At 35.1% G+C, this 63049-nt stretch overlaps 2 protein-coding genes, 1 non-coding gene and 2 pseudogenes across 3 annotated transcripts; 4 read left to right on the forward strand and 1 right to left on the reverse strand.

The window, feature by feature from the left end:
* Positions 1-18160: 18160 nt before the first annotated feature.
* LOC146906496 (histone-lysine N-methyltransferase, H3 lysine-9 specific SUVH6-like) lies at positions 18161-19247 on the forward strand. Its single transcript, XM_085728855.1, has 4 exons — positions 18161-18245; positions 18363-18494; positions 18545-18552; positions 18639-19247. The coding sequence occupies exons 1-4, from the start codon at positions 18161-18163 to the stop codon at positions 19245-19247; spliced, it is 834 nt and encodes a 277-aa protein (XP_085584981.1).
* A 10747-nt stretch (positions 19248-29994) lies between these two features.
* Positions 29995-30856, forward strand: LOC146906497 (uncharacterized). Its single transcript, XM_085728856.1, has 2 exons — positions 29995-30408; positions 30764-30856. The coding sequence occupies exons 1-2, from the start codon at positions 29995-29997 to the stop codon at positions 30854-30856; spliced, it is 507 nt and encodes a 168-aa protein (XP_085584982.1).
* Positions 30857-37927: 7071 nt separating this feature from the next.
* Positions 37928-39553, forward strand: LOC146906498 (histone-lysine N-methyltransferase, H3 lysine-9 specific SUVH5 pseudogene; annotated as a pseudogene).
* A 14338-nt stretch (positions 39554-53891) lies between these two features.
* On the forward strand, positions 53892-55519 carry LOC146906499 (histone-lysine N-methyltransferase, H3 lysine-9 specific SUVH5 pseudogene; annotated as a pseudogene).
* Positions 55520-56494: 975 nt separating this feature from the next.
* LOC146906500 (small nucleolar RNA R71) lies at positions 56495-56601 on the reverse strand. Its single transcript, XR_015020838.1, has one exon. It is a non-coding gene; the product is annotated as a small nucleolar RNA R71 (small nucleolar RNA).
* Positions 56602-63049: the final 6448 nt, after the last annotated feature.

Raw genomic sequence — 63049 nt, forward strand, 5'->3', positions numbered from 1 at the left:
ACGATGATGATTCTGCTGTGGATTATTTTTTGTTTGAAATTTCTACTTAAGTTGTTGGATTATTTCTACCTATATTGTATTCAGATGCCTCTTTTCTAGATTGGAATATTGACGTGGAAAATTGAGGATTGATTATGTAATATCCAATTAGATAATATAACTTTTTTTTTTGCATTAAAATTATCCATAATTTGTTTTCATTTTATTACTATAAAAAAAAGCAGGGGTCAAGCTTATTTGATAAGCCATTTAAAAAAAGAAATAGAAAAAAAAAATTATTTCACTACAGTGAATTTGAAAAAACTGATGTGAAATATACGTATTTAACTTCAGTGTCGAACGTATAACTGATGTGAAAACTGTTGGGTTAATTTTCAAAGTGCGTCTATTGCAACAATGCAAGCGGACCTGATGTAGAAATTCAAGATTTCACATCAGTTACAACCTGATGTGAAACGATGTTGACTTACCACATCATATCACTTTACATCGGTTACAAACTGATGTAAAAAGTCATTTCCAACTGATGTAAAAAATAATTTCTGTAGTAGTGACTCCAATAATATCTTTTAACGAATGAAAGGTGAAGTAAATCCAATGCAAAAAAAAAATAAAAAAATATAACAAATAAATAGGCATAGATATAAAAATCAACTCCTTGAAAAATACCAATTAGGTGTGAATCTTCATTCTTAGCTTAAAGAATTTTATCATATGATGTGAAGTTGAATACATAAAAAGAAACAAATGAGTCATCAACCAGCTCCACGGTGGTCATATCTTTAAGAAATAGTCTATAGTCATGACAAATTGAGATATTTTGTTATCTCATAACACATTCCCTCAACCGACATAGAATGATATTTTGCAACTTTGTCACTCCACACCACATAGTGCATTGAATTTTGCTCCCCTTAAAATATTAGAAATTAGAAACAACAAAAGTCAACAAAAATTGTGAATAACTATACAAACGTTCTAAAAACAAATATAAAACATAACAAATAAAAACCGTACAGATTAACCATCATATAAAAATAACTTTAAATAATGTAAAGCCATGTTGGTTTGTAAAAGTTAATAAGGAAAAAGAACCGATGCATACTTTTTCATCCATAAAAACCATATCGATTAAATCAATTTGGTCTCCATCTTTAAATTTAGGCATTCTCCACATTCCAATTATCCTAATTTCGAATCTTCATATCTGTATTTATTATTGATGGTTATGCTATCAATGAGGTCAAATTTTGTAGCCATAATTTCTAGAAAAGAAAATTAAAACCAAAATAATGAAATTTATTAATTGGATAGTTAGGAATCAAATTTGAACGAAGGTATTGTAAGTGTGTGTAAACGTCATTAGAAGTTTTTAAGATGTTGTTTGAGAAATTGTCTTCAAAAATCAAAAAATAAAAATAACAAAAAGATGAAAACATGTTATATTAAAAAGTAGGATTAGAAAGTAGTTATATATAATTACAACCAATTGTGATTGGTTGGTTATTTAGAAAAGGTGTGTGTGTTCTTATAGACTACTGGATTCACGGTGTCCCCTATAGTGGCACACACCAACATCAAGTATGAATGAATTCACAAACCCTAACGAATGTATCGGTCAATGTGAAGGAAAATCGAATAGAAGAAAGGAGTAGAAGCAGCGGAATAATTTCGATTTTCTTTCCTTGGATCATTACGAAATTCAAGCATGAATCAGTGATTCGATTGTTACCTTGAAGTTTGGAATCTGAACGTTGGAAACTGGAAACTGGAATCTCGATCACAGCCAAGCAAGCAGCAAGCAGCAAAGCCTCTAGCAAGTCCACACGAACAGTGCTCCTCCAAAACTCGGTGCTAGCCAAGGAATCAGAAGTGCAGAGAAGAAAGGGTTGCTCCAAAACGTGTAACAAAAAACTTCAGCACTAGAGTTCTATTTATAGAACTTCTAGTGTGCTCTGCAAGTCAGAAGTCACTATTGGGCTTCAGTAAGCCTAACAACGAGTTTAGTACTTTTGCTAACTAATTAGCATTATTTACTAAACGCACCCCTTATATAAGCCATACTTATATATTTCTCTTTTGACTTTTCTTTGTGTGTGACCCTATAGGTTCTAGTCACGTTGGCAATAATATTAAATCTAATATTTAATATTATAAACAATGAGCGGTATCTAGCAACACATCATTGCTACCCAAGTGACAAGAATGTCAAGTGATCTGACGAAACCTTTCCATGATAATACTCATGTGTACAATTACTCCTTTGTCTCGATATCTTTATTGATCCCAAGGCATAGATATTGTCACCCTTGTATAGATCAATGTTTATATTTCTTGATTCCGAAATATACTGAATAACGAATAAGTCCAATATCTTATATTGACTTAGTTCGGCATGGCCATGCAGTTTTACAGTCATATTTCATCAAGAGGCCTAAAGATATATCTCCCGTTTATGAGGAGGGACAAATCCGATCTAGGACACTCATGTCCCTCAGCATGCTTCATCAAGTACCCATCAACCAACGTTATGGTTATCCTTTTACAGACAACGTTAGAATGACAACAAAGCACTTGAGTCCACATCTAGGGATCATAGTGGTTTCAGGTCTAAGAGCGATATACACTATTATCATTGTGAGAATATCTTGTGACAATTGCATAACTTACTATGTAGTATTCTCACAGTGGGTCTATCCAGTATAAATATTACTCCTAATATTTATACCTATGTATAGACTTAATATCTCATATCTATGACCCATGAGATACGGTCATCAGTCTACATACATAATAGTCTCGATACTTTAATATTATCCTTTATTCATATTAATGCTTTGACTACGGATACATTTAAGAATAGCGTTCTTTATGATAATGCGATCTCATGATTAAGTCACACTTAATATATTATTACACGAACTATCTATTCTAAGGACTTTATTAACATTACACAAATATAATAAAGAGTGCCATATATATTATTTCAATAATAAAAGAAGTCATGATACATAAGATAATGTTTAACATAGACTATTGGCCTCTACGGCTTACACCAACACAATGTAGTGGCATAAATAAATAAAACAAAACAGCAAAAAAACATCAACATCTTGTTAAAAAAAAAAAAAAGATCAACATAAGTAAATACCGATTGCTCCCTCAAAACAAAAACAAAAATAGTAAATATCGATTGCTAAACTACTGTACTGGTGAAATAATAATAATAATAATAATAATAATAATAATAATAATAATAATAAGAGTAAATAACACTCCCCTCCCCTCTTATGTTAAAATATACACTCCCCTCCCCTCTTATTCAAAACAAATTAGAAATTTTTTCACTCCCCTCCCCTGAGAGAAGCTTGAATTATGTTCCTGTCCCCTCTTATGTTAAAATCTACACTTTACTCCCTCAATATTTTTTTTATTTCTAATAATCTAGCAAAAAAAGAATAATCTAACACAATTCGAAAAAAAATAGTATTGCGATTCTATTTTAATATAATAAAAAAATTGAATACATATTTTTCGCTATTTTTTATTCACAATTTCATTAACATGTAGTTTTAAACTCTGTTATAAAATATGAAACAACCCAAAATAAAATTAAAATATGTGAAAAATTACTAAAGACAATAAAACATGGTTATTTAAAAGATAATTTTATACCCTAATTTATAAAATCAATAGCAAAATATTTAAATTTAATTATCATTGACATTTAAATTATAAAGAAGTGAATTAATTTTTCTTAAATTGTGGTTCAAAATTAATGTATATCATAAAAATATTTATTTATGTTAAAATAGATTAAAGTGTAATGCACATTTAATTATTAAGGGAGGGGGTTGTAATTAATGCATCTTATAAGGGAGGGGAGTATAAATTTTACTTTTCAAGGGAGGGAAGTGTATATTTTAACATAAGAGGGGAGGAGAGTGCAATTCAAGCATCTTTGAGGGAAGGGGAGTGTAACATACTCTAATAATAATAATAATAATAATAATAATAATAATAATAATAATAATAATGAATATAAAAAAATAGGAATGAATTTCACAAACTCAATTATGAAGAAAAAAAATGGAGAGAAGAGCGGTACTGTTTTCCTGTGGAGTCGAAAAAAACAATCCACAACCTCACTCGTAGGTGTTACTGTGTTAGTACAAATTTATGTTCAAGAATAACCTATTTTCTCTTATATTATATAAAAATCTAGCTATAAGTAAAAGAAATAATAGAATAAGTGTTTGTCAAACCTGAAGAAAGAAAAAGCTTAGATTAAAAGAAGGTTTGAGATTCGATTTCTGCTCAAAATATGTTATTATGGGATTAATAAAATCTCATTTATTTATAGTTAACATTTGCATTAGAATATGTTGCTAAAAGATAATATAAAAAAAACTAACCGAAGCCTTTTTTTTTCTCAATGAAAAACTAATTGAATAATATGGTGCTAAAAGATTAGATAGTAACGAATTGAAGCTTCTTTTCCTCCAAACAAAAAACAAACAAAAAAAGTGAAAATTTAATGGATAGCATTGAAAGTATTATATGCAGTTTGTTGAGATATTTCGGCTACATAAAATATTAGGATTTCAATATAAGATTAAATAACATATTTAGTGGATAAAATTAAAAGTTTGTTGAGATATTTATGTCAAATAAAATATTTATTTTAAAATAAAATATATAAAAAATAATAAAAATATTGAGAATAAATGTGGAAGCGACACGTGGCATAAAAAACCTTACTATATATATACTTTTAACTTTTGATTGATATTGATGGGTTTCTTTTTTTGATTGAGTAATCCCATTGTGCTCACTTGTCTCTTGAGAAGCTTTGTTTGACAAATGGGACACGTATCAAATTATTTTAGTGTATATAAATATAAATATTACTTTGTTTTATCAAATTTTAATTAGTTTTTCTTCCCCTTAAGAAAATATACTAGTTTTTTCTTTTAACTTTATCTCATTAACTTTCAGTTTCGGTTTGTCCTCCGTAAAAAAATATTTGTTCGGTTTATATAAATAAATATTTTCTACTCTATATAAAAGTAAAGAAATCTTTGTTCTGTTCATCATAAATAGAACCCTTATGTAACACCCATACTAGACGTATCTAGAAAGTCTAGCAAGTGCGTTAATTTAGTAGTGGATACATTAGAAATTTACAACAAAAATCTTCGAATGAATATTATACATCAATACACGTTCGTATAAAATGATACAACACCTTTTGTCTAAAATAATGACAAATGCAACCTTGTAATCCATATCCATTCCTCAGCGAGTACGAACGAGCACTTGATGAGATATCCATCTGGCAGCTAACTTGACGTCCGACCTGCTTATCTGAAACAAAATAGGATTGGGATGAGACATAATGTCTCAGTGAGTTCCAACTAATCCTAGGCTATAGGTAACCTCAAGGGAATCCTACGGTCACCACGTGTCTACTTTACAACCTGACGGTTGATTATACGTGTGTGGGGACTTGCATGCTTAGACGGTGGTGCATACTAGGACCGTCATAACTCCATCTTACTTGTTATAGGTTTACTATCTTACGTGTCATGGCGGTCAAGGGATCCTAACACCGCAACTCAAGATACATTAAACGCATCAAGATTTATCATAACATATTCATGACACAATCCTAAACCGAACGATTAGGGAACCTAAGATCGTCACGGACATAGCTTTCTCTACTTGATCTATACATATTTTGCTCTTGCCTAACAGCATCTCGTGCTCTAGTCTTGTTCTTAAATATAATCATACATGGGCTTTTCATGAGCATAAACATAATCGTGCATAGAAACCTACTCATAACATACATGTCGTACATAAGTTCATTTATTATGTTAGCGTTGAACAAACATTATTATCTTGATTCATTTTACGGATAGTCCCGGGTGGAGTAACCCCGAGATCAATCCCATACATGACCGATGTACGTACATCGGACTCCCTCGGTGTCGTGCGGGTCCCTTGTGGCTTAAACCGTTCCCATTAGGTCGAGAACCTCCCGTATCCCCCTGGCGTGGATAACAAGAGACACGAGCACCTACGTCTTGTTACTCAGTGACATGCGGGTCCCTTACGGCTTGAATCGTTCTCATCATGAGAACCCCTTGAATCCATACCTTCATGGATTGCAAGAGACATGCCACCTACTTAAATCATTTTAAACTTATCTTACTCTTATACATATCAAAAAAGATAAACCTATTCATGCTTACTTACTTGATCATGCACATTCTTAATCTTAGAGGAGAGATATAATTATCAACCACAGCTTATCATATTTGCATGATCTTCTTAAACATATGCGAAGAGTTTACACTTCGCGTCGTTCCTTACTTAGGGTTCTTGCTTAACTTTCTTTGTTAAGAGATATCTAATCTCTCCCAACCTAGCATAATTAATTTCATGCTAACTATCTAATTCTCGATATCTATATCGAGGCTCTATGATCTTCCCCTTTTCTTAAGGATTAGCTCACTACCCGATTCAAACATAAAACTCTCATTTACCATGCTTCACCATACTTGCCAAATACTTGTTTCATCTATAAAGAAATCTCATTTCCAAGTTTAACAATTAGGATCTTGGTTTGAGGGGTTTTAATTTTCTTAAAAAGACTGCACAAGAGAACCGCTCGCGAAACGCCGAAATGACCTGAGGCGAACAACACAATGGGTTTCCCCACTGTGTAGCTCGCCTAGGCGAGTAATCTTGTGTGGGAGGCGAGCAGCTGCTCGCCTAGGCGAGTAGGAGGCGAGTGGACACCCCCATTCGACCTTCCAGCTCGCTGTGGCGAGTAATAGCTCGCCGTGGCGAGTAATGACAGTCCAGCCACCTCAAAACTGATATTTTTGACTTAAAAACCTCAAACCAATCATCTCCAAGTGTTATATGACCCTTAGGATCATTAGAAACATGTAAAATAGTCATGGAACAAGTACATACAAGTATAGCAAGCATGGTAAGAAAAATGGGCAACTAACTCATATTTCAACCCTAAAATTCATATAGTTTCCTTACTTGAATGAAACCCATAAACCAAAGGTGGTAAACTATTTAAGGAACTCACCTTGCAAGTTATAAAAGCAATTCCAAGCCTCAAGCTCAAGCAAGCATCATCCTCCCTTCACAACCAACCCTAGTTTGCTTCCTTGTTTCCAAAGCTTTAAGTTAGCCAAGAACACAATCCACACTCTAGCTTATGCTCAATCTTCTACCAATTGCTTCCAATTTGCCATACATACCATAAACATCCTCAACCCCTAGCTCTTGGTTCATCAATCCAATCTTCCAATCAACTTTCTCTTTAGCTCTTAACCATGAGATCACCAAGATAATCACTTAACCCCAAGCTTCCAAGCATCATTCTCTACCAACATCAACAACCCTAACTTCATAATCTATTCTTGAGGGAGAGAAGAAGAGAAAGACATCTCAATACAAGCTTCTAATGATTTGGTATCTTGAAAGATCACAAGGTGAAGCCTTGCCATAGATGGAAGAAGTTGGAAAAGATAGAGAAAGAGAAAGAGAGAAGAAGGCGTGGGAGAAGAGAGAAGAGAGAGCAATTTTTCCATCTCAAACCCTAGAGAGAGAAAGGGAAAAGATTATGAAGATATTTGGCCCCAAAATCAATTAAATACTCCCTTGATGCGCAATTACCAAAATGCCCTTTGTCTTAAGCGGGTTAAAGACGACTCTGAGACTTAGCTCGTATTTGAATGTCATCACTTAATAATATTCTCCATAACTTACTTTCCTTTATATTAATCTTATAGCCCGATCGACGGTAATATTCTGACACTGACAGGCGGGATATTACATTCTACCCCCCCTAAAAAAAAATTTCGTCCTCGAAATTTAGAGGTCACATAACATGTAACGAGTTTAAACATAACATCTTGAAATAATTCTTGCATCGTCGGAATCATTCTTCTCATAGTCTTAACTTAACCTAAGACATCATGCTAAAACTTATACTTATGGCATATTGATCCAGATATCTCGGATCCACATCTTACCTGCTTATGGTAAATCATTCATATATGTAACTTATCATTATCTGGAACACTCAGGATTTGCCTTTCAACTGAAGTCTCATTAGAATGCAGGTGTGCCCTGCAGTGCTCAATTGCACCATAAACATCTCATTGTGTAGACACTTAGCCCATACATAATCCATCTTATGCAACTTGAGACACCTGTCTCTTACTTACATTACTTACTAGAGGATGCCACGAATCTCCTTTCAGAGTCTTAGGAAAATCTTCCAATCTCAATATGATCTCATTGCACCCGAATCCAACAGTAATTCATATAACTTGGTATGGATAAGCGACTCTAAATTATGCCATAATACTTTACATTCAATAGCCGGTTTCACAGTTTACATACTCTTAAACTTTCCGACTATAACCATTCACACTTGAATATCCTTAACATATACTTGTACGTCTCAGATGTCCTTTTAGAAAACATTGTTATCCATTTCGTCAAACTTTATTTTCCATTGTGCTTTACATACTTCCAAATGCCACATACGGTTAGATAATAACGATACTTGTTCTATTATTTTGCTTTAAGAATTCTTATAAACATTGGTATACGGATCCTTGGAATGAATACATGTATTTTCTTTTTAAAGAAAACATTTTGAATCCAAACCGATAACAGTACTGCAGAACCACAGGACGAGTTTCTATGTTCTGAAAAAAAGATTGAATCTCACCCAAGCTCGCCTCTGACGAGTTAGTCTGAAAGTCCTCACGTCTTAAGTGAACTTACTCACTTATGACGTGTGTCATCGGGTTCAGAAAAGGAAAAATACCATGTGGTTTAGAATAATTCATTTCCAAGTCTCTTAATGCCCGTCTTAACTTTTAAAAGTTATAAAATCTTAGTTTAACATTGTTCTAGCAAGTATCGTTATCACTTAACCCTTAGGGCATCGGAGAGTATGAGTCTCATCTTGCTTAGTTCATAAATCATTTCTCTTTTCTTGATAAAGCTCTTAAATTTTGGAAGTGGACTCTGTATATATATATATATTCCTTCTTAACTTATGTGTATGCCTCAGACACGCAATTCTGCATAACTTAGACCATGTAGGATCCTCGATTCACGTAGCAACATTTAGCTCTCTTATTTCTAGAATACTGAACTTTTATCTTATCCATCACTGACTGTATAAGTCTTATTACTTAACATTTCGAGAACTTTTCGCTTATCTCATAATACTTCTCATAAAGTTTCTTTTCTGTAAACAACTTAACCGATTTACTTCCGTTGCGCTACTCTGATTCCTACCGGTTGCGTTTGGCCAATACTCAAAATCATAGAGACGAGTGAAACTTCACGTCCTTTTTCTTACGCTTCATCATCTTCTTGGACTCTTCTAAAGACCCTTCATGTGGCATCCAATGACGCAACTTGCTTTCCATAAGGCCCTGTTAAATATAATCTCATAATAGACTCGCCGTATTCTCATAACATTTCCTTATGGTTGAACCTTACTTAATTTTTATTCCTGAGCAGATCTCAAACTCCCATAGCATGCTCATAATGCACCTCGTGCTTATCTTTCTTGAACATCCTACTTGTATCTTCGTCTCTCGCATGTTATGCTTTGCTTAATCTTACTAATGCTAGTTCGTTTATTTCCTCTTGAATAAAAATTCATAAAAGTTGCACACGGATCATTGGTGTTGATGTTTCTTTATTATATTTATAACATATTGAATTTTGGGTCTCGGTCGTTACCATAAAATTCGTGGAACGAGTTGATAACACAACAGTGTCATCAAATCTTGATCCAAATGTTCAAATTATTTTTCATGTATTGTAACCGACCGGTACCTACGAAATTCCATTTAAAATCATGGACACCAATTCCAATCACCGGTATGCGTATATCATTTCTAAAATTTTATAAATTTGTCATGGTAACGAGCCTTAGTAAATTAGTTAAGCAAATCATAGATTCGAGGGGTAATTCACACTCCACAAAACCTGAGAATCTTGTGATCTAACATAAGTCTTAACCACTCTACTCCTTACTTCCTGTCTTCACGTCCATAACGTCTGTTCCATATTCCGGGTCCACTAAGCTCTTGGTCTAAACTCCTTTAAACTCTTGACACATTAATCTCAAAAGTTACCTTAAACTGAATCGATTCCATTAATGGTTGTTCATGCTCTTTTTCCTTTGAAAACTTTAGGATGTAATGTGCATTCATTACTTGATGTTATAAAAAGTGTTATTGCAAACAAAATTATGAAGACAACTCTCCAATAGTCACTGCTGACCCTAGAGACGAACTAACAGTTTTCGAAAAACTGAAATTTTCGCCCCATATTCGCTATCAGCGAAATCATCTAAAGTAATTTCGCTACTAGCGAAAATTTTGCTATTGGCGAGTTTCTTCGTCTCAGTTCTCCAAAAATATATATATATTTTTGTTCAAAATCTTATTTCTCAAGCAATCCAATGCACATTATCCATTCTTAACATCATTAAAACATTCATATCATATGCACGGCAAACATCAACATCATTCGATTCAATTCTCGGCACATCAGAAATTATTGCCTTAATCCTGATATCATAAAATATCCACATAAAATCTTAACTTAATCTGCTGCGAACGGTTTGACTTGTTTCTTTGTCGACTCGCTCAACGTTCCAACATTAGAGCCTTATCCGATCTGGCATTCAAATCTTTAGCTTCACTCGCCAACCTTTAACCCTGAGAACTTCCAAATTTCATCAACACATGTCAACTTCTTTTTATCTTGCAACCTCGTACTTACATTCCAGAATATTTATTTCCTTTCCATAACACAGTCTTGCTCCAACAACGACTCTTACAGAATCTCCCGGTCACTTTTAGACATTTCCAAACGTTGTCGGATCAACCCACCTTGACATGACCTTGCATTCCAGGAGAAATCAAACTTAACCAGATTAGTTCACCGGCCACCATCTAGCGCGGTTAGACTCTTACCATTCTCACTCTGAGTTCTACCTTCTCAAGTCATCCTCATCACATACTTCGTTCCTCCTGGGTCCTATTCAGCTCTCAGGCATCCATCCTAATTGTCGAATGCTAAATTGAGTTGATCAGGCTCAACTAACAACGACAATTAAAACATTTACCCGGAACCCAATGGTCCCACTACCTTAGTTGCAACTTAATGACCCAAGGCACGATCTGAATCGACCTGCTCTGATACCAAATGTAACACCCATACTAGACGTATCTAGAAAGTCTAGCAAGTGCGTTAATTTAGTAGTGGATACATAAGAAATTTACAACAAAAATCTTCGAATGAATATTATACATCAATACACGTTCGTATAAAATGATACAACACCTTTTGTCTAAAATAATGACAAATGCAACCTTGTAATCCATATCCATTCCTCAGCGAGTACGAACGAGCACTTGATGAGATATCCATCCGGCAGCTAACTTGACGTCCGACCTGCTTATCTGAAACAAAATAGGATTGGGATGAGACATAATGTCTCAGCGAGTTCCAACTAATCCTAGGCTATAGGTAACCTCAAGGGAATCCTACGGTCACCACGTGTCTACTTTACAACCTGACGGTTGATTATACGTGTGTGGGGACTTGCATGCTTAGACGGTGGTGCATACTAGGACCGTCATAACTCCATCTTACTTGTTATAGGTTTACTATCTTACGTGTCATGGCGGTCAAGGGATCCTAGGACCACAACTCAAGATACGTTAAACGCATCAAGATTTATCATAACATATTCATGACAAAATCCTAAACCGAACGATTAGGGAACCTAAGATCGTCACGGACATAGCTTTCTCTACTTGATCTATACATATTTTGCTCTTGCCTAACAGCATCTCGTGCTCTAGTCTTGTTCTTAAATATAATCATACATGGGCTTTTCATGAGCATAAACATAATCGTGCATAGAAACCTACTCATAACATACATGTCGTACATAAGTTCATTTATTATGTTAGCGTTGAACAAACATTATTATCTTGATTCATTTTACGGATAGTCCCGGGTGGAGTAACCCCGAGATCAATCCCATACATGACCGATGTACGTACATCAGACTCCCTCGGTGTCGTGCGGGTCCCTTGCGGCTTAAACCGTTCCCCTTAGGTCGAGAACCTCCCGTATCCCCCTGGCGTGGATAACAAGAGACACGAGCACCTACGTCTTGTTACTCAGTGACATGCGGGTCCCTTACGGCTTGAATCGTTCTCATCATGAGAACCCCTTGAATCCATACCTTCATGGATTGCAAGAGACATGCCACCTACTTAAATCATTTTAAACTTATCTTACTCTTATACATATCAAAAAAGATAAACCTATTCATGCTTACTTACTTGATCATGCACATTCTTAATCTTAGAGGAGAGATATAATCATCAACCACAGCTTATCATATTTGCATGATCTTCTTAAACATATGCGAAGAGTTTACACTTCGCGTCGTTCCTTACTTAGGGTTCTTGCTTAACTTTCTTTGTTAAGAGATATCTAATCTCTCCCAACCTAGCATAATTAATTTCATGCTAACTATCTAATTCTCGATATCTATATCGAGGCTCTATGATCTTCCCCTTTCTTAAGGATTAGCTCACTACCGATTCAAACATAAAACTCTCATTTACCATGCTTCACCATACTTGCCAAATACTTGTTTCATCTATAAAGAAATCTCATTTCCAAGTTTAACAATTAGGATCTTGGTTTGAGGGGTTTTAATTTTCTTAAAAAGACTGCACAAGAGAACCGCTCGCGAAACGCCGAAATGACCTGAGGCGAACAACACAATGGGTTTCCCCACTGTGTAGCTCGCCTAGGCGAGTAATCTTGTGTGGGAGGCGAGCAGCTGCTCGCCTAGGCGAGTAGGAGGCGAGTGGACACCCCCATTCGACCTTCCAGCTCGCTGTGGCGAGTAATAGCTCGCCGTGGCGAGTAATGACAGTCCAGCCACCTCAAAACTGATATTTTTGACTTAAAAACCTCAAACCAATCATCTCCAAGTGTTATATGACCCTTAGGATCATTAGAAACATGTAAAATAGTCATGGAACAAGTACATACAAGTATAGCAAGCATGGTAAGAAAAATGGGCAACTAACTCATATTTCAACCCTAAAATTCATATAGTTTCCTTACTTGAATGAAACCCATAAACCAAAGGTGGTAAACTATTTAAGGAACTCACCTTGCAAGTTATAAAAGCAATTCCAAGCCTCAAGCTCAAGCAAGCATCATCCTCCCTTCACAACCAACCCTAGTTTGCTTCCTTGTTTCCAAAGCTTTAAGTTAGCCAAGAACACAATCCACACTCTAGCTTATGCTCAATCTTCTACCAATTGCTTCCAATTTGCCATACATACCATAAACATCCTCAACCCCTAGCTCTTGGTTCATCAATCCAATCTTCCAATCAACTTTCTCTTTAGCTCTTAACCATGAGATCACCAAGATAATCACTTAACCCCCAAGCTTCCAAGCATCATTCTCTACCAACATCAACAACCCTAACTTCATAATCTATTCTTGAGGGAGAGAAGAAGAGAAAGACATCTCAATACAAGCTTCTAATGATTTGGTATCTTGAAAGATCACAAGGTGAAGCCTTGCCATAGATGGAAGAAGTTGGAAAAGATAGAGAAAGAGAAAGAGAGAAGAAGGCGTGGGAGAAGAGAGAAGAGAGAGCAATTTTTCCATCTCAAACCCTAGAGAGAGAAAGGGAAAAGATTATGAAGATATTTGGCCCCAAAATCAATTAAATACTCCCTTGATGCGCAATTACCAAAATGCCCTTTGTCTTAAGCGGGTTAAAGACGACTCTGAGACTTAGCTCGTATTTGAATGTCATCACTTAATAATATTCTCCATAACTTACTTTCCTTTATATTAATCTTATAGCCCGATCGACGGTAATATTCTGACACTGACAGGCGGGATATTACACCTTACTTCTCTTAACACCCAAATATAAAACGCTTGCATCTCTTTGTGAATTCTTCTCATCGATCAACAATGTCATGGATTCTAAAACATAGAGGAAGTTCATTCACGAAGCAATTTTCTTTTGCGTTGTGAATGAACTTGCCTCTATGTTTAAGAATTCGTGACAATTCCATAGGAGGTGCGTCGCCCGTAAATTTTTTACAGTGGAGGGTTCGACATAGAGCAAGGAAGTTACCTAATGTTCTTATTTCTTTCTCTTGTCTTGAGTCATCCGAAATCAAAGACTGTGTGTTTTCATCATTGATGCTTTCTTTCCTCTCATTCTCTTTGATATTTTTGTTACTTAAAGTTACATCTTCATAACGATGTTTTAAATGCAGTTGCTTGATTGACGTTTGATTTTTGTATAACAATGTCAATCCAAGTGACCTGCTCTCATTTTATTTTCTTCTTCTTATTTAGTTTTTTTTTTTTTTAATAAATGTTTTTATCTTTGTTATTTAATCAAAACTTTGGTAACATTCATGTGTTTGAATTTGATTTTAGACTGGAATCTTTGGTAACATTCTTATTTAGGTCCCTTTCCAATAAAAGGTGTTGGTAGTATTAGTATATTTTACCACGTCAATTCAAATTTATAATTCTCTCGTTTAGTTTAATATTTTCGGTTCCTATTGATTGAACAGTCAATATGTATATATGCATTTATTCTCTTTTGTGTATCGTCCTTTGAAGTATTAAAAAAGTGAATAATCTCACGTTGTATGTGTATAACATTGGTTGTCCCCTTCACAAGTAATAATGTTATATAGATTGTGAGCCATGTCGGGAATAATCTTTTATTAGATGTGTTACTGGTATGTTGTTACCCCGATTTATAATTCCTTAGTTACTGGTATGTTTATTTCTTAATATAGATTTATTCTCTTTTGTGTATCATTCTCTTAAGCAATCATTAGTTGAATAGGCATGTTATTTTTCTGCAATTCTCCACTAACTATGCTTGTCGCTCTTATTATTTCCAGAACAAGCAAAGCAAAAAAGCAGAATGTATCAATTGAAAGAGGATAACAATTGTTGAAATCACTGATCATAAAGAATACTCAAAGTAATGAAAATGTTACAGAAAGGAAACTATTTCAAGATTCCAAGAAGAAAGCTTCAATTTCTGCTGAAAATCAAGATGGAAAGGAAAACAAATGCAAACCAGTTACAAATTCTAAGAAATGTTCCTGTTCACCAACAACTCATTAAAACAAATGCAACAGCGTATTTGTGCAACAAAGAAATCAGCAGCAGAGAAATCAAGCAATGTTGAGATACACTTAGATAGTTGGATCTACAGAGTTGCTTCTGCTAAATTTGGATCACTATCTCAGCTGGAATCTTCTTAAGAAATTTTCAATTTGGGATTTTCAAGTTGTGGAGACTTTATATTTGGATCTACAACAAATATGTAAAAAGTTAATGGTGGTAGCTTTTTAGAGTCTGCTTATAATTTTTCCTTTTTAATGTTTCTGTGTATAAACTAGAGGAACTGAACATGTCTAAATCAAGCCTACACCTCTTAGAATTTGTTTTGGCTTCTTCAAAAGTGCATCAAACATATACTTAGATAGTGATGTGGGATGTATTTTTGGGAGAGAATGACACAGATGGGGAGGTTTCGTTTAAATAGTGTACCCCTTGGTATATATTTAGTGAATGAAATCATGAAATTTGACCATAATAGCTCTGTGAGATAAATTCCACCAGAACCACTAACCACAAATTAAGGGAGGTTTATTTAACGTTCTGTCAACTATGTTAGCTTTCGAGGGAGGTGTGTATCATTAGTTAAAACAATTAAGGGAGGTGAATGTTCATTTTAAAACTAGAGGAGGTCAATGTAGTTTAGTTTCCCCTAAATAACAACGTCCAATTAGTAAGACTAGTCACACTTCGGTGTTGAAATTATAATTACGACAAACTTCATATAAAAGCTCAGATTTTATTACAGAAGCACAAATTTAGGTCAGTACAAAAATATACTCAGAATGAACAAAGAAAGTATGAAAAACACACATAATACATAATCTGAATAGAGATCGTCGAATTGAACAAAAATCATTTTCATATAATGCAATAACACATCTCAAGAATAACACACTTTAGAGTCAAAATGGAATCAAAACACGTGGATGTTGGAATAATTAACATATAAGCGCCAAATCAGATTTATATAGAAAGGTAAGGCCGTGATAGACAGTGGAAATGAAGCAGATGGTGGAATAATGAACGGTGCAAAACCATTGACGTAGTTTCTAATTCAGGTGGTGATTTAGATTTAATTTGCAGAAGAAAACACAAATTTTAGGAAAACTCTCAATTAACGAGGTCGAATGATGGAAATGGACGGATTATGCACTTGAATGAGAACATTGTAGTAACTGATAATTATTTGAATTCTATGTATCGGGGTTCGTGAAGTTACACTTGTGGTGCCTTGTAACCTCAAAATATTGAATTCGAATCTCCTCGAGGACGATTTTCTGAATAATTAGGACCTAATTTGAGTCATGGTTGACTTTGTGAGATTTGTTCAAGAACAAATTTGATGCTTATGTCTGTAAGAGTAACTGATATTTGTTCCTTCATTTTTCTGGTGCTTTGAGGGTGTTGGTTGGTTGGTCTTTCTTAACTAATAATGGATCATTCAGTTTGGTTCAAAAATTAGAATAGCGCTAAATGTTGTATATCTAAGCTCAAAGTCTGTTGTATGAACATAAAGGAAGGCCAGCAATGTTGAAAATAAACCCTATAGCAATATCAGTATGTGTATGACTGCCAATTTCTAAATAAATCATTGTGGTGCAGAAGCATTTTTCAGTACCGTTTTCTGATAAATTTTAAAAGCAGAAGAATTTTCTCATAAATATTCAGTATGATAATTGGTCTGATAAGTAAATCCCAACTCATGCTAAATATCTTTTCCGAAACGGAATTCAGACTTGTAGCCATCTAACAACACAAATTCCAGTACCAATTTAAGCCAAAATCATATGATGCTTAAGTATTTGTTAAATAGTGGCTGAGGCGGCGGTATATCACCATTGAATTGCAGAGATTACGCAAATCATTGTTTTTCTATGCTAATTTATTTCGTGCAAAATATTACAAAATAACGGCTATGATGCTGCTATAGCACTGTTGCATAGCAGAGTTTTTTAAACCGTGTTTATGTAACTATAGTTTGTTAAGGTAGTTACAGTCAGTTAGTTTTTAGTTAGAGAATTATAGTTAGTTAGTATAACTGGTGTCTATAAATAAGTCCACCCTTGAAAACACACTTCTAAACACTTTCTACTTGAACAGTTTCATTTCTTATCTTCAAGAAGAAAAGTAACTGTTAATTAATCACCCTCCCATATACACTTTGCAATCAAGAAACCCACCATACCAATCACTAAATGACTAAGATGAAGCCCTCGTCTTCCACTACGAACCAACAACACAAACCATTTCAAGTCTCCAACAAGAACTTTACTGAAAGATCATTGTTGTTCAAAAATGTAAGCACCAGGAGAGTATTGTCAAAGGTTCAAAGAAACACTGAAACCAAGGAAACACCAATCAAGAAACTGTGTTTAAAACGTTGTTATGCATATGAACCTTCAACTAGCAAAACGATCTTAGAGAATCAGAGGAAAGAAAGAATCAATGACAAAAACACGCCGTTTTTGACTTCCGATGACTAAAGAAGAAAGAAAGTAAAAACAACATTAGGTAACTTCCGTGCTCTCTGTGGAAAACTTGGTAACGAATTTACCGGCGACGCGCTTCCTATCAAAGTGTCACGGGTTCTAAAACAAAGAGGCAAGTTCATTCACGATGGGAAAAAAATTATTGGAAATGTCCCTGGAATTGAAGTAGGTGACAAGTTTCAGTATTGGCAAGAACTCAATGTTGTTGGTCTTCATCGTCAGAATGTAAGTCTCATTGATTACGTGATAAAGGATGATAATTTAATTGAAACTAGCATTGTTTCTTGTCATTTTGACGATATGGATGATACAAAAGTGTTCGTTTATACAGGGGAAGGAGGTAATGTCATTAATTCTGGAAAATGTGATAAAGGGAATTTGCTTTGATGAATAGTTTTGCTGTTAAGAATCCTATTAGAGTTATTATAAAGTTTAATTCAAAGAACGGTGGTGGTGGTGCACGTGGTGAAGGTGAGGTGTATTGTTACTATGGTCTTTATAAAGTTGAATCTATTTGGGAAAAAAAAGGGAAATTAGATTTTAAATTTTGTTTGGTTAGATTGCCTGATCAGAAATTTTTTGTTAAAGATATTTCCAATGGAAAAGAAGTTGTTTCTATATGTGTGGTTAATCGTATAGATTCTGGCAAGGTTCCATATTTTCAATACATTACTCGTAACATTTATCCTGAATGGCTTTTTGAAGATTACTCTGTTGGGCGTAAATGTTCTGATTATATGAAATTTGCCTGTGCTCTTTTTATTTGGTAGTGGCAGAGGTTTGAACCCCGGACCTTGCATATATTATGCATTGTCCAAAACAACTGAGCTAAGCTCACGAGGACAATTTGCCTGTGCTCTTAAGAGTGGAGGGAAAATTCCTAGAGTAAAGAAAAAAGAGATTAAATTTAAGCTTCAAATTTTCAAGACTAAGGCGAAAGGATGGGGTGTGAGATCAGATAATGCAATTCCTTTAGGAAGTTTTATTTGTGAGTATTTAGGTGAGATTATTGAAGATGAGGAAGCTTTGAAAATAGTTGATAATGATGAGTATTTATATAATATTGGCAATTATATTCACAAGGTCTGTAGTTCATGGGAAGAGGATTCATATATGGTTGATAGTAAGGAGCTGAGTTCATATCAACCCTTAGAAGCTTCAATTGGGAAAGAGGCCATTGATGATCGATGTGATAGCGGTAGGTTTACCATTGATGCTGCTAAGTATGGTAACGTGGCAAGGTTTATCAACCATAGTTGTTCTCCCAATTTGTTTGCTCGAACTGTTCTTTTCGATGATGATGATCTGAGGATTCCACACATCATGCTATATGCAGCGGAGAACATTCCGAGCATGAATGAGCTGACTTTGAATTACAATTACATAATCGATCAATTGATTGATTCAAATGGAAATTTAAAGACGAAAGCATGTTATTGTGGAGCTTCTGAATGCATCCGTCGACTATATTGATGAGATTTTTTCAGAAAAGGTAATTCTTTTTTACTTTGGCCGTCTCATTCTGTCTTGCTCATAAATTCGCTTTCTTCTCTGTCTTGCTCATATTTTTTGAATTATAACTCTAACAGGTGATATTCAAGCCGTGCTGTTTCAGTAGATGATGGGGAAGGAAAAATAAATGTGGAAGGAATTAAGCCTCCATCTATGATCTTTTTCTTGCAGACAAATATTACTTTATATAGTTTTTAGTTCCCTTGCGACTGCAATGTTATTCAACAGAAACAATAGATTGGTACAACAGTGTAATTACTTTTGTGATACATTTTTTTTGGATAAAGTTGAACATGTCTTGTTTAGATTTTTGCTACTACATGATTTTCAGTGTATATCAGTATTTCTCATAGCCCAAACGCTTCATTTAGATCACTAATGATTTCTGTTGATCTTAAAATAGTGTTTGTTGTGCTTCCTATTTATCAACGATCTAAATGTCATGTGTTGAGCATCTATAAATGTAGTTATGTTTGTATGCAATGTTACTATGAGATGAAAAGCTGAATGAGGGAGCGCGATAGAGACGTCATTTTCATGAAAAATTGTAGAAAGTTCACAAAAGAGAGGAAATTTATGAAGAAAATACAGATTGTTATATGAATATTATGGATGAGTTCATTCAGTATTGAAATCAATATTGGCCATAGGAATAAGTGTTCATGAACGGTTGTAAAATGGTCATTAGTACCACTTGTGATAGGTATCATACAATACGCAAATTTGAACATGAAAATGTGATGAAATGCGATATAGAGATTTCTGAATAATTAGGACCTTATTTGACTCATGGTTGACCAATATGATGTTTATGTCGGTAAGAGTAACTGACATTTGTTGCTTCATTTTCCTATATTTTCTATTACCATTTCTGGGGCTTTGAGGGTGTTATTTTGTTTATGCCTATCGGTGGTTGATTTGTGGGAAAACCAAGGAGTGAGAAGTGTTGGAGGCGGTTAAAGTATTGTGAAACAGTGCATATGGTGGCCACGGTGGAGTTGATGCCATCTACATGCTAGTTGGTGAATTTTTCACTACTTTGGCATTTTAAGCCAGAGTATATAGAGCTTTTACATATATCTGGTAAAGAAGAGGAATCTGAATTGAAGTGGAAGTCATTGACGCTTCACACATTCAGCCCTCAACTGAATCGGAAATTTTGTTCTCATTCGGACAGTAGAAGAGAAAAATGAGGAAAATTAAGGTAGAGAATCCATAACAAAGGGATGCAGAAAATTCCTCTCTGAATGTCATCTAGAATTTGAACATTGTTGTTGGATCTTTCCCTTCCAAATGAGAACATACTTCATGTTCTAATCATCTTTTTTGTACATTTTGTAGAAATGTTTGTAAACAACCATGGCTTATCCACCTTTTCTCTACATGTTCAAAGAAAGAGCATAGGTACGCGGACAAGAAATACTACACCTATTCTAAAAAAATAACTTCACTTGTTGTAGAATGAAAGATCATTCATTCATTCCATAAGTGGAAAAAACATATTGGTGAATCTGTTGGAACAAAATGTGTTTAACAATGAACCTTAAAGAGTTTTGATGATAACAAGGTATTAAAAATTGTAAATTGGACTAGCTAATATTTGTTCAAGTGTACAGGACCATAGTTAAAAGTTTACATCATATAAAGGTTCTGAAGAACAAAGAGAGAGCTAAGGAATCAAGAAAAGGAACCTTGAAAGCATTGAAAAGAAGTGCATCTGAATATGAAAGAGCATCTGAAGACATAAGTGCGCCTGAATATGAAAGAGCATCAAAAGCTGAAGGTCATCAGAAGCTGAAGGTCATCAGAAGCTGAAGGTCATCAGAAGCTGAAAGTCATCAGAAGCGGATAGTTCAGAAGCGACTCCATCAGAAGTTGAAGCTCATCAGAAGCTGATTATCACCACAAGCTGAAGATTCAAAGATCAACACTTCAAAAGTTGTCTATTGGATTCGAAAACACTACAGAAGACTAGTGGATGGTTGCAACGGTCATTTTGGAGAAGATTTGAAGGCTTTGGAAGCTTATCTTCAAAAAGCGTTGACATTGTACTTTGTACGAACTGTACAACCACCTTCTCCACTACTCTGTTTTGTGTCCATGCTACAAGACAAGAAAACAGCTCCAGAATAACAGCTATGCCTGCAAAGATGTTCCTTCACAATGGGAATGGATTTCAAATTGGTTCTTCATAGGACAACAACCAAATCAGGCAAAAGATCATTGGTGAAAGATCAAGCTTCAACAACGACTCTTTTGATGTGCTGGCAATTTCACAACGTCTCTTTCACACCTCTATATAAAGGAGTGAAGTCGTAGAGATTTGGCAATGCTGAACAAAAGACTCTCAACATTTTTACAAGTGTCAAACCTCTGCTGAAATTGTTCAGCATTCACTTAGAATTTCTGTGTCTCAAAGTCATATCTTTGAAATTCTTAAGTCTTAGAGTCTGTATCTGATTTGTATTGTGAGCACCTCTGATTGTATATCAAGTGTTCAACCTTAAACAATTTTCTGTGTAATTTTGTTTAGCTAGAAGTCTCTTGCAGTTGTGCTTGAGCAAAGGAAGTCTCTTGATTGTGTTCTTGAGCATAGGAAGACTCTTGCAAAGTGTGCTTGAGCAAAGGAAGTCTCTTGTTGTGTGCTTGAGCAATTGTAATCAGATATTACATTCTAGTGAACTCTCCTTGGAAGTGCAAGGGGGACAGGACTACCTCCGGTTTGTGGAAGGAACCTGTATAATTGCTTTGTGTCTTTCTTCTTCTCTCTCTCTCTCTGTTTTATTCCGCTGCGTTCAGATTTTGATTATCACTTCCGAAGTTGTATCACTTAGCTTCTGACCAGTGTATTCAGTTTTTAGAGAATTGAAGAATTTTCCAAAAACACAATTCAACCCCCCTTTCTTGTGTTTTTCTCACCTTCAATTGGTATCTAGAGCCTTGGTCTGTTGTCTTAACACTTAACCGTGCAACAGTAAAAGATCTGAGAAAAACATGTCTGGTGGATCTCCAACTCCTACTCCTGGTCAAACTAGCTATAATAATGTCTCACATGATTATAGTGACAGTAAGAAATTCAGTGTTGGAAAGATTCCAAAGTTCAATGGAGATGCTAAAGAATTTTCTTGGTGGAAAACCAACTTCTATAGTTATATCATGAGCTTAGACGAAGAACTATGGGATATACTAGAAGAAGGTGTTGGTGACTTGGTTCTTGATGAAGAAGGAGCTGATGTTGATAGAAAGAAACATACTCCTGAGCTGAAGAAACTCTATAAGAAGCATCATATTATCAGAGGAGCTCTTGTCACTGCTATACCTAAAGCAGAGTACATGAAGATGAGTGACAAATCCACTGCTAAAGCTATGTTTGCTTCTCTCTGTTCAAACTACGAAGGCAGCAAGAAGGTCAAAGAAGCAAAGGCTCTCATGCTTGTACATTAGTATGAGTTGTTCAAGATGAAGGATGATGAAACCTTTGAGGAGATGTACTCAAGGTTTCAAACCTTAGTCTCTGGACTACAGATTCTAAAGAAGAGTTATGTTGCTTCTGACCACGTGAGGAAGATACTCAGAAGTTTGCCTGCTAGATGGAGACCAAAGGTGACTGCCATTGAGGAAGCTAAAGATTTAAACACTTTAAGTGTCGAAGATCTTGTTAGTTCTCTCAAAGTTCATGAGTTAAGTCTTAATGAACATCCAAAGGTAATAGCTCTTCTATCCAAAGGCAAGTCATCAAAAGCTCTCAAAGTTGTTGAATCTGAAGAAGAAGAACCATCTGGTTCAGACTCTGAAGAAGATGCTGCTGAGATGGCTATGATCTCCAACAGACTTCAGTATCTGGTCAGGAAGAACAGGAAGTTTCTAACCAGAAGGAGTAACTCCAGAAGCTCAAGGAAAGAAGATCAGAAGGGATGCTTCAACTGTAAGAAGTGTAACGCCCGTCTTAATTATTTAATTAATTTAATAAGGTTTAATATATATATATATATATATATATATATATATATATATATGATTTATGAAGTTCAGTAAGTTTATATGAGTTATAGATGAATTATGTGATTTGCGAGATTGATGTGAAGTATATGATGTTGTGAATTATTATGTTGAGTGACTTATTTTATTATTGAATAAAATAAGATATGATAAAGAAAATAAAAATATTAGAATTTGGGCTGTGATGTAAAAGAGAGCATATTTAGAGGTGTAAAGAGAAATTAGAAGTGAGGTTATAAATCGAAGGAGTTAGGTTGAGAAAAGTTTTTAGGCAGAACGTGCGTTTTTTAGAAAAGGGAGAAAAAGTCAGAAAGAGAGAAGAACAAGAGGAGGCTGTCGATTTTCATCTATAACCAGGTAAGGGTGGGACTAACTTTCAATATTATTAAGGGTATGATTCTGAGAATTGAATTTGACATGATTAGGTTGAGTTTTGGTGAGAATCGGGATTAGGGTTAAATGACCGATTTGATGATTAAACCATGAAAAGATGTTAGATTGATGCAAAATTAGTGTACAGACCTTAGATATAGACTAGGGTGTTAATTAGATGCTGTTTTGGTGTTAGAATCATGAAGAGAGATGAAAAGTTGAAGTTTTTAGGTTTCTGCCCGAGCCTGAACTGTCATCGCTCGCCACTGCGAGCTAGAGCACTCGCAACTGCGGCCAACCCAGACTGCTCGCCACTGAGAGCAGAATCGCTCGCCATTGCAAGCAAGCTACCACTCGCCATTGCGAGCAATAACCCTCGCCACTGCGAGCTAGACCATTGAGCTCGCCACTGCGAGCCAAGTTACTCGCCATTGCGAGCTAGACTGTTAGTTGCCCAAATTGTTGTCCGATGCGATCCTTTCGCACGTGTAGTCATGGGTTAATCTTAGAATTACGAATGAGGGTTGTTTAGGATGTTTCCATATGTTACAGAAGTCTGTGTATATGACTGAGATGATTAGTAATGTTGCATGAGTCTTATTATGATGTTTTATGATAATTTTGTTGATGTAATTCATTCCTTACATGATGTTAATGCATTCAAGCACTATTATATGTTGTGTCTTGCTGCTGTTTATTGCTGTTGATTGTTATTGTCTGGAAGTCGCATGAGTCGGTCTAAGTTGCAAGAATTTAAGAAGTTGTCCATGATATGGAGTTGTATAAGATGTTCACGTTGTTGCAGTTAGCGTTGCGTCGTTGCATAGTCAGTGATGGGGGCTTAATGCCTGACAGGTCCTTTATGACCTTAGCGATGGGGGCTTAATGCCCGACAGGTCCAAATATGACCTTAGCGAAGGGGACTTAATGCCCTGGTGGTACCACATGCATATTGAAGTTGTCTAAGATGTTGTTGTTTAAGATGAGGAGTTGTTGTTGCATTGTAGAGTCGTCATAACATGAAATAAATGATGATTGCTTAAGATGTTGTTATCGTTTTAGATGATGTTGATGTTTATGATGTTCTGATGATGATATTTGATGATGATATTGGTATTATGCTAAGTGTTAGATGTTACGATGTTTTATGTTGTTAAATTCATTTTAATGAATTATATGCTTAATTTATTGACTGTGAAATCTCACCCCTTCTGTTGTAATGTTGCTCTTACGTTGGTAACGCGCAGGTAACCAGGACTAGCTGTGGTTCGTGTCTAGGTGCTCTGATACGTAACGGGATGGGGCTTGCTTTCTTATCTATTCCTTACGTGTCTTTTCCAAATAAATGTTCAACCAAAGTTTTATGAGATTTCCTAATAAGGCCTGCGTGCCAAGACTTATAGTATGTTGAAATATTTTCCGCTGCATGATTTTAGATTTTGACGTTGAATTTTGAAAGATAATTATTATTATCTATTTTGTGGTTTTAAAGAAGCATGTGACATTCCGTTTGTAATTTAAATACTCTAATTTATGATGAAATTTTCAAGTTGGGAAAACGGGGTGTTACAAGAAGCCTGGACACTTCATTGCTGAATGCCCTGATCTTCAGAAGGAGAAGTCAAAGGACAAGTCAAAGAAATCAACTTTCAAACCAAGCAAATTCAAGAAGCAGATTAAGCAGAGTTTAATGGCAACCTGGGATGATTTGGGAAGTGAATCTGGATCTGATAAAGAGGAAGCTGATGAAGATGCAAAGGTAGCTGTTGGGTTAGTAGCTACAACAAGTTCAGAAGCTGGAACAGAATCAGATTCTGAAGATGAAAATGAGGTATATTCTAAGATTCTCAGAGATGAACTTGTTGAGTCACTTAAAGAACTTCTTACACATTTTGAAGTAAGAACCAATGAGTTGAAGGATTTAAAAGAAAAATATGCTGATTTGGTAAAGCAGCAAAAATCAACTCTATTGGATCTGAAAGCTTCTGAACAAGGACTTAGGGGCTTTGACTTCATGTGTAAAACTTATGAAGATCAGCTCAGATTCTTATGTCAGAAGCTACACGAAAAGTGTAATGAAAAACCTTTAAGCAACCATGAAATTGCTCTTGAAGATTTTATCATATCTGGCATTGACAGAAGTAGAGTGGCTTCTATGATTTATAGCATTTACAGAAACAATGGAAAAGGGATTGGCTTTTCAAGAGGGAAACCTAATGAAATCAGTCTCAAAACATGTTGTGAATGCATCAAGCAAGGATTGAAAACCTTCTTTATACCTGAAGGTGCTGAGTTGGAAATTGTTGTTCAATCAGAACCTGAAGCTTCTAGCTCTAAGGCTAAGATTACTTCACAGCCAAAGAACTCTAAGCCAAAGGCTATGATCAAATCTGATTCCATAACTTCAAAGATCAGAATCTTAAAGAGATCAAAACCTGTTCCTTAGAGTCTGGTGAAACCAAAATCTGAGGTTCTGAAGTCTAAGTTTCAGAAGAAGACAGTTACTGCTTCTGAAGTACCAAAACCTAAGGTGATGGTTAATCAGAAGCAACTCAACTCACAACACAAGGTACAAGAAGTGAAGAGTAAAGCCTCAAGTACTAACCTTCCAGGACCCATAGGACAATGGGTACCTAAATCTGAAAATGTCAATGATGCAGGTATGTCTAAGAGCAGTGCCAAAGCAAAGATAATGGTACCTAGACAGCGGTTGCTCAAGACACATGACAGGAGAGAAGTCCGTGTTCCTCAGTCTAACAATGAAAGAGGGAGGAAATGTGAAATTTGGAGGCAACCAGTGTGGCAAAATCATAGGTACAGGAACTATTGGTAATTCCTCTACCTCTATTAATAATGTATGGTTGGTAGATGGTCTTGAACATAACCTTTTGGGCATAAGTCAATTTTGTGATAATGGTTATGATGTGCTTTTTGAGAAAACTAACTGTACTGTAATCAACAAGGAAGACAAATCCATTGTGTTCAAGGGAAAGAGAGTTGACAATGTCTTCAAAATCAATTTTTTTGAACTGGCTGACCAGAAGGTGATTTGCCTTCTGTCAGTGAATGATAAGAAATGGATGTGGCACAGAAGGTTGGGACATGCTAACTGGAGGTTAATCTCTAAGCTTAGTAAGTTACAACTTGTCAAAGGCCTACCAGACATTGACTATCATTCAGATGCACTCTGTGGTGCATGTCAGAGAGGAAAAATTGTGAAATCATCTTTTAAAATCAAAGACATTGTTTCAACCTCCAGACCCTTAGAACTACTCCATATTGATTTATTTGGATCAGTCAGTACTGCATCCTTATATGGAAGTAAATATGGATTAGTCATTGTTGATAATAATAGCAGATGGACATGGGTAAAATTTCTGAAGAGTAAAGATGTTGCTTGTGATGTATTCAGTAGTTTCTGCACTCAAATTCAATCTGAAAAAGAATCAAAGATTTTGAAAGTCAGAAGTGATCATGGTGGAGAGTTTGAAAATGAGCCATTTGAAGCTTTTTGTGAAAAACATGGAATTGTCCATGAATTCTCTTCTCCTAGAACTCCACAACAAAATGGGGTTGTAGAGAGAAAGAATAGAACTTTACAAGAAATGGCCAGAACCATGATCCATGAAAACGATTTACCAAAACATTTTTGGGCAGAAGCAGTGAATACAACATGCTATGTCCAGAACAGGATCTATATCAGACCTATTTTGGAGAAAACAGCATATGAACTCTTTAAAGGAAGAAAACCCAATATGTCTTACTTTCATCAATTTGGATGTACATGTTACATTCTGAATAACAAGCTATACCTAAAGAAATTTGATGCCAAGGCTCAAAGAGGAATCTTCTTAGGTTACTCTGAAAGGTCAAAGGCATACAGAGTGGATAATTCAGAAATACTTTGTGTTGAGGAATCTATGCACGTTAAATTTGATGACAAAGAGCTTGAAGATAAAACTTCAAAGCAAGGTGAAAGTTTTGCAGAGATACAGGTTCCTGAAGTTATTCCTGAACCTAATCAGATAGCTGAATCTAAAGACAGTCCAGAAGCTGAACCCACATTAGAAGCACAAGATGAAGTTGCTTCTGATGAAGCACAAGATGGCCCACATCAAACAGATCCTCCTAGAAACACATTCAAGCATAAGTCTTCACATCCTGAGGAGCTAATCATTGGAAACAAAGATAGTCCAAGAAGAACAAGATCATACTTCAGACAAGAAGACTCAATGATTGGACTGATCTCAATGATTGAACCTACAACAGTTGATGAAGCACTTTCAGATGATGGATGGATCTTAGCTATGCAAGAAGAATTGAATCAATTTCAAAGAAATGATGTGTGGGATCTGGTACCCAAACCTCAGCACAAGAACATTATTGGAACAAAATGGGTATTCAGAAATAAGCTGAATGAACAAGGAGAAGTAACAAGAAACAAAACAAGACTTGTTGCACAAGGTTACAGTCAACAAGAAGGCATTGATTATACTGAAACATTTGCTCCAGTTGCAAGATTGGAAGCAATCAGGTTACTTCTTTCCTATGTAGATAATCATGGCATAATATTATATCAGATGGATGTCAAGAGTGCATTTCTTAATGGTGTCATTGAAGAAGAAGTGTATGTCAAACAACCTCCTGGATTTGAGGATCTTAAATATCCTGACCATGTTTTTAAACTGAAGAAATCACTATATAGCTTGAAACAAGCTCCCAGAGCTTGGTATGATAGACTAAGTAATTTCTTAATCAGAAATGATTTTAAAAGAGGACAGGTTGACACAACACTCTTCAGAAGGACCCTTGCGAAAGATATTCTTATTGTGCAAATATATGTTGATGATATAATATTTGGTTCTACTAATGCATCTCTTTGCAAGGAATTCTCTAAGTTGATGCAGGAAGAATTTGAAATGAGCATGATGGGAGAGCTGAAGTTCTTCCTTGGCATTCAAATCAATCAATGCAAAGATGGAGTTTATGTTCATCAATCAAAGTATACAAAGGAGCTTCTGAAGAAGTTCAAGCTTGAAGATTGTAAAGTGATGAACACTCCAATGCATCCTACGTGCACCTTAAGCAAAGAAGATGAAGGAGCTAAAGTAGATCAGAAGCTGTACAGAGGTATGATTGGTTCTTTGTTATACCTCACTGCATCTCGGCCAGATATTTTATTCAGTGTATGCTTGTGTGCAAGATTCCAATCAGATCCTAGAGAATCTCATATGACTGCTGTCAAGAGAATCTTCAGGTATTTGAAGGGAACAACTAATCTTGGACTCCTCTATAGAAAATCCTTAGATTATAAGCTAATTGGATTCTGTGATGCTGATTATGCTGGTGATAGGATTGAAAGAAAGTCAACCAGTGGCAATTGTCAATTTCTGGGTGATAATCTTATATCCTGGGCTAGCAAAAGATAAACAACTATTGCTATGTCTACAGCAGAAGCAGAATACATTTCAGCTGCAAGTTGTTGTACACAACTACTTTGGATGAAACATCAGTTGGAAGATTATCAGATAATTGCTAACAGTATTCCCATTTATTGTGATAATACTGCTGCTATTTGTTTGTCTAAAAATCCAATTTTGCATTCAAGAGCTAAGCATATTGAAATCAAACACCATTTTATCAGAGATTATGTTCAAAAAGGAATTTTAGATATACAATTCATTGATACTGAGAATCAATGGGCTGATATATTTACTAAGCCTTTAACTGTTGAAAGATTTGATTTTATTAAGAAAAATTTGAACATGAAGTTCGTGTCTGATTAAAGCTTGCTTGCTCCTGAATAGGATTTTAGGTTCTGAAGTCAGTTCAGAAGCAGTGGTCCATCAGAAACTCTTTATTGAGGTCCTGAGGAAAACTCACTTCTGATGATGACGTCAGCATCTGAAGTTCAGAAGCTGGATTTTATGCTCCTGTATAGTTGAGTTAGTGGAAACGTTGGGAGTTACTTTATTTGGTAACTCCTGGCCCACGAACTTGGTAGTTACTCTGAGAACTTCTGACGTGGCCTTCCTGTATTGGTGTATAACTTAAAAGGGCAATGATGATTCAATAGCTTTGAAAAGTACTTTCACGCGCCCCCAATGTCATTAACGCTATGTTTGTTTGTCTCTTTTGAATTGCAATTGTTTTTACTCTTAACACATTATCAATTCACACACTACTCACTTCACAACAAACACTCTTTACTTTCAAACCTGTTCATGCGAAGTAAGCACAATTCTCTCAACCCTAGAACCTTAAAAGTATCATCTTCATCATCAATCAAATGGCATCATCATGCTCGCAACGAGAAGGTTCAGAATCTACTTCAAACATGCAACCTCAAGGTGTTCCAGAATCTGGGTTGGTTATCAAACCAAAGACTATGTCTATTCCAGTAGAAAATCTGATTGTTCAAAAGGAAACACCTTTTGACTTCTCATCTCTGGAAAAATACGATGTGAACATGGAGGCCTACATCAAACCACAAAAGCTACATGGTTATTTTCGTATGTTGACTGGACCAACATATGAGAATCTGGTAAAGGACTTTTGGTTAAGGGCTGAAGTCTACGACAAGGAATCGACAAGACTTGAAGAGAAAAGGACTGTAGAGAAAGATTCAAGTCTAAAAGGAAGGACCAGAGAAGAAATGGGTCTGAAACCTTTTGAAGGAATGGAAATTAGATCTGCAGTGATGGGTATCCCAGTAACCATCACGGAAAGGGTTATTGCTAAAGCCTGCAGGGTATCTTCAAAAGGATTTTTTCAATGGGATGTCAAGGATGATATCCTGTTAGAAAGTGAAGCCTATAACAAGTATAGGAAGTGAAGCGTATCTTTGGCAATGCGGTCTTAGGTTCCCCTCGATCGCCATGACACGTATAGGAAGTGAAGCCTATAACAAGTTAAGATAAGATTATGACGGCTCTAGTATGCACTACCGTCTAAGTATGCAAGTCCCCACACACGTATAATCAACCGGCAGGTTGTAATGTAGACACGTGGTGACCGTAGGTTTCCCCCTTGAGGTTGCCTATAGCCCAGGATTTAGGGGAACTCACTGAGACATTATGTCTCATCCCAATCCTTATTTGTTTCAGATGAGTAGATGGTTAAGCAAGCTTGAAGTCGGATGGATGTTTCAGCAAGTGTGCGTTCGTATCGCTGCGGGATGCTTTGGATTCCAAGGATGAAATTATATATGTATGGTTGAGATGTTTATGTGATTTACGTATGAACGCAATTTGCTGTATAAATATTCAATTCGTAAGTATTTAATGTTGTATATTTTAATGTATCCAGTACTAAATTTAATGCACGTGCTAGACTTTCTAGATACGTCTGGTATGAGTGTTACAAATCTCATAAATCAGCTTCATTTAGATCAATACTGATTTCTGTTGATATTAAAATAGTGGCTATAGCAATGCTATAGCACTCTTGCATAGCAAAATTTTATCTAACCACTTTTGACAACACTGCACGTTCGCACCTGACAACAAAATTCACAGTAGGGGAAAACGGTCATGCCACAGTTTGATGGCAGCGGTGATGCCTATTGGTGGTTGATTTTTGTGGAGAAACATTTTGATGCCGTGGGAACACCAAAGATTGAGAAGTTGTTGGAGGAGGTGAAAGTCTTGCGAAACCGTGCATATGGTGGCAGTGTTGGAGTTGATGCCATCTACACGCTAGTTAGCAAATTCTTCACTACTTTGGCATTTTAAGCCATAGGATAGTGAGACTTTACCTATATCTGAAGAAGAAGAGGAATCATAATTGGAATGGAAGTCGTTGACGCTCCACGCATTCAGCCTTCAACTTGGAGAAACTAACATAGGAAATTTTGTTCTCATTCAGACAGTAGAAGTGAAAAATGAGGACAAGGTAGAGAATGCATTAGAAAGGGATGCAGAAAATTCCTGTGAATGTCATCTAGAATTTGAACACTGTCGTCTGATCTTTCCCTTCCAAACAATTCTTGTAGAGTGTCAAGACATGTTGGTAGTAATTTAGTCCATCGCAGATGTGTAACCCAAATGAGAACATACTTCCTATTCTAAGGAACTGAAAATACCTTAGTTTGGGAAGCACTTCATTTCGGTTTTGTACATTTTGTAGAAATATGTATAAACAACCATGGCTTATTTACCTTTTCTCTACATGTTAAAAGGTAGAGCATAGGTACACAAACAACAACTACGACACCTATTCTAAAAAAGAACTTCACTTGCTGTAGAATGAAAGATCATTCATTCATTCCATAACTGTAAAAAATGACATCCCAAACCAAATGGATGATTCAAAGACAAAGTTCAAAAGAGCTGACACAAGTAAATTACATATAGTATCACAATTTTTTCCAAGACAATAAACAGATTATGCTCTTCCAGCCGATAAAAAATGTTATCACAATGTGTCCATAACAAGAAGCAGAAAATTTGAGACGAAAGGGGTCAAAATCACAACATTTTAAAACTTAGGGGGCAAAAAGTGCAGTTTGGGCTTAAAAAAATTGGTTACTAATTTGCACTTCTGCAAATAGGTGGATATAACAACAAATTTCCACCGATATTTGTTTTTTATATGCAGAATTGGTAAGTCTTTGGAATACTATTAATTTTAAATATTATTAGTTTTTTTAATCTACTAACAAAATATATATATAAAAATCGAAATCCAACAAAATTTCAAAATTGTCCTTTTTCAAAGCCAATATCATGATAATTACGGATGACTATCTTTCCAATTCCACACAACAAATTTAGATATCTAACTTAGTAAAAAAAATTAATTTAAGGGTATAATTGAGATAATGAAAATGTCCGCCCAAAATCTTATATTTTCTTTATATATAGTGCATATATATTCGACCTAGTTTGATACACTTTTTAAAGGATAAAAGGATAAAAAAAAAACGTACATGTACTCATACTATTTATATAAAAAAAAAAATTGTATTCACTTCCACTTATTATCTTTTTAAAAAGGACAAAGGATAAGGAAAACTAACTGATATGTCATGGATAGTATGGATTGAGTTTGTTAAACTTTTTTTAATATTTGAATTTACTCTTGTCTATTTGTTTTGTGTAATTTGTATTGAAAATTGAGGGTGAAATAGGAAGAAGAAAAAGTCAGCCCAAAAGGGGATATTTTCTTTATATATAGGTACCGTTTGACCCGGCTTTATTCCAGCTTCTCTACGTTTTTAAGGAGAAGCTAGGCCAAACACAATATCAATTAAGTTACTTATTAAAAAAGTACTTTTTTTAGAATGCATAAAATTGAATGGAATGAGCTTTAGCCAAAAGTTGTTGAATTTATTTCACAAGCATCTCTATTCAACTCACGTTGTGAACCTTTTTTTATTTTTTAATATTTATATTTCAATATGTTTTTTTCTTCCATTTAATTTTTTTTGAACTGGTCCATTTAATTATTTTTTTTTGAAGGAGGGGTCCATTTAATTTTATTATCTTTTTTTTTGAAGGAATTATAATATCTTTTTATCACTTATATATTTAATTTCAATGTTGTTTAATTATCACAACTTCGCAAATGTTTTTATTCCCTTTCTTCAACCTCGCAAATATATACACAAACATTAGAATAATACTTTATGTTCGTCTGTCTATTTTTTTGTTACGCTAATGCGTATAACTTTTTTTGGTGTTGCATAATATGTTCGTCTGCCTCAATGAAAGAATTGTGGAGCTGAAGAATATATTTGTAATATGTATATAGTGTGTGTGTATATATAAAGAGAATAGTTGGTTTTTTCTTTTCCAATTATACTCTATAACAAATTTTGTTATAAGAATACCATATTTTTGGTGTCATTCAAAAAGATAAGAATTCATATTATATGATATTATATTTGTTACATTGTTAGTGTCATTGAAAAAGATATGTTTAGTTTTTTTAACAAGAAAAAGATATGCATAGTTTGTTACAATATAAATGTGCAAAATATATATAAGTATAATTTTTTTAGGCATCTATACTTGTACTTTTAATTAAAATCAAAATTTGATAAAAATAATTATACGTATTACACAACACTAAAAAAAATATATGCATTAGCGTAACAAACAAAACAGACAGACGGACATAAAATACTATTATATCGCTAATATGTGTGTATATATTTTCGAGGTTGAAGAAAGGGAATAAAAATATTTAGTGTCTTCAATGACAACGTGAATAAAAATATTTGGTAGGTTGTGATAATTAAACGATATTGAAATTAAATATATAAGTGATAAAAAGATAATAAAATTAAATGGACCCTCCTACAAAAAAAAAATTAAATGGACCGGTTAAAAAAAATTAAATGGAAGAAAAAATATATTGAAATATAAATATTAAAAAAAAAAGGTTCCCAGCGTGATTTGAAGAGAGGTGCTTGTGAAATAAATTGTCGAGAAGTAAGTTTTGTACAATATTTTGCCAAACAACTTTTAACTTAAAAATAACTTTAAAACTAAAAAAAATAACGAAACCAAACAGCTTTAGCTTCTTTCTTAAAGGACTTTATTTTAACTTTGTTTTAAATGAGCTTTTAGACCGTAAAAAAGCCTGGCCAAACGATACCTTAGAAACTATCCCGACATGATTAAAAATTTCACTTCTTATTTATTACCATAGTATTCTTCCGTTTTTAAAATGTTGTCATTTCATACTGATTTATACTAATTAATTACATGTCATTTATAAAATATTGAATTAATTACGAGAGTAATTTTCTGATTTAATTATTAAAATAAAATAATGATATCCTATTTTTTTTTTGAAGGATAATGATATCCTATTTGTTATCATGTATGTATCAAGCGAATAATAAAATTAATTTTTATCATGTTCATATTATATCATTTACTTATTTACTTTGTTTTTTTGGTTTCTATGGGCTTTTTTTTTTATTGAGTAATCCCAATGTGCTCACTTGTCTCTTGAGAAACTTTGTTTGGAAAATGGGACACGAATCAAATTATTTTAGTGCATATCCTGTTTTATCAATTTTTTTTGAGGGACTGTTTTATCAAATTTTAATTACAGTAGAAACTCTATAAATTAATAATGTCAGGACCGGAGAAATTTATTAATTTAGAGAGTTATTAATTTATCGATAAATTAATAATTATTAATTTAAAGAGTTTTTAAGTAATTATATTGTACATACCAAACAAAAAGACAAATTAGTCTATGCCTCTTAGAATTACGTTGCAGCGAACATTGGGACTCAACGTAAATTAGTAACTACTGTGTTCATATGCATTGAAAATCAATAATGACTTTTGAACTTTAAAAGAAAAGAGACAACTATTGAATCATATTTCAATAGAGTGTAATATAGTTTTTTCAGTTTCTATGAATTATTAATTTATGATTTTCTTGGGAACGAAAATTATAAAGGGATATCCCGAAAAATTATTATCTTATTATTTTATCTAGTTTTTCAATTTTTTACATTAGCCCAGGTCGGGACCGGACAAATTTATTATTTTAAAGAGTTTATTAATTTACCGAGTATTAATTTAAAGAGTTTCTACTGTAGTTTTTCTTCCCCTTAAAAAAATATACTAGTTTTTTCTTTTAACTTTATCCATTAACTTTCAGTTTCGGTGTTTCCTCCGTAAAAAAAGATTTGTTCAGTTTATATAAATATTTTTTGGAAAATGCTACTTCTCAAGAAAAATAGCTTCAAGAAATTTTCAAGAAATAGTTGGCAAATTTTAATTGGATGATTTATTTGTCCACTTCCTATTTTTCAGCCACACCTCCTTGAATTGTGGCAAATAGTGCATTGTGATTGGCTATTCTTTATTCTTGAAGAATTCTTGATGTTATTTTTCTAGAGATATAGCATTGCTCATATTTTTTACTCTATAAAAGTAGAGAAATCTATGTTCTGTTCATCATAAACTAAACCCTTACTTCTCTTAACACCCAAATATAAAACGCTTGCATCTCTCTGTGAATTCTTCTAATCGATCAATAATGTCATGGATTCTAAAACATAGAGGAAGTTCATTCACAAAGCAATTTTCTTTTGCGTTATGAATGAATTTTCCTCTGTGTTTAAGAATTTGTGACACTTCCATAGGAGCTACATCGCCGGTAAATTTCTTACAATGGAGGGTTCCGCAGAGAGCAAGGAAGTTACCTAATGATCTTATTTCTTTCTCTCATCTTGAGTTATCCGAAATCAAAGACTGCGTGTTTTCATCTTTGATGCTTTCTTTCCTCTCATTCTGTTTGTTATTTTTGTTACTTAAAGTTACATCTTCATACGTTTTAAATGCAGTTGCTCCCGATAACACGTTGTTTTCACTTTTCTAGGTTTCTTTAATTTTTTAATTTTCAATGTTTTTATTATTATTATTTTTTTATTTTTTATTTTTTGAATAAATGTTTTTATATTGTTGTTCTGTTTCTAATGCGTGATCAAGGATTAACAATATTACAAATATAGAATTAGGGTTTCTTTGTACAATTTTATGAAAGTAGTTAATGCAATTGTATCATAGACAATTATATATTTCTATAGAATTAGGGTTTCGTTTTTCAAAGAGTTGTTCTTTATGAAAATTGATAATTCAAGACGCATACTTTGTTATTTAATCGAAACTTTGGTAACATTCATGTGTTTGAATTTGATTTTAGACTGAAATTTTGGAAACCAAGTTGTGTGACTTCATTTTTTATCTTTTAGGAGCAATAGGATTACTCTCCCTTATAGCATTCCTATACCTTTGGAACCACAGGATCGACACCTAAACAATAATGTTATTGTTAGGTCGCTTTCCAATAAAAGGTGTTGGTAGTATCAATCTCCACTAACTATTCTTGACGCCCTTATTATTTCCAGAACTAGCAAAAAAGAAGAATTTATCAATTGAAAGAGGAGAACAATTGTTGAAATCATTGATCATAACTCAAAGTCATGAAAATGTTACAGAAAGGAAACTATTTCAAGATTTGAAGATGGAAAGGAAAACAAATGCAAACCAGTTACAACTCATGAAGGTTCATTCAGGTGCAGACTTCACCGCATTAGTGCAACAAAGAAACCGGCAGCTGAGAAATCAAGCAATGTGAGATGTTCCAAGTTTGCCAGAGTTGCTTCTGCTAAATTTGGATCACTATCTCAGCTGGAATCTTGTTAAGAAATTTGCAATTTGGGATTTTCAAGTTGTGGAGACTATTTTTGGATCTACAACAAATATGTAAAAAGTCAATGCTGGTAGCTTTTTAGAGTCTGCTTATAATTTTGTAACCAAAAAAAATTATATGGATGTAACAAAAACTTCATATAAAAGATCAGATTTTATTACGACAAACTTCATATAAAAGATCAGATTTTATTACAAAACCACAAATTTAGGTCAGTACAAAAATATACTAAGAATCAACAAAGAAAGTATGAAAAACACACATAATACATAATCTGAATAGAGATCGTCGAATTGAACAAAAATCATTTTCATATCATCTCAAGAATAACACACTTTAGAGTCAAAATGTAATCAAAACACATAGATGTTGGAATAATTAACATATAGGCGCCAAATGAGATTTATATAGAAAGGTACGTAAGCTCAAAAATTGGAATAGCGCTAAATGTTGTATATCTAAGCTCAAAGTCTGTTGTAAAAACATATAGGAAGGCCAGCAATGTTGAAAATAAACCCTAAAGCAACATCAGTAGAAAAATACCCTCATATTCAGTATGTGAATGACTGCCAATGTCTAAATAACTCATTATGATAATTGGTTGGATTAAGGCCCTCTTATCCCATAAGATGATTTGACAACACAAATTCCAGTACCAATTCAAGCCTAAATCATATGATGCATAAGTATTATTAAATAGTGGCTGAGGCGGCGGTTTATCACCATTGCACAAATCATTGTTTTTCTATGCTAATTTATTTCCTACAAAATATTACGAAATAGCGGCTATAACGCTGCTATAGCACTGTTGCATAGCAGAGTTTTATTAAACCATGTTTATATAACTAGAGTTAGTTAAGGTAGTTACAGTCAGTTAGATTTTAGTTAGATAATTATAGTTAGTTACACAATTAGTTAGTATAACTGGTGGCTATAAATAAAACCACCATATACACTTTGACACTTCTAAACACTTTCTACTTGAACAGTTTCATTTCTTGTCTTCAAGAAGAAAAGTTAACTGTTAATTAATCACCCAGCCATATACACTTCACAATCAAGAAACCCACCATACCAATCACTAAATGACTAAGACGAAGCCCTCATCTTCCACTACGAACCATCACCACAAACCATTTCAAGTCTCCAACAGGAACTTTACAGATAGAGCATTGTTGTTCAAGAATGTCAGCACAAGGAGAGTATTGTCAAAGGTTCAAAGAAACACTGAAACCAAGGAAACACCAATCAAGAAACTGCATTTAAAACGTCGCTGTGAAGATGCAACTTCAGGTAACAAGCCGTCTTTGACTTCCGATGACTCAAGAAGAAAGAAAGTAAAAACTACATTAGGTAGCTTCCGTGCTCTCTGTGGAAAACTCGGTAAGGAACTTACCGCCGACGCGCTTCCTATCGAAGTGTCACGGATTCTAAAAAACAGAGGAAAATTCACTCACGATGGGAAAAAAATTATTGGAAATGTCCCTGGAATTGAAGTAGGTGACAAGTTTCAGTATTGGCAAGAACTCAATGTTGTTGGTCTTCATCGTCAGAATCTAAGTCTCATTGATTACGTGATAAAGGATGATAATTTAATTGCAACTAGCATTGTTTCTTGTCATTTTGATGATATGGATGATACAAAAGTGTTCGTTTATACAGGGGAAGGAGGTAATGTCATTAATTCTGGAGAATGTGATAAAGGGAATCTTGCTCTGATGAATAGTTTTGCTGTTAAGAATCCTATTAGAGTTATTATAAAGTTTAATTCAAAGAACGGTGGTGGTGCACGTGGTGGAGGTGAGGTGTATTGTTACTATGGTCTTTATAAAGTTGAATCTATTTGGGAAAAAAAAGGGAAATTAGATTTTAAATTTTGTTTGGTTAGATTGCCTGATCAGAAATTTTTTGTTAAAGATATTTCCAATGGAAAAGAAGCTGTTCCTATATGTGTGGTTAATCGTATAGATTCTGGCAAGGTTCCATTTTTTCAATACATTACTCGTAACATTTATCCTGAATGGCTTTTCAATGATTCCTTTGTTGGGCGTAAATGTGTTGATCATTATTCTGATTCAATGAAATGTTCCTGTGCTCTTAAGAGTGGAGGGAAAATTACTAGAGTACAGAAAAATGAGATTAAATTTAATCTTCAAATTTTCAAGACTAAGGCGAAAGGATGGGGTGTGAGATCAGAGAATGCAATTCCTTCTGGACATTTTATTTGTGAGTATTTAGGTGAGATTATTGAAGATGAGGAAGCTTTGAAAATAGTTGATAATGATGAGTATTTATTTAATATTGGAAATTATATTCACAAGGTCTATAGTTCGTGGGAAAAGGATTCATATATGGTTGATAGTAAGGAGATGAGTTCATATCAACCCTTAGAAGCTTCAAGTGGTAAAGAGGCCATTGATGATCGATGTGATAGTGGTAGGTTTACGATTGATGCTGCTAAGTATGGTAACGTGGCAAGGTTTATCAACCATAGTTGTTCTCCCAATTTGTTTGCTCGAAATGTTCTTTACGATGATGATGATCTGAGGATTCCACACATCATGCTATATGCAGCTGAGAATATTCCGAGCATGAATGAGCTGACTTTGAATTACAATTACAAGATCGATCAAGTGATTGATTCAAATGGAAATTTAAAGACGAAAGCATGTTATTGTGGAGCTTCTGAATGCATCCGTCGACTGTATTGATGAGATTTTTCAGTAAAGGTAATTCATTTTTACTTTGGCCCTCTCATTCTATTTTGCTCATAAATTCATATTCTTCTCTGCTTTATTAAATGCTACCTTGTCAAGAACGAATTTTGATATTGTTTTCTTAATTATAAATCTAATAGGTGATATTCAAGCCATGCCCCGTTTTAGTTGCTGTAGAGGAATGCAAAATACATGTGGAACCAATTAATCCACCATGTATGATCTTTTTCTTGCAGACAAATATTACTTTATATAGTTTTTAGTTCCCTTGCGACTGCAATGTTATTCAACAGAAACAATAGATTGGTACAACAGTGTAATTACTTGAGTAATACATTTTTTTGGATGAAGTTGAACATGTCTGGTTTAGATTTTTGCTAATATATGATTTTCAGTGTATATCAGTACTGATGAATTATTGTATTTCTCATTTCCCCATGCTTCATTTAGATCAATACTGATGTCTGTTGATCTTAAAATAGGGCTAGGTGTGTTTCCTTTTTGTCAACAATCTAAATGTTATGTGTTGAGCATCTATAAATGTAGTTATGTTATGTATGCAATGTTACTATGAGATGAAAAGCTGAATGAGGGAGCGCGATAGAGACATCATTATCATGAAAAATTGTAGAAAGAGCACAAGAGAGGAAATTTACAAAGAATTTGCGGAAGAAAATACAGATTGTAGAAAAACTCTCAATTAATGAGGTCGAATAATGATAAATGGATGAATTATGCACTAGAATGAGAACATTGTATTAACTGATTGTTATATGAATATTATGCATGAGTTCATTCAGTATTGAAATCAATATTGGTCATGGGAATAAGTCTTCATGAACGGTTGTAAAATGGCCATTAGTACCACTTGTGATAGGTATCATACACTACGCAAATTTGAATATGAAAATGTAATGAAATGGGATATGGAGATTTCTGAATAATTAGGACCTTATTTGACTCATGGTTGACCAATATGATGTCTATGTCGGTAAGAGTAACTGACATTTGTTCCTTCATTTTTCTAAATCTTCTATTCCCGTTTCTGGCGCTTTGAGGGTGTTGTTTGGTTTTCTCTTTAGGATTTGTTGGAGTTTTCGGTTTTCTGCGGGCGTTGGTTGTTTTTGTCTTTATCCTTCTTTTATTTCATTTTGCTATTTCATTTGGTCCTGTATCTGAGTACTTGTACGGCTATCTTGGGAATTTTGTTGTATCTTGGATATCTTTCACTTATACTCTTGTTGAGTTACTACCCTGTCATAAAATAAAGTAGTCACAGACCTAACTCATTTCACTTCCAAGCTGAATGGAAAATTATCTCACAACCTAAAGCAAAATGAGGCCATTTACTTGGTTCCTCTTGTATTTGGTAAACCATTTACCTGGTTCTGGTTTTATCCCAACTCATGCTTGAATATCTTTTCCAAAATTGAATTCAGACTTGTAGCCATCTGTCAACACAAATTCCTGCACCAATTCAAACCAAAATCAGATGATGCCTGAGTATTGTTAAATAGTGTCTGTATCGGCGCTATGTCGCCATTGCATTGCAGAATTTTCACAAATCATTGTTTTTCTGTGATACTTTATTTAGTACTCCCCTTTTGACCACTTAAAAAAATAAAAAACGCATTATGGAGGGTTTGATCGTGAATCCATGGATTTTAGATGACACCCCTTTTGAGGCGTGGATCGAGGGGTAGTTTTTTTTACTTCACAAAAAGTATTACGAAATAGCGGCTATAGGGCTGCTATAGCACTCTTGCTTAGCAGAATTTTGTCAAACCACTTTTGACAAAACTACACGTTCGTGGCTGACAGCAAACATAATAGCGGCTATAGGGCTACTATATCACTCTTGCTTAGCAGAATTTTGTCAAACCAATTTTGACAACACTGCAAGTTCGTGGCTGGCAGCAAAATTCACAGTAGGGGGAAAATGGACATGCCACAGTTTGACGGCAGCGGTGATGCCTATTGGTGGTTGATTTGTGCGGAGAAACATTTTGATGTCGTGGGAACACGAAAAAGTGAGAAGTTGTTGGAGGCGGTGAAAGTCATGCGAAACCGTGCATATGCTGGTAGTGGTGGAGTTGATGCCATCTACATGCTAGTTGGCGATTTTTTCACTACTTTGGCATTTTAAGGCAGATTGTAGAGAGCTTTTACCTATACCTGATGAAGAAGAGGAATCTGAATTGGAATGGGAGTCGTTGACGTTCTCATTCAGACAGTAGAAGTGAAAAATGAGGAAAAGGTGGAGAATGCAAAAGAAAGGGATGCAGAAAATTCCTCCTTGAATGTCATCTAGAATTTGAGCACTGTTGTTGGATCTTTCCCTTCCAAACAATTCTTTTAGAGTGTCAAGATATGTTGGTAGTAATTCAGTCCGTAGCAGATGTGTAACCCAAATGAGAACATATTTCATTTCACATGTGTCTTTCTTAACTAATAATGCATCATTCAGTCCGGTTCAAAAATTGGAATAGCGCTAAATGTTATATCTCTTGCAACAATAGTTGATAGCGGCAAATGTTACACACAAACTAAGAACAAATAAAATGTTGTTAAGGCACTAATCCCAGACTATTTCCTACATAACTGGGGGCAATGCACAATAGAATACAATATAAGTGAAAAAATTGCTTTGCTAAGTGAAAAAATTGGGCCGGGCTGAAGCGTGAGGGGATGTTTGTGCACTTGAATGAGAACATTGTATAAACTGGTTGTTATATGAATTCTATGCATGAGTTCATTCAGTATTGAAAAACAATATTGATCATGAGAATAAGTGATGGGTATAATTCACTACGCAAATTTGAACATGAAAATGTGATGAAATGCGATATAGATATTTCTGAATAATTAAGACCTTATTTGACTCATGGTTGACCAATATGATGTTTATGTCTGTAAGAGTGGCTCATATTTGTTCCTTCATTTTTCTATATTTTCTACTAGCGCTTTGAGGACGTTGGTTGGTTTTATCTGTATGAGTTGTTGGAGTTTTCGTTTCTCTGGGGGTGTTGGTTGTGTCAGTATTTATCCTTCTTTTGCTATTTCATTTAGTCCTGAATCTGAATACTTGTACTGCTATCTCTGGACTTATGTTTAAAACATAGATAAAAGTTCAAAAGAGCTAACTTATAGTATCACAATTTTCTCCAAGACAATAAACAGATTATGTTCTTCCAGCTGATAAAAAATGTTATCGCAATGTGTTCATAGCAAGAAGCAGACAATCAGTTTGCAGAAAATAAAAACTTTGTTATGTAAATTATGCATTTTAACATTGATTGCGTTGTATTGCTGTTAGATGAGCTTTTAGTTTCACTTAACCATGAAGAGTTACATATTATGTTATTGCATAACATTAGAAACCAAGAAGAATCGTGGTTCTAGCAAACCTTTGATGGAGGACAAAGATTTAAGTTGTCCTTCTTCCAACAAGGATGGTAACGATGATAGATTTGCTTTGTTGTATTGATTATAGTAAATTCCTTTTTAATGGTATAATATTTTCGCTAAGATTATGATGACAAAAATGGTTCATGATTCATTGTAGCTTGATAAATAGTATTATATTTCAATTACATATTTTCAGTGGTTCACTTGAAACTGATTTTAAGTTTCTTGTTTGTCCTGTATTTTTAGTAGAATGGAAATTCTTGCACAACCTTACCCAAACAATAAATTTTGAAAATGAAAGGAATTCAATGGAAGCATTTGAATTCCTTAGAATTTCAAATTCCCTTGAATTTTCAAATCCTCTATCCAAACACACTCAAGGTTGTGTGTTTTAATGAATATTTCAGATTCTCTCAATTCAAACAGAATACCATTCGTTCTTTTTCATCCCAATAATTGTGTTTGGAGAAGTAGGTAGGTGGATCAACAACGATTGCAACCTGTAGAGGTACAAGCGCATGTGCCAGTTGTTTCAATTCAACTGGAACAGTACTCAATAGATCACCAGGATTAGCCGGTAAGACGGAAGACACGTGGTTCATATCGCTACATGGGCTTCCTGCAAATTGTAAAACGGTAAATAAAGTTTCAACTATTAAGTTGTTGGAGGCGGTGAAATTCTTGCAAAACCGGGCATATGGTGGCAGTGGTGGAGTTGATGCCATATACATGCTAGTTGGCAAACTTTTCACTACTTTGGCATGTTCAGCCAGAGTATAGAGCTTTTACCTATATCAGATGAAGAAAAGGAATCTGAATTGGAATGGGAGTCGTTGACGCTTCACACATTCAGATTATGTTGAAGTAAATAACATATAGTATCAAAATTTTCTCCAAGACAATAAACAGATTATGTTCTTCCAGCCGATAAAAAATGTTATCGCAATGTGTCCATAACAAGAAGCACATACAATCAGTTACTAAGAATCAAGACACTCGTCTGCAATCGCCAAGCGTCATATGGAAAATGATAATCTTCAAAGGAGAAAACATAATGTCACCTCTCATGTAGCTCAGGTCCTGAAACACGCACATATTACAAATTGTATCTGTACTTCCGCTTGAAGGAAGAAGTTTTGTAGGCGGAGTACAAATTAATCAAGAACATTCACAGGTGCTAAAATGGCTCCAATCCTGAAAACAAACCCCAGCAGTGCTTACAGGATACACACAAAACAAGAACCCATACAGTACGATACCAAAGACGAATAACTGGTGATGCTAAAGCATCAATAAAAATAGTACGCCTAAGTTTTGTTAAATAGTGGCTATAGTGGTTCTATAGCAGAACTATTGCATAGAGGAACGTAAACAAATCACTACTGCGCCTGACAACAATCAATTGGAATCACTCGAATTTTTCTCTGTGCAATCAGCTTCTCAAGTGACTTATTCATTCTACTATACCTCTTGCAGCTCCTGAGTGTAACTGGAAATGGATTTGACAGGAACCAATATTTCCACCTTATTTTGGGAAGCACTTCATTTCACATACAGTTAAAGCTCTATAAATTAATAATGTCAGGACCGGAGAAATTTATTAATTTAGAGAGTTATTAATTTATCGATAAATTAATAATTATTAATTTAAAGAGTTTTTAAGTAATTATATTGTACATACCAAACAAAAAGGCAAATTAGTTTATGCCTCTTAGAATTACGTTGCAGCGAACCTTGAGACTCAACGTAAATTAGTAACTACTGTGTTCATATACATTGGAAATCAATAATGACTTTTGAAGTACATTAAATGTAAACAAGAGGAACAAATGTGATCAATGTATTCTTAATATATTTTTTTTCAGTTTCTATGAATTATTAATTTATGATTTTCTTGGGACCGAAAATTATAAAGGGATCTCCCGAAAAATTATTATCTTATTATTTTATCGAGTTTTTCAATTTTTTACATTGGCCCAAGTCGGGACCGGACAAATTTATTATTTTAGAGAGTTTATTAATTTACCGAGTATTAAATTAAAGAGTTTCTACTGTACGTGTGTTTCTTAATTAATAATGGATCATTCAGTTTGGTTAAAAAATTGTTTTGTACTTGTCATCCTCTCACGAACTTATAACTTATTTTTATGAGCTCGTATCGCTTTTTAATAAGCTAATTCAAGTAGTTTATATCTTAAAGTTTATATCTTATCACTTTTTTATCTCAATTTTACCTTTGCATTTTTTATTGAAAAAGTTAATATTAACTTTACCTTTGCTTTATTGAATTCTATTTTGGACCTTTCCAAACTGTACGCGCCTTAGGAAAGGTTGCATATGAGGTCCGACTTCGAGCAGATGCTAAGATTCATCCTGTATTTCACACATCTCAAAACTCAAGCGTTTTCATGCTAAGATTCATCCTGTATTGCACATATCATTCCTTTGGCACCAGAAATTGCTGGCACCCGCCTTGACTTGTAACGTCTACGTGCGCTGGGCTCGAGAGTATTGCAGAAAGGAACTCAGCGTCAAGTTTTGGTCCAATGGGAGGGGTTACCTGACACCGACAACATGTGGGAAAATGCAGGTTATTTTGGCGAGATGTGTCCTAGTTTTATTTAGGGTTCTTTCTTGGTTTACAAAAGTACAATGTGTTTTCTTAAATGAAACACGTACAGAAGAAAAAACCAAAACTTTTTCACTTGCTTTCATCAATATTGAATCAAAACCAATTTTGTATGCTATAAAAAAAAAATACCATACCACTGAGTTTTTGGGTTACATCATTTCAGTGTTTAACAGATTCGAGTTGTTCTGTCACCTCTGATATGATTCATATCAGAGAAGAACCTGTTATATCCTGGGAGGATATGTGCTTATGAGGCGGATAAATCCCTAAGGACAGTGACTTTGAACTGTGCGGATCAGGTTACCAACGAGGGCGCTGGTAGGTGTTGCATCGTCTGGTGTCTCTGTGGGACGGCTGGGACCCTGTAGAGGCCTTTGCTGGAGAGGAACTATCTGAGTCGGTTCCTCCCTGGGAGTGTCCACAGGTGAAGGTGAGGATGTCATGCCATCCCGTTGAGGGATGCGCACTTCACTTCGTAACTGGGATTTGGCACCGTTGGCAGCCATTGTAGTTTTTTGTGAAAAGCTTTGGTTTTTAGGGATAAAAACGGGGAAGCTTATAGTTTTCCCACAGACGGCGCCACTGATCGTACCTGATCAGAAGGAGACTTCCGGTGCTTTGAATGCGGTGGTTGTGACAGTGGTGGAATACGTCAGAATGCTTCTTGGAGCGGATGGGGTGTGTACCTACAGGCACTCTGACGCTCAAGTCAGTAGAGATCAGAGAGTGAGGGTTTAGAGGAAGAAAAGAATTCTACCTTGGGGACTGCGATGAGTCCCCTATTTATAGAGGTGGAGAGCTGCAGAGCCATTGGAGAGGCACACCTGGCTCCGACGTTTACGAAATCGTGGGAAGTGTAACCGCCGGAGAGTTTATTGCGGGAAACGAACGTGCAAGAGAGGCGTTGGCGTTCGTTTGAACCAGTCTCGTTTGCTTCGTGCACCCCCTTGCGGAGAGGGGGTAAGTTGTGAGCAATAATGCCAAACGTGGAGTTTGGGCTTTGGAAGGTATTGGGCCTAAGTAAATGGGCCGACAATCCTTTTGGCCGGTCCAGAACAATTTGCATTTCTATAATAAGTTTTAATTAGTCACTTTACAACCTATAATCATATATATATATATATATATATATATATATATATATATATATATATATATATATATATTTTACATTTTTTATTTATTTTTGTTATACCTTACACAAGTCTCTTTCGATATATAAATATGAAGGACATACTAAACAAATCAAGATCCATTGTCAAATATGATGGTTTATTGAGAAATACTATCAATTTCTGATCTTCAATTCTTACTTCCCTATATATAAAAAACACATATCTTTGTAAACATAACAAAATCACTTACAACTATTGTAGTCCATTCCAATGGCAAAAACAACTCACATAGCTGTTATACCAAGTCCTGGTTTCAGCCACTTAGTCGCAATAGTAGAATTCAGCAAACGTTTAGTCACAAACCATCCAAATTTCCATGTCACTTGCATCATTCCTTCACTTGGTTCCCTATATATTTTTTATATATAGGGAAGTAAGTGGTCCTGACCTTTCTATACTGAAAGCAATATGGATCCAATTCTTCATACGGGTTTGATGAACGTTAAGACTTAAGATTGAGAAGGAGCCATAAAAATACAACCACTTTTTCTTATAGTGTTTGTGTTTATACTTCATTGAGTACATTGAACTGATGTTTTTAATTGAAATATAAATTGAAATTTATAAAACCATGTTATTATATTTTTAATTTACAAAACTTACATAAAAATTATCAACATAGTGTGACACAAATGATAGATATTTAAATCCCTTAACTATTATTTGATTTAGGATTCGATTTTTGATTGTTGTATATGAAAAAATATTTGTTGAAAGAGGTGAACTATTTAAATGGATCTCATACCTGGAACGGATTTCAATATAAATCACATTAACTCATTATTTGAGGACACATTAATCGCAATATAAATCACATTAATTCTTTTTAAAATGTAATCACATTAAAATGCATTAATGTGAAAAAATTTATTCCGTTTATAATAGTCATCACATTAAAGAGTATCTCTATTTTTATCTTTATATAAGATCATCCACAATTGTGGATGCTTCATCTATTCAGCACCATATTAAATAGGCACCCCATTGTTAATCTTATCTGATGCTTTTCATCGTCCAATCAAAATGGATAATGGATTATGACTCATTTATTTTTTATCAACCAATCAAAAAATGGATCATAATTCATTTGTTTTTTTATGATCCAATCAAAATGGATCGTTACTCATTTGTTAATTATTATATGATGTTTTTCCTAAATATAGACAATTACTTTTTCATCAGTTTTATATTCCTCTTCCTCCCATTAAAAAAATTTATTTGTTTTGTCAAAAAAAAAAAAGTTTTTTGTGTGTTTTGAAAAGCATGACAATTTAGTCCTTTGGTGGTAGATATCTAATTGTTATGCTACTTTTATGAAAGGAAAATAATATTCCAAAAACAGAATGTCATTTATTGGGATGAAGCTTTCAGAATTAATTATCATTTATATCCATTCAACCAAATTGCATCATTAGACAATTAAAAAAAAGTTTTTCATATGAGGTCTTTGAGAATTAACATCGTCACCTTTTAATATTTAAATTGTTACAGTGTAACATGTTTCATATTTATATAGTTAATTCAATTACTACTATATATTTTTTTTCTTCAAATGTATATTTATTATACAAATAAATAAAAAATCAAATTTTATGACTTTGTCACCTTTTAATATGTAAACCAATGTCCACGTGAACATAGCTCTGTTGTTCACGACAATGCGTTATATGCAGGGGACGAGATTTGAACTCTAGACACCTCAATTATTCACTTTATCTATATTTGACCAAACAATAAGGTGTGTAAAGGTCTCTCTAAAAAAATGTAAATGTCAAATAAATAGAATCAATATCATAAAATCATGGGTTTGAATTTTCGTGATTTTGTTTCTAAGTTGATAAGTACAAATTGATGAACAATAAAATATCATTTTGATTATGATGTATTTGGCTATAAAATAATTGTTTTTGCTCTCACTTTTTTCACAACACATTTTCGATTCACAATTCATATTATTGAAAATTTTGTCTAAAATTCTATTTTATGCCTTTGTTACATTGACATTTCTTTACCTAATTCTCTTATTTCATTTCGTTATTTTCTTTCTTTAATTTAAGTGGGAAATGCCCATGTTTTTCATTTCTCTATTATCTCCACTTCATTTACATGTTCACTTATAACCAGTAATTTATCTTGACTTACATTTTTATTTAGCTTTATTATAGAATATATCAGCTGAATCAACACTACAAGAAACTTGCCATTTAGCAACGGCAGAAACCGTTGGTAAAGGTCTCAAAAGCCGTTGCTATAGGTCATAAAACCTATACCAACGCCCACCTGCTACCGTCTAGGATACTATGCTTATAGCAACGACAAGAATGCCGTCTCAATAGCTTATACCAACGGAAAATTAGCTTGATGCTATAGATTTCGGAGCTATAGCAACAACATTTTACACCTATTAAATAACTTTAGTCAACCTCCATATCCGTTGGTATAGGACCAAACTGTCCGTTGCTATAGGTTCTCTCTCTGTTTTTTTTAATAAAATTCACCCTAAGATAAATATTTTTTAATAATAATAAAATTTTCACAATAATTCTTGACAAAAAAATAATATATTCGGCAATACTTGTTTATTGCACTACACAAAATTTATGGTAACATAAAAATAATATATTCGGCAATACTTGTTTATTCGGAAATATATATATATATATATATATATATATATGATCATTTCATTTAAATTCTAATATATATATGAACATCTACTGTTTCATCCATTGTAGAAATTATACTCAAATTTGACACACTAACATCTCTCTTCAAGTGCACGACTCTCTGAGTCTGTAATTATGTGACATAGCCAAATAAGGTCAGACGAAGGCACAACATGGTCAAAATGGTGATTTGATTTTAATTTATTATAGGGGTTTATATTCTTTTCTTTCATGAGAAAAGAATGTAAAAACTAGGAAAAGAAAAATGATGAAAATAAATTGAGAGATTGGGTTTATTGAAGGAGTTTAAGATTTTTTTTATGATTAATTTACTAAAAAATTAGACACAATTAAAAAACACAACATTTAAAAATGTCTAATAAACACGTATTTTGTCAACTAAGCATAATACATAAGCATTTTTATTTGATCAAATTTTAACAAAGATCATAGGTGAAGGAATTTAAAATAATAGTGATTGATTAAAAAAATGTTGCATGAAAACAATTCAAACCCCAAAAGATTAAATTTAACATAAAAATTAAACAAATGACATCTAAAAACTAACGAAATAATTCATCATAATGTTCAGAGTTCCGAGGGAGCCTATAATAAATTGTATCATCACATTAAACTAAGAGCAACCACACAAATATCATAATGTTGAGATTTTCGTGGGAGACTACATTGAGTTGCATAGTCATATTAGGCTAAGAGTAACCACAAAAGTGAGATTGAAATCACATCTTCCTCTACAATCATAGGACATTAAGTATATGAGTCAACTCATTTAGATGTTGTTCAACATCCACTCTTTCATACACTATAATTTTAACACACTTGATACATTAACATATCTCCATTAAGTGTCAGACTCTATGTGTTCGTGATCAACCACCAATAACCACTCCTGTTATCCCATAATGTTAGACCAGGACATCATACAACTTTTGGGCCTTATGAGGAGTCAACACTGGTGTGGGTTGACGCATTTAAGAAAGACCAACCACACAAGTGAAAGTGATACTATATCTTCATCCAAAACTTTAAGACTTAAGTATTGTATTTTTTAACTTATTTGTTGTTCGATGTGCACTCTTTCTTTTATCCAATGTTGAGATTTAAATTACATTTGATACATCACAATATCATCTTCTTTAAGTATGACGAAATTCTAGCCCGTGCTTGGCACGGGTGTCCATACTAGTTTCATACTTATTTATACTAATTAATTACATATCATTTATAAAATATTTAATTAATTACGAGAGTAATTTTCTCATTTAATTATTAAAATAAAATAATGATATCCTATTTGTTATCTTGTGTCTGTCAAACAAATGATAAAGTTGATTTTAATCATGTTCATATTATCATATCTTTATCTAACAGCTTCTTTTCTTTTGATTGAGTAATCCCAATGTGCTCACTTGTCTCTTGAGAAGCTTTGTTTGGTAAATGGGACACGTATCAAATAATTTTAGTGCATATCCTGTTTTATCAAATTTTAATTAGTTTTTCTTCCCCTTAGAAAAATATATGTTTTTTCTTTTAACTTTATCCATTAACTTTCAGTTTCGGTTTGTCCTCCGTAAAAAAGAATTTGTTCCGTTTATATAAATATTTTTTACTCTATAAAAGTAGAGAAATCTATGTTCTGTTCATCATAAACTAAACCCTTACTTCTCTTAACACCCAAATATAAAACGCTTGCATCTCTCTGTGAATTCTTCTAATCGATCAATAATGTCATGGATTCTAAAACATAGAGGAAGTTCATTCACGAAGCAATTTTCTTTTGCGTTGTGAGTGAATTTTCCTCTGTGTTTAAGAATTCGTGACACTTCCATAGGAGCTGCGTCGCCGGTAAATTTCTTACAGTGGAAGGTTCCGCAGAGAGCAAGGAAGTTACCTAATGATCTTATTTCTTTCTCTCATCCTGAGTTATCTGAAATCAAAGACTGCGTGTTTTCATCATTGATGCTTTCTTTCCTCTCAGTCTGTTTGTTATTTTTGTTACTTAAAGTTACATCTTCATAACACGTTGTTTTCACTTTTCTAGGTTTTTTTTTTTATTTTCAATGTTTTTATTATTATTATTATTATTTTATTATTATTTTATTTTTTAATGAATGTTTTCATATTGTTGTTCTGTTTCTAATGCGTGGTCAAGGATTAACAATGTTATAAATATAGAATTAGGGTTTCTTTGTACAATTTTAAGAAAGTAGTCAATGCACTTGTATCATCTACAATTATATATTTCTATAGAATTAGGGTTTCGTTTTTTAAAGAGCTGTTTCTTTATAAAAATTGATAATTCAAGACGCGTACTTTGTTATTTAATCGAAACTTTGGTAACATTCATGTGTTTGAATTTGATTTTAGACTGGAATTTTGGAAACCAAGTTGTGACTTCTTTTTTATCTTTTTGGAGCAATGGGATTACTCTCCCTTATAGCATCCCTATACCTTTGGAACCACAGGATCGACACCTAAACAATAATGTTATTGTTAGGTCACTTTCCAATAAAAGGTGTTGGTAGTATCAATTCTTCACTAACTATTCTTGACGCTCTTATTATTTCCAGAACTAGCAAAAAAGAAGAATGTATCAATTGAAAGTGGAGAACAATCATTGATCATAACTCAAAAGTCATGAAAATGTTACAGAAAGGAAACTATTTCAAGATTTGAAGATGGAAAGGAAAACAAATGCAAACCAGTTACAACTCATGAAGGTTCATTCAGGTGCAGACTTCACCGCATTAGTGCAACAAAGAAATCGGCAGCTGAGAAATCAAGCAATGTGAGATGTTCCAAGTTTGCCAGAGTTGCTTCTGCTAAATTTGGATCACTATCTCAGCTGGAATCTTGTTAAGAAATTTGCAATTTGGGATTTTCAAGTTGTCGAGACTATTTTTGGATCTACAACAAATATGTAAAAAAGTCAATGCTGGTAGCTTTTTAGAGTCTGCTTATAATTTTGTAACCAAAAAAATTATATGGATGTAACAGAAAAAAAAGAGTCTGCTTATAATTTTACCTTTTTAATGTTTCTGTGTATAGGTGGTTTGAAACAAATCATGAAAACCACTAGCCACTGCATCAGAGAATGACTGAGAAGTCTACTAACACAAAACTTCACTGCAAAGCGGCGATTTAGTTTGGTGTGGCTTTGACTTACAGTGGTGCCATGGTTATTTCAGTATACATGGGCATTAATCATATTCTAGATGTGTAAACGCGATCTTTCCCTTTTTCTTTTTCCGATTCTCTTTTCTTTGGACTTTTGTGCAGTGGGCGTTTATGCAACGTTCTGTCAACTATGTTAGCTTTCGAGGGACAGTGTATCATTAGTTAAAACAATTAATGGAGGTGAATGTTCATTTTAAAACTAGAGGGGTCTCGGTGTCATTGAAAGAGACTTTAGGAGAGGACAATGTAGTTTAGTTTCCCCTAAATAACAATGTCCAAGTAGTAAGACTAGTCACACTTCGGTGTTGAAATTATAATTACGACAAACTTCATATAAAAGCTCAGATTTTATTACAAAACCACAAATTTAGGTCAGTACAAAAATATACTAAGAATCAACAAAGAAAGTATCAAAAACACACATAATACATAATTATCTGAATAGAGATCGTCGAATTGAACAAAAATCATTTTCATATCATCTCAAGAATAACACACTTTAGAGTCAAAATGTAATCAAAACACCTAGATGTTGGAATAATTAACATATAAGCGCCAAATGAGATTTATATAGAAAGGTACGTAAGCTCTAAAATTGGAATAGCGCAAAATGTTGTATATCTAAGCTCAAAGTCTGTTGTAAAAACATATAGGAAGGCCAACAATGTTGAAAATAAACCCTAAAGCAACATCAGTAGAAAAATACCCTCATATTCAGTATGTGAATGACTGCCAATGTCTAAATAACTCATTATGATAATTGGTTGGATTAAGGCCCTCTTATCCCATAAGATGATTTGACAACACAAATTCCAGTACCAATTCAAGCCTAAATCATATGATGCATAAGTATTATTAAATAGTGGCTGAGGCGGCGGTTTATCACCATTGCACAAATCATTGTTTTTCTATGCTAATTTATTTCCTACAAAATATTACGAAATAGCGACTATAACGCTGCTATAGCACTGTTGCATAGCAGAGTTTTATTAAACCATGTTTATATAACTAGAGTTAGTTAAGGTAGTTACAGTCAGTTAGATTTTAGTTAGATAATTATAGCTAGTTACACAATTAGTTAGTATAACTGGTGGCTATAATTAAAACCACCATATACACTTTGACTTGAACACTTCTAAACACTTTCTACTTGAACAGTTTCATTTCTTGTCTTCAAGAAGAAAAGTAACTGTTAATTAATCACCCAGCCATATACACTTTGCAATCAAGAAACCCACCATGCCAATCACTAAATGACTAAGACGAAGCCCTCGTCTTCCACTACGAACCCACAACACAAACCATTTCAAGTCTCCAACAAGAACTTTACTGAAAGATCATTGTTGTTCAAGAATGTAAGCACCAGGAGAGTATTGTCAAAGGTTCAAAGAAACACTGATACCAAGGAAACACCAATCAAGAAACTGCATTTAAAACGTCGTTGTGAAGATGCAACTTCAGGTAACAAGCCGTCTTTGACTTCCGATGATTCAAGAAGAAAGAAAGTAAAAACTACATTAGGTAACTTCCGTGCTCTCTGTGGAAAACTCGGTAAGGAACTTACTGCCGACGCGCTTCCTATCGAAGTGTTACGGATTCTAAAAAACAGAGGAAAATTCACTCACGATGGGAAAAAATTATTGGAAATGTCCCTGGAATTGAAGTAGGTGACAAGTTTCAGTATTGGCAAGAACTCAATGTTGTTGGTCTTCATCGTCAGAATCTAAGTCTCATTGATTACGTGATAAAGGATGATAATTTAATTGCAACTAGCATTGTTTCTTGTCATTTTGACGATATGGATGATACAAAAGTGTTCGTTTATATAGGGGAAGGAGGTAATGTCATTAATTCTGGAAAATGTGATAAAGGGAATCTTGCTCTGATGAATAGTTTTGCTGTTAAGAATCCTATTAGAGTTATTATAAAGTTTAATTCAAAGAACGGTGGTGGTGGTGCACGTGGTGGAGGTGAGGTGTATTGTTACTATGGTCTTTATAAAGTTGAATCTATTTGGGAAAAAAAAGGGAAATTAGATTTTAAATTTTGTTTGGTTAGATTGCCTTATCAGAAATTTTTTGTTAAAGATATTTCCAATGGAAAAGAAGTTGTTCCTATATGTGTGGTTAATCGTATAGATTCTGGCAAGGTTCCATATTTTCAATACATTACTCGTAACATTTATCCTGAATGGCTTTTCAATGATTCCTCTGTTGGGCGTAAATGTGTTGATCATTATTCTGATTCAATGAAATGTTCCTGTGCTCTTAAGAGTGGAGGGAAAATTACTAGAGTAAAGAAAAATGAGATTAAATTTAATCTTCAAATTTTCAAGACTAAGGCGAATGGATGGGGTGTGAGATCAGAGAATGCAATTCCTTCTGGACATTTTATTTGTGAGTATTTAGGTGAGATTATTGAAGATGAGGAAGCTTTGAAAATAGTTGATAATGATGAGTATTTATTTAATATTGGAAATTATATTCACAAGGTCTATAGTTCGTGGGCAGAGGATTCATATATGGTTAACAGTAAGGAGATGAGTTCATATCAACCCTTAGAAGCTTCAAGTGGTAAAGAGGCCATTGATGATCGATGTGATAGTGGTAGGTTTACAATTGATGCTGCTAAGTATGGTAACGTGGCAAGGTTTATCAACCATAGTTGTTCTCCCAATTTGTTTGCTCGAAATGTTCTTTACGATGATGATGATCTGAGGATTCCACACATCATGCTATATGCAGCTGAGAACATTCCGAGCATGAATGAGCTGACTTTGAATTACAATTACAAGATCGATCAAGTGATTGATTCAAATGGAAATTTAAAGACGAAAGCATGTTATTGTGGAGCTTCTGAATGCATCCGTCGACTGTATTGATGAGATTTTTTCAGTAAAGGTAATCACCCATGAGAATAGGTGTGGTTGTTGGAGGGATACACTCACTGACTTCGAAAGGAGCTGTGATATGCTAAAGAGAAACTTGTCCTTAGTAATTAAGATTAACGCATAATTATAAGTTTAAGGCTTGCTTGTGAAAAGATTCGTTATTATGATGAATCAATGATCCCAAGGCTTTTTATCATTATTGTTATTTACTTGCAAACAACTGCACTCTCAAACTTCTTATTTCTTTCTCCTCTAATCATTTTCTAAAAGTTAACTAGATTGAACAACTCCCTCGCGGAACGATACTCTACTTACTACTATTACTTCGATAGGCCGTGCACTTGCGGTTTGGCCCTATCAAATTTTTGGCGCCGTTGCCGGGGAGTTAACTAATTTGATTAACTTTTTTTTTAGTGATTAGAATTCTCTCTTCTTTCTCTTTTCTTTTTTCGTTTCTATTTTTAACTTTTTGTTTTTCTGTTATCGTTAACTTCTTGGGTTCTCAATTTTTTTATGCGAAAAACCAGAAATCGAGTTGTAATAATCATTGAGATCGAAAGGTATTTGCATAAACGAAAGAGAGACGCACGAAATAACACCGCCATGGCCAATCACACTCTAAAAGAGTATGCAACACCGTCTACGGCTGAGCCACAAGTTGTTATTGTGTACCCAACGGTTGAGGATGACAACTTCGAAATTAAGCCTGCCCTACTTAACTTGGTGCAACAAAACCAATTCTCGGGATCCCCCACTGAGGATCCCAATCTCCACATCTCTGTTTTCCTACGAATTAGTGGAACCATGAAGGAGAACCAAGAGGCAGTAAGACTTCATCTCTTTCCCTTTTCCTTAAGGGATAGAGCTAGCGCTTGGTTCCATTCCCTCGAAGTCGGTTCCATTACTTCATGGGATCAGATGAGGCAAGCATTCCTTGCCCGATTCTTTCCACCATCTAAAACCGCTAAACTTAGAGACCAAATCACGCGGTTCAACCAAAAAGATGGGGAATCTCTCTACGATGCGTGGGAGGGTTTCAAAGAAATGCTAAGACTTTGTCCCCACCATGGCCTAGAGAAGTGGCTTATAGTCCACACTTTTTATAATGGCTTGTCCTATACCACTAAGATGTATGTTGATGCAGCTGCAGGTGGAGCACTTATGAACAAGAACTACACGGAGGCGTATGCCTTGATTGAAGACATGGCTCAAAATCATTACAAATGGACCGACGAGAGAGCCATCACTAGTTCTTCATCCTCCAAAAAGGAGGCAGGTATGTACGAAGTCTCTAACTATGACCACCTTGCTTCTAAAATTGATACACTAACTGAAAAACTTGAAAAACTCAATGTTAGTGCTATCAATTCTGCTTCTACTCCTTCTTGTGAAATTTGTGGTATAACTGGTCATGCTGGTGTTGATTGCCAACTAGGTAGTGCTATTAATGGTGTTGAGCAAATGAATTGTGCTCAATACAACCAAGGGATGAGACAAAATCAAAATTTTTATAAAAACCAAACTCCCTATGGACAAGTAGCACCACCCGGTTATGCAAACAACCAAAGATTCACTCAGAAATTCAATTTGGAAATTTTGTTGGAAAACTCTATTGCCAACCAAACCAAACAACTTCAAGAACTTAAAAACCAAACATGATTTCTGAATGATTCTCTTTCCAAGCTCAATACCAAGGTTGATTCTATTGCTACTCACTCTAAAATGCTTGAAACTCAAATCGCTCAAATAGCCCAACAAGTGGCTACCTCTTCCCAAACACCGGGAGTCTTTCCTGGTCAAACCGAAGCCAATCCCAAAGCCCAAGTTAATGTCATATCTTTTGGGGGTAGTAAGTTAGGCGAAACTTTTGCTAAGGTTAAAAACATTGGGAAAGAAAATGTCAAGCCTTTAGGTGATAAAATTGTGATAGAAGAAGCAAAACCGCTTGAAGAAAACAAAACTCCATCCCCCTTAAATCTTGATAAGCTTAAACTAGAGGGTAAGTTTGAAAAATTTGTCAAAATACTTAGGAAGATTTGCATTAAACTCCCCTTTGCTGAAGCTTTGTCTAGGATGCCTCTATATGCCAAGTTTTTAAAGGAAATTTTTTCAAAGAAAAGGCCTATAGAGCATAGTGAGACAATAGCTTTGGCTAAAGACACTAGTGCAATCATTCAATAAGCATCCCCTAAACTTAGAGATCCAGGTAGCTTTGCCATACCATGTGAAATTGGGAATGAAACCATAAACAAAGCCTTATGTGACTTAGGAGCTAGTGTTAGTTTGCTGCCTTTGTCTCTTCTCAAAAGGATAGGGATAGGAGAATTGAAACCTACCGAAATAGAGTTAAAGCTAGCTGATCGTTCTACCATGAAACTTGTAGGATTTGTCGAGGACATACCCGTTAAGATAGAAGGGATATATATCCCAACTAATTTTGTAGTCGTTGACATTGTGGAGGACGAAGATGTCCCTATAATCCTAGGTAGACCTTTCCTCGCCATTGCGGGAGCTCTTATAGATGTCAAGAACGGTAGGATAGTTTTTCAAGTGAGTGATAAGATGGTAGGATTTGAGTTGGAAAATGTTATGAAGGGTCCCGCTCTTTACTCTTGCTGCATGCTTAACGATCGTGTTGTGAAAGAACGTTTTATAGCGTCATCTACACAATATGATATCTTTGATCCATTCTAAGGACTCCTTCTAACCGTCAAGCTAATGACATTAAAAGAGCGCTTCGTGGGAGGCAACCCACGCATTTAATTGCTTTGTTTTGTTTTGTTTTTCTTTGTTTTTAAGTTGTTTTGTAGGTAATTGTCCAAGTGTGATTCGAAAAAATTTAAAAAAGGAAAAATTTTGAAGCCCCTTACCAGAAGGTTGGCACGGCCCGTGCTAAAGCTGGCACGGCCTTGCCATGGTTTATGAAGAAAAAGAAGCCAGGAGCCACAGAGTGTTGGCACGGCCCGTGCCAAGGGTGGCACGGCCGTGTCCGATGTCTTGATGCCTATATACATAAATTTCTCTCTTCCTCTTCCTCATTCACAAACCACAACCTTCTTTCATCTTCTAAACCTCTCTCTAAACCTCCATAACTATCAAACCTCAAACCTTCATATCTCCATCAAATCTTCACCAAATCACTCCATTCTTTCACCAAACCAATTCTAAACATCATTCCAAACACAAACCACCAATCAAAAACATCTTTCATCCATCCAAACCTATAATTCACCAAAACCCTAATCTTTCAAAACCTAACCCAAACACCACAAAACCTTAACTAATCTCCATATCTAAATCCACAAACCTTCCTTCAACATCAAACCCAACCCTAAACCAATCCTTTCCACCAAAATCTTTCCAAACCCTAAACCTTCCAATCAATTCAAACAAGGGTCAAATGGCTTCAAGAAGAAGTGGTAAGGAACCAGCAAGATCTCAAGGAGGTCCTCCCCCAAAGAAGCAAACACAAGTCAAGAATCATGGAATTCAATTCAAAGATAACAAACAAAGGGACAGGTACAAAATTCTTACTTCTAAAACCTTACATCCCTCTAGATATCCTGATTCCTATGATTTGAATGTGCTAGGGCTTAGAGATGATGTTTTTAGGTTGATAGGTAGGCTAGGTTGGACTAATATGCTAACACCTATGAGGGGTTATGAGAATTTCACTTATGAATTTTTAAGCTCACTTATTTTTACCAAAGATAAGTTGAATTTTGATAACCCTAATCATAGAGTTGTTTTCCGGTTAATGAATATTGATTATAATATGTTTCTTCAGCACTTTTGTGAAGCCTTAGGTTTTGTCAATGAGGGGTATATTCATAGTCTAAAGGATGATAGTCTAAAACCGGATAACTATGACCCAGCTGCCTTTTGGAACCGCATCACCGGCCTTGATAACTATGTCCCTAGAGCCAACAAAGCTAGCAACATTCACAACCCCGTACTTAGGTACCTTCAGAGGGTCATGGCTTGCGCTATTTGGGGTAGAGCCGAGCTAGGAAACACTAGAACCGATGAGTTGTTCATGTTATGGGCAATGCTCTACAACCACCCCATCAACACTGGCTTTATTTGATTGATTATCTAGACTTTGTAGCTACTAGACCAGCCGGTAGGGGAGACATAGTGGTGGGTGGCATCATTACATACATAGCTAGATGTTTTGGTGTGAGTGAGGATGAGGGAATCAAACCAATTGAGGGAAACAATAAGCTTAACCGGGAAAAGCCAGTAGGGAAACAATAAGCTTAACCCGGTAGTAAGTTAGGCGAAACTTTTGCTAAGGTTAAAAAAATTGACAAAGGACACATCTTTTAATGTCATTATATATATATTTTACATTTTTTATTTATTTTTGTTATACCTTACACAAGTCTCTTTCGATATATAAATATGAAGGACATACTAAACAAATCAAGATCCTTTGTCAAATATGATGGTTTATTGAGAAATACTATCAATTTCTGATCTTCAATTCTTACTTCCCTATATATAAAAAACACATATCTTTGTAAACATAACAAAATCACTTACAACTATTGTAGTCCATTCCAATGGCAAAAACAACTCACATAGCTGTTATACCAAGTCCTGGTTTCAGCCACTTAGTCGCAATAGTAGAATTCAGCAAACGTTTAGTCACAAACCATCCAAATTTCCATGTCACTTGCATCATTCCTTCACTTGGTTCCCTATATATTTTTTATATATAGGGAAGTAAGTGGTCGTGACCTTTCTATACTGAAAGCAATATAGATCCAATTCTTCATACGGGTTTGATGAACGTTAAGACTTAAGATTGAGAAGGAGCCATAAGAAATACTGTACTAGCAGAAAAGTACGGTAAGGAATACTAGGATTCTAGGGTTTAGATTGATGATTAGATGCCTTGAGAATGCTCTCAAGAGTAGTATTTATAGCCTGCTATGGGCTTGGGCTCTGGTTGCTTGGTTCCCAAGCAACAGGGGTATTTACGTATTTTGGGCGGTTTCTAGAGGCTTCTAGAAGTTGGATGAGGCGGCGCCCTTTAGGGGGCGCGCAAGGGGTCAGGAACCCTTCCGGAGGGCGCCCAGGCCCTTCCAGAGGACGCCCAGACCTTTTTGGAGGTCTTAGAGCCCTCTTTGTAGGGCTCCCATGTCCTTAGGAATGTGATGACGGTCCACAGCCCCCCAAGCACAAGTCTTGGGACAAGGCGAAGTGGTGATGACAAAGGAGCGGACTTTCTGGAGGTGACATAAGTCCTTTTAGGAAAGTTATGACGGTCCACAGCCCCCCAAGCACAAGTCTTGGGACAAGGCGAAGTGGTGAGCACGTCTGTTGTCGGCTTTAGGCGAACGCCCGTTTTGGGGCGTTCACTGATTCATGCGGAGGGCCTTGCTTGAGGTTCTGGCGAGGCTTTTCGTGTGGCAGTTAGCGTTAGCTCGCCTTCCGAACGTTTCGTATTCTCCTCGTCCCTGATGGTCGCCACGTGTCAAGATCCCATGACGTTGTTCCACTCAATCGTTCCAGACACGCTTCCCGAGGCGACTTTACCCTTTTTTAAAGGACGTGTTTGGCCTCTTGTTTCCATTTCTTTGCTTCGTTTGCGGTGTCCAAGCCTCCTTCTTCTAATTCTCTTCGGGCTTTAAGCAGCTTCAGCAGATTTCTCTATTTCTTCCTGCGCAGGTATTCTTCGATTCTTTAACCCCTTTCTTTACTTTATTTGCCACACTTCGTGAGAGTCCGAAATCTAGGTATGGTGTTGATTAGGGAGTGTGATGAGAAAGGGAGACTAGTTCGACCCATTGATCCGGTTGAGAAAAACCGTTTGAGGAGGGAATGTTTGAAACATGCCACAGGTCCCGACGGGATGATAAACTGGGATACTTACTATGATGGTTTTTTCGGGGAGGAGTTATTTAGCGACTTATCTAGTGAATCTAGCGCTAATTCGGGTAGTGATAGTGACTGTGTGTTTTTGTCTTCTACTTCAGGGACGAATCATAAGGAGGACGAGTGCCAGGAGATTCGTCCATTCCAGGCTCCCTTAGGTTTGATTGGAGACGAAAAAACCTTTAGGTCAACAGAAATGGCCTCATTTGCTGAGGAAGTGCGGTTGGAAGAGTCTTTGTTTGTCGATGTCTCTGCTCTTGACAGCTTCAGGAGCAAGTTTGACATCTCCGCGACTGGGCGAGAGGAGGACGTGGTGTTATTGTCCTGTGACCCCGACGAGCGCGCGTGCGACCAGGAGATGATGGGCGAGGGCGACGAGTCCTACTTCGTCTATAGCGTGTTTTTGGAGGAGTTTGGCGTGAAAATTCCCTTCACGCCCTTTGAGATGGACGTCTTGAGGCTCCTTAATGTTGCGCCTACTCAACTACGCCCTAATAGTTGGGCGTTTATTCGCGCCTTCGAGGTTCTGTGCAAGTCTCTGGGTTTCGAGCCTGCGGTGGGCGTGTTCTTCCACTTCTATGGGACCAAAGATGTCAATAAGGGTACGTGGATCTCCATCTCGGCCCATTCTGGAAAAAGGCTTTTTCCTACATATGCATGTAACTTTAAGAAAGAGTGGCGAGATACATTTGTTAGGGTACAGGGCGCTCCGGGATGTTCTACCTCTTCTGTGTTGGTGAACGGCGTTCCCAAGTTTCCCCTTAGGTGGACTACCAATCCTTTGGCTGTGAAAGGTTATGCTCGTGAGGCCATGTCGCCCTATGAGCGTGCACTTGTGGACTTTTTGGAGGAGGCCCCTTTACTCAATATTCATGAGCTGTTAAATAGGGAGGGCGACATGGTTCGTCTGAACGCTTATTTACGTGAGTGTTCTCTTAATCACCTATGTTGGGCTTCGTACAAGGATTATCATATGTTTTTACTTACTGGTTGTTTTTGGTTTTCTTTTCAGAGGAGATGCTGCCCCTTACTGGAGCGGAGATGAAGAAGTATCTCGCCGAGCTTGAGAGAAGCAAGAATCCTGATGGCTATGTGTCCAGTGGTGCAGGCGGCGTCTCTTTGAGGAGGCTAAAGAGGAAAGAGTCTGGAAAGGGCGATGCCAACGTGATCGAGGTGGAGGACATGGAAGGTGTTGGCCAGGCTCAAGTCTCGGCGGTTTCTCCAGCGTCCAAGAAAACAAGGACCAGCAGAGGGATTAAGCCTAGCAGTAGTCGCCCTCCGTCTGGAAAGGAGGCTGGTGCTTCTTCTCTAAATGACGAGGTGGTGGACTCCTTTTGGCATTCTGAATTTGATATCCACCGGTACGCTATCGTCTTTTGGCCTTCTTTATTCTGTGTGCTGGAGGCGGCTAGGACTGACCTACTGTGGTTTTATTCTTTGTAGGTATATGAAAGAACAGGTGCCACTCGCGAAGGTGGACGTTGAAGCCGGGATGAAGGCCAAAAGCAGTGACCTGGTGGCCGATTCCAACACTGCAGCTTTGAGGATTATGCTGATGAACCACTGCTTGGGGATGAAGTATGATCAGGTGGCGAAGAAGTACCATGATGTTGTGGAGGATACAGAGAAATGGAAGCA

Source organism: Medicago sativa, chromosome 7 (genome assembly GCF_051527215.1).
Source record: "Medicago sativa cultivar Bolivia chromosome 7, Bolivia_mono, whole genome shotgun sequence".
Classification (NCBI taxonomy): domain Eukaryota; kingdom Viridiplantae; phylum Streptophyta; class Magnoliopsida; order Fabales; family Fabaceae; genus Medicago; species Medicago sativa.

Bases quoted from the DNA above. Each gene is read 5' to 3' on its own strand.
- LOC146906496 (XM_085728855.1), top strand. From the start codon at position 18,161: ATGAATAGTTTTGCTGTTAAGAATCCTATTAGAGTTATTATAAAGTTT. The intron at 18,246-18,362 runs GTGAGGTGTATT...TTTTTGTTAAAG, and splicing joins TGGTGGTGCACGTGGTGAAG to ATATTTCCAATGGAAAAGAA.
- LOC146906497 (XM_085728856.1), top strand. From the start codon at position 29,995: ATGCAACCTCAAGGTGTTCCAGAATCTGGGTTGGTTATCAAACCAAAG. The intron at 30,409-30,763 runs GTATCTTCAAAA...TATTTGTTTCAG, and splicing joins TTATTGCTAAAGCCTGCAGG to ATGAGTAGATGGTTAAGCAA.